The sequence below is a fragment of the Phaseolus vulgaris genome, chromosome 8, assembly GCF_000499845.2.
Source record: "Phaseolus vulgaris cultivar G19833 chromosome 8, P. vulgaris v2.0, whole genome shotgun sequence".
NCBI lineage: Eukaryota > Viridiplantae > Streptophyta > Magnoliopsida > Fabales > Fabaceae > Phaseolus > Phaseolus vulgaris.
The window spans coordinates 15,751,179-15,823,267 of record NC_023752.2 but is presented as its reverse complement, the minus strand read 5'-3'; the positions used below and the strand labels follow the sequence as shown (position 1 = coordinate 15,823,267).

The 72,089-nt window shown below is 31.7% G+C and overlaps 2 protein-coding genes and 2 long non-coding RNA genes across 4 annotated transcripts; 2 read left to right on the top strand and 2 right to left on the bottom strand.

Annotated features, from left to right (window-relative positions):
* The first annotated feature begins 17,628 nt into the window (after positions 1-17,628).
* Positions 17,629-18,459, top strand: LOC137826036 (uncharacterized). The gene is made up of 2 exons (XR_011083396.1): positions 17,629-17,754; positions 18,166-18,459. It is a non-coding gene; the product is annotated as an uncharacterized lncRNA (long non-coding RNA).
* Positions 18,460-24,077: 5,618 nt separating this feature from the next.
* Positions 24,078-24,523, top strand: LOC137827236 (uncharacterized). The gene is made up of 2 exons (XR_011083688.1): positions 24,078-24,195; positions 24,292-24,523. It is a non-coding gene; the product is annotated as an uncharacterized lncRNA (long non-coding RNA).
* Positions 24,524-42,542: 18,019 nt separating this feature from the next.
* LOC137824643 (uncharacterized mitochondrial protein AtMg00820-like) lies at positions 42,543-43,400 on the bottom strand. Its single transcript, XM_068630308.1, has 2 exons — positions 43,154-43,400; positions 42,543-42,793 (listed from the first exon to the last, which is right to left on the bottom strand). Exons 1-2 carry the CDS (start codon positions 43,398-43,400, stop codon positions 42,543-42,545), a joined length of 498 nt encoding a protein of 165 aa, XP_068486409.1.
* A 1,344-nt stretch (positions 43,401-44,744) lies between these two features.
* Positions 44,745-46,709, bottom strand: LOC137824642 (uncharacterized). The gene is made up of 4 exons (XM_068630307.1): positions 46,384-46,709; positions 46,096-46,293; positions 45,431-45,980; positions 44,745-44,978 (listed from the first exon to the last, which is right to left on the bottom strand). Exons 1-4 carry the CDS (start codon positions 46,707-46,709, stop codon positions 44,745-44,747), a joined length of 1,308 nt encoding a protein of 435 aa, XP_068486408.1.
* Between the last annotated feature and the right edge of the window lie 25,380 nt (positions 46,710-72,089).

Below are 72,089 nucleotides of genomic sequence, written 5' to 3'. Positions count from 1 at the left end.
AGAGAATATCGAAAGACTCAATTGGACTTTCTGAAATACTCAAATTAAGTATGCCCTACCAGAGACTGACAACTCAAATAAAGGTTCTAGTAAGCATTATAATACAATATAACTCATTTAAATAACAACACAATCTAATCCATCAAAGAGACAAGAAGAAAAAAAAAACTTGAGCGAAAATAATTTAGCTTGAGTAAAATATAGTCAAGAGGAAAATGGTTGATTTATAGTGTTATTTTTGCTTGAGCGAAAATTGGCTCGCTTGAGCGAGATTTGGGTAGCTTGACCGAAAAATCTAGTCAAATCAGAGTTTGAGTTGCAATATTAATTTAGCTTGAGCAAAAATATCATTAATCAATCTCTGCAACATAACAAACTTATTTTCAAACTTTTATCCAAAACCAATTTGACAAATGCATCTCTCAATTACAATAATCTAACTCAAAAATGATACCACGCAACAAATTCCACTCATTCAAACTATACAAATTTCATCTCAAACTCAAACATTAAAAACATGTTGAACAACACAAATAAAACTCAAAATAATGTGACAACATCACATTCACATCCAAATCGTATATCCTAAGGTTCTATCAAAACATAAATAGTTTTCCTTAATTGTAATTCCTTTCTTCAAAGAAACTTCAAAATTCACGCAACAAAATTATTCAAAATCTAGAGACCTAGAGGAAAATATTTAAATATAACAAAATTTTAGTATATGTTTAACCAAGTTGAGATTGTCACGTTTCTCAACTAAGTCACCAAGATTAATGACAATATCATGAGAAAAAAAAAACAAAGAAACTAAAGAGTAAATAAAAATTTATTTTGTTTGAAAATTTGATCGAATAGGAATGATCCTTAGTTCCTCGACTACTTTGAGGTGTGATTAGATTTTGAAAGAAATAAAGTATGGAGGGATGAAATTAGAAAAAAAATTAGAAACAAAGAAAATATTTTTGTTAAAGAGTGAGAGAGAAAAATAAATGAAAATGGAAAAGAGAGTGAAGGTGCACGGGTAACATTACAACTAATAATTATTAAAGAAAATTATTATTATTATTATGTCAGTTATTTAAATTTTAATTAATAAATTATTAACCATTTTAAAAAATAAAATTTTGTTTACCAAATAATTCTTCACTTATTTTAAAATTTTAATCTGAAAATCGGAATAGAAACAAATGAATTTAAAAATTAAATCTTAAACTTTCATTAAATTAAACAAATTATTTTATTAAATATTTTTTGTGATTTTTTTACCAAAATTTAATATTTATTTCCTTGCGTCTCATATTATATTATGTTATACTTTATTAAGAAATAATAAAATTTATAACAATATAATATTAAAATAAGGAGGGATCTCGTTCCCAATGGTAAAAAAAACTAATATAATTCTTAATTAATATTTATGAATATATTATAGTTAAATTCTTCTTCCACCTTCATACCTTCTTCTCCACCTCCATATTAATTGTGCAAACTCATTTTTAACCTTTTTAAAAAGTTTAAATAACTCTAAATGAAACATAACGTCACCTCTTTAAATAACTTACCTTAGTTGCATCGAGTACTCTCGTACCTCCCTTCCATCCACAACACTTTCATTCTTCTCTACCCGCGAGGTTTGAGAGAATAATTTCATTATTTAATATGTTTTAATTTATTCAATAAGATAAATTCATACCACTTACGTGAGGGTTTGTGTCTCTTGTAGTTAGAAGTTTTTCCTAAGGATATATTGTAGAAATTCGATACGAAAATAACTATTATTGCACTTGTAATGGTTCCATGAAGTGGATTGTTATTGCAACCTAATACAGTTTGTGAACCCTCAAAACTAAAAGTTTCCTCAAAACAATGTAAAGATAATTTTTTTTTTTTATTTTGTACTCAAATTTTGCACCGAGCTAGGTATTTTTATGCGTTTTGTGGCTTCCGGATTGTAGAATAAGCGAACAAAAACATGACCACCACCAATAAAAATACCACAAAACATACATCAAAACCACCATTGTTCATCACCAACCACCACTTGAAAAATGAAAAAGAAGACACCACACTCTCCATCATACTCATAAGGGTATTGAAATAGAAAAAAAAATATGGATGTACACGAGGAAGGTATGGAGGTGTCTCCATACTTTCCTCTTACATATTCATATTAATTGTGAGAAGTCAGTTTTAACCTTTTAATTTTTTTTTAAATAACCTTATGTTTTTAAATAAGCTCACATGCACCTCCATACCTCCTTTCCAGCCACATCACTTTTATTCTTCTCTAACCACATCGTTTGAGATAGTTCTATCATTTGAGCATGTATGAGAGTGTTGACAAGAAGATTCATTGTATTTGATGTTTCCTTGTACGTGGGTTATTTTTTGAGTTGTGTATTCCCTGTTTTGCACCTCGCTGGTTTTCTTTTATGGATTTTGATCCAAAAAAAATGAAAAAAAAGATAAGGAACAAAAATACAACCACCACTAATAAAAACACCACAAAACTTACCTCAACCATCAATGTTCACCACCATGTAAAAATAAAAAAGAGAACATCATATTTTTCCCATCATATTCAGAAGAATATTGTTTGAATTAAAAAGAATGTGAAGGTGAAAGGAGAATTTGTCCATAATACATCATAAATATTAATTATAATATATCATAAATATTAGTTAAGAATAATATTAATATTATTTGTCCTTATCAAATTAGACAAGAGATCCCTTCACATTTTAATATTATGACATATTATGAACTTTGTCATTTTCTTTGTTAAGTATAATATAATATAATATAGAATACAAATATCCAATAATGTATAAGGAGTAATAATCCTCAGTTAGCCTTTATATAGTGGGATATGAAACATTCATCTCACCAAAGAAAAAAATCAAAACTGAAAAATAAATTTATCAGGAAATGGCTTCTCGCTTCTATCATGTTTTTCTCTTGAGTGTTTTGATGGTTGCTCTAGTTGTGACAACAGGTAATTGGAATTTTATGATGAAATTTGGTATAATTTTATAGTGAAATTTGATATAATTTTATGGTGATATAAACGCGAAGCAGCACGTGCAGAACCAGATCCAGATGATGGAATATCAACTGATTCAATATCAATAACAAACTGCATAGACAATTGTTTTCCAGGTTGCAAGGATGCTTGCTTAGTAAAGGGATTTAAGGATGGTTTTTGTCTCCAGAATGAACTTTTACTTGAATGTTGTTGTCAATAATTAATTTATAATACACCTATGCTTATTTTATAAATTTTTAATAAAATCTGTCTTTCAATTAACTTTTTCTAATATTTTTTTTATATTATTTATTTAAATAATGTACTAATTAGTGTTAATCATTCAACGTAGTTAGAACCTGATCAAATTAAAATAAATAATATGATAATTTTAATGGAAAAAAATTGATTGAGTTAATACAAAATAAGTCAAGGGTCGTTTTGTCCCAATTCCTTATTGGCCTAACAAAATCTAGACTGAACGGACGGATCAGCAGCGGCTAAGCGAACAGGCGAATCAACTTGTCAGTTTTTTTATAATTTTTCTGATTTTCTGTTTGTTAAATTTTATTTTTTATTTTAATATGTATAAAAACATTTATTTATATAAAGATAAGTCAGAAAGGTATAAATATTACACACCATTCATTCAATCAGATAACATTTAAAATTTTACAAATAAATTGAATATACTAATACAAACAAACGTTTACTTTACATAAAAAAATTCATATATAATTTAAATTATTAAAAAGATAGGAAGAAAATAAAAGAATAAATTAAAAAAAAGGTGATTTTTAGACTAGTTTGAACTGTGTAGCAAAGACACTGACACGAACAATGATATGAAATGGATACGGATACGGATACGGAGATACGTATATTTTCTAAAATGTAGGACACGGGGACACGGATTTATATATTATATAATTATAAATTATATAAATTGACAATAAAGATTTATATGCATTAAGTATGTTTCAATTTTTTTTTAGCAAAAAGATATTTTTCATGATTTGGTTCAAAAGAATTTGTTCCTTATTTTTATAATCATAATAATAATTTATGCAATAAATTTGAGTTTTTAGAAAATTAATTTATTTTTTCTTTTTAAAATTGTGTTAGACCTGTGTCGGAATTTTCAGAAATCTAACAAATATTTTTTTTAATTAGACACTTAACCGATAAGTGTCCTACAAGTATCGTGTCCGACACGTGTATTCGACACAGACACTCCTCTTCATAGAGCTTGAACATACTCAAAATATATTTTTAAAGATCTATTCACAAATATCATTTTCTTCAATCAATTCGATATACTTAAAATCATTTCAATTTAATTTAACTAATTATATCCTTCTTATTTTTTATCAGCAATAAAACTAATTATATCCTTAAACATACATAATTCAATCTTCAGATTAATTTATTATTTAAATTGGTTATTCTAAGGTTATATTTACACACAACTAGTGTAAAAATTTCAGCTTAAAGAAGGAAACCACTTCCAAATCTAAGGACTTAAAACATATTATCCAAATATCATCAAATTTTAGTATGTTACAAAATAAGTTGAGAGGAATATTTTTCTCATCTGTCTCCATCAAGATTGATAGTTAAATCTTAAGAAAAACATAAAATAAGACATCTTTAAAGTAAATATGAATTTCCTCTATTTAAAAATCTAATCAGATAGAAATATATCATAACTCAACAACATAACATGATGTGATCATCATATTTTTAAATAGATAAAAATTAAGAAAAGAGAAGAAAGAGAAAAGATACCATTAATGTAATTAGATATTATTAATTATTGTATTTATTAATTATAACAATTTGGTCAGCTTAATTTAACAATGTCATTAAATGTAATACTCATTAAACGTAATATTTTTTAAAAATTTAATAAGCGTAATAAGTACATAATAAAAAAATTAAAAACACACAATTTGTGCCTACATTAAATTTATCAGTAAATAGTTGTAACGTATGAAAAAATATATATAATATAAGAGTAATACAAAGATATTATATTATTATTTGGTTTTTTCAAGAATATTGAATGATTATGATTAGGATATGTTAGTCTTCTTTTATATACTTTTGTTATATGAAAAAATTATTTTAATATTTTATTCATGTATTATTTATATTGTAAATTGTGATGGTTGTATTATATGTAGGAATAATATCTAAAAATAATTAATATTTTTTATTTTGATCCTCTTTTTAAAATATTTGTATTATTTAATGTTTGTTGTGTATGTTTAAATTTATATTCTTGAATTACTATAAACTTTATTAAGACCAGTTAGTGTATGGAGTGTTAGGGTTTCTTATTTTATCTCTAAATACAGTAATGATTTATTTATTTATTTTTCTTTCATACTATTTCTTCTTCTTTAGTTCAGTTCCGAATATAAATTTGAACTATTTTATATTAAAAATGAATTCATCTTTCATGAATTTAATTCATTTCATAAATACTAAAAAAAATCAGTATTATTTATGAACAACGTAGGAACATTACTCACGGATTCTGAATCCGTAGATAAATTCAGCATTACCTACCAACAACGTAGGAACATTACTCACAGATTCTGAATCCGTAGATAAATTCAGCATTACCTACCAACTACTATCATAATAATTATATACATAATATTAATAATATAGGAAGAATTATAAAATCATAATTAATATTCATAAATAATAATTACCATAACTAATTTATACATATTATTAATATTATAAAATTAATAATATTAATATAATAATTTAAATAATAAAATTAGTGTTATATTAATAATATGAATAATATTATTAATAATTATATAGTATTAACCATATTAGTAATATAATAAAATTAATAATATTAGTAATAATAACATTAATAATATAAATACTATAATAATTTTTTTTATAAAATTAACATTATTTATAATATTAACACTATTTATAATATTTAAAAATATTTAATACCATTTAATAATATTTAATAATATTAAGAATATTTAACAATATTAATAATATTTAATAATATTTAACAATTTTAATAATTTGTAATAATATTTAATAATAATAATAATATTAAATATATGAATAATGTTATTAATTTTTATTTTATTATTATATTAATTTTGGTAATTATACTCATAAGTATAATAATAATCATAACATGACAACAAAACTTGACTGTTGTAATGCTTAAAGCTTCTATGGACATTTCTCAAGGGACTTGATTTCAAATCTCACCCATTGCAGTTTAGTATAGATTTAAATGAAACTCATTCATCACAAAATTTTGATTACATAAATTATAATGATGATATCTATAGATTTAAATATTTGTAGCTTATTTATATAAGGATTAGGAGTTTTTATAATTAATTGTATGTGTCAAATTATTTAGTATGCATATATGTTGTTTGAAACCTTAAAGTAAGTATCGTGTTGTGTAAGTTAAAGTAAGGAGTGGAATTAGTACTTTGGGAAGTGAATTTATTTCAACTTGAATTTTTGAGCAGTAGTAAAATGAAGTATAGCAAAGAGTTGTAAATAGGATGGGTCAAGGGTGAGATTAGAAAGTTTCATTTTCCTCTTTTCTAAATACTAAAAAAAAAACTTTCATTCTTTTATCTAGTCTCACATTTTATGGGTTCCTTTTATTTTTTTGGGTTAAATATGTTTTTTGTCTTATGTAAAATTGATTTTTATCCCTAGTTCAAACTTTAGACATCTTTGGTACTTATAGTAAGAAAACTATTGGAATGCATACTTACCAGTTCTTCCTCTAACGTAACAAATAAATTTATAACGTGGAGTCTATAACACACAAGTCCTAAGCAAATCCTCTAGGGACTAGATAGTTCTCTATGGTTGTCCATCATTTGAGGATGGTATGTTGAACCATGTCCGAGTTTAGTCCCCAAAACTTCTTGAAGTGTTTGCTAGAATCTAGAGGTGAATCTGAGATCTTTATCTGAAACTATGCTGGAGGGTACACCATGCAATTTTGACTATCTCGTCTATATAAATTTAAGTCAATATATGCATAGAGATTCTGAAATTTATAGGTAGGAAGTTTGTCCTTTTTGTCAACCTATCCAGTACGAACCAAACAGAGTCATGTCTCCTCAAAGTACGTGGTAAGTGGGTAAGAAAATACATTGACATGTTGTCCCACTTCCACAATAGAATGTCTAGTTAACTTAACATGCCTTTAGGACGTTGATGTTCAATCTTTGATTTTTGACAAGTCAAGCAAGCAACTACAAACTTGGCTACATCATTCTTCATGTCATGCCACCAATAAGACTTCTTGAAATCTTGATACATCTTGGTCATTCCTGGATGTAAACTGAGTTTGCTTTTATGACCTTCAGATAACACTATTTGCTTTAGTTCAATATCCTCTGGTATGAATATTCTATTTTTGAATCTCAAAATACCATCCACTCCTAAAGAGAACTCTTTAGCTTTGTCAGTATTTAATAAGCTCATGATGTTCTTCGATTTTGAATCTTCCAACTACTTCTCCTTAACCTTCTCCAGAAATTCATTAGTTATAACAAGTGTATTACAACTAATGCAATTTGAAGACATGGAAACCTTCAAATTCATGCTCTTGAAATCTTCAATCAATGTTAGCTCTCTAATCATAAGTGATGACATTTGTATCTTTTTATGACTGAACACATCTGCAATAACATTTGTCTTCTTATAATGATATATTAGCTGAAAATCATAGTCTTTCAAAAATTCATTCCACCTCCTTTGCCTCATATTAAGCTCATTCTGATCAAACAAATACCTCAAACTTTTATGATTATTGAACACATTAAAACTAACTCCATAAAGAAAATGTCTCCATATTTTTAAAGCAAAGATAATTGCTGCCAATTCTAGATCATGAGTTGGATAGTTTCTTTCATACACCTTTAACTGACGAGAAGCGTAGGCAACTACTTTCTTATTTTGCATCAGAACACAACCCAATCCCTGATGGGAAGCATCACCAAAAGTTTCAAAAGACTTATTGGTATAAGGGATTGTCAATACAGGAGTGTTAGCCAACCTTCTTTTGAACTCTTTAAAACTTCTCTCACATTGTTCAGTCCATGCAAAAGGATTATCCTTTCTAGTCAATTAGGTCAAAGGAGCCACTATTTTATTTTAGAAAAGCCTTATATAAATCTCCTTTAATATCCTGCTAACCCACAAAACTTCTAATTTTTGTAACAATTTTAGGACGTTCCCACTGAAATGCAACCTCCACTTTAGAAGGGTCTACTGATATTCCCTGCAGAGAAAAAACATGTCCTAAAAATTGTATTTCTGACATCCAGAAGTCACATTTTGAAAGTTTAGCATATAATTATTTTTCTCTCAAAATTTTCATGACAGTTCTAAGATGTTTTGATGTTGTTCCATTGTACGAGAATAAATTAAGATATCATATATGAACACTACCACAAACTTATCAAGAAAAGGTTTGATGATTCGATTCATATAACCCATGAAGATAGTTGGAGCATGGGTCACACCAAATAGCATAACCAGAAATTTATAATGATCATACCTTGATCTAAAAGCAGTCTTTTAAACATCTTTTGCTTTCACTAAAATTTGGTGATAACCGACATATCTATCTTAGAAAACACACAACCCTACATAAAACTCAAAATAATGTGACCACATCACCTTCATATCCAAATCATCTATCCTAAGATTTTATCAAAACATAAATAGCTTCCCTGTAAATTTTTTCTTCAAAAAAACTTCAAAATTCAGGCAAAAAAAATTATTCAAAAATCTAAGAACCTAGAAAAAAATATTTAAACATAACAAGTAATAATATTAATAAAGAAAATTATTATTATTATTATTATTAATATGGTTATTTAAATTTAAATTAATAAATTACATAATATTAACCATTTTAAAAATAAATTGTGTTTACCAAATACTTCTTTACTTATTTCGTTTAAATTTTAATTTGAAAATCGGAACTTGTTTAGTAAAAACAAATTAACTTAAAAATTAAATTTTAAAGTTTCAATAAATTAAACAAATCATTTTATTCAAAAATAAAATTTAATATTTATTTCCTTGTACCTCGTACTATACTATGTATATTATACTTTAAAAAAATGATAAAATTTATAACAATATAATACTAAAATAAGGAGGGATCTCGTTTCCAATGATTAACAAAAATAGTATAATTCTTAATTAATATTTATGAATATATATTTGTTATTGCCGGTTGACTCAGCCGTTGTTGACTTCAAAGGCAGGTGGTGACTCCTCGTATTTCGGGTGGTTTCTGTTCTCCCTTCAGGTGATAGAGAGTGGCTCCGTTGAAACAGAGGAGTCCCTACCTATTGATTGCACTCTGACGATCAAGTCAGTACTGGGCTAAGAAACAATAAGTATGTAAAACAGTTTCAGTCTTAGAAACGACGTACCTTTACTAGAGATTTTAACTCCCTTTTTATAGGTGGTTTTTAGGTTAACTTCCTTATCCCACCAGGACCTTTCCTTAAGTGGAATTCGGATTGCTAGGAGGACGTCCTATTACGTGTTGCACAATCTTAGCGCAACCGCCGCATAAGACTTTCCTCTTCTGGAATGCATCTTAACACTATGGTCATTAGGGTACCAACTCATGCACCAGTGTTGTGGGGCCATCTGTTCTATAGGTGCCCTAATTATTCACGTGTCATGAATGCAGTATTCCCTGGAAACCCTAGCCCTCATAGGCCTTGATGCCTCCAGGGAATACTTACTTGTGTTAGACTTGAATGTACTATACACACCACATGCATGGACCCTCCCGTGATTTATGTCTTTCTTATATCTAGATGTCAACTCATTACCATTTCGGAGGGCCCGCTTACGTGGCCCATCATCGTGACCAGACTGTTGGGTTTAATAGTGTCAAAGTTCAAGAGGGGGTGAATTGACCTTATAAAACTTTCGCGCAGATTCAAGTTTTATCACAGTACACAGAAAATAAATTGATTTAATTAGCAATGAACAGATTTATTTTTACACTGTTTATGTATTAAAGCTTTTATACCAGTTAAGAAATTCTTGAAGTTATGCAGATTGATTTGCAAGCTATACACACACTGTTTTTAAGAGGATATGATGAAACACAAAAATCAGTGACCTTCAATTTTTAAGCAAGTGATAACGGTTCAATTATTAGCTTGGCAATCAATTGGGTACCCTATCACAATCAAACTGTTCCAGTTGTAATTAACAGTTCATATATCTTCTTAACAGAACCAAACTGATTTTCCAGAAAATAAGAATGGAAGGAACAAGCCCAGAAAGAACATATTTATTATTAATTGAACAGGTTCAATTTTAGACCGATTAACAGATAAGCAAGAAATCAAGTGCAGGGATGAAGAGAAATGAACACAACAGTTATACTGGTTCACTCAAATGACCTACATCCAGTATCACATAATCCAAGGTGAAATCCACTAAACAAACGTACCAAACACACTTACACAAGAACCTTGGCACACTTGCTGAAAATCACAATTTCAGCAAACACACTCTTCAAGAAACCCTTTACAAGAAATGAAATATGAAACAAATAAACCTGATAGAGGATGCAAAAATCTGCCTTAGACCAGTAGAACAGATTGCTCACACAGTAGCAGCACCTCTAACCAAGCCTTAGAGCCAACCAAGAACAAGCACACTTTTGATTTGTAAAACCTTTCAAGAACACATGTTAATTCTCTGTTGTAAAACTTGTTTTCTCAATTGTATGATTCACCTTTAAACGTAGGAACAAGTTTTCTTTTTATAGAAAAACAACTTATAACAGATTTTCAAAAAGCAGTTAAAGCTGTTATAAAAAGAACAGATTGAAAATAAAATGAACAGATTTATTTTCAAAAGCAGTTAGAGAATCTGTTATGTGAAGGAGACTCCGTCAACCACTCTGGTGCAAGGACAAAACAAAAAAAAAACCTTTTAAGATAAACATGACACCAGACTAAAAAGAATCTATTCATTTACAGATGAACAGATTTATTTTTCAAAACAATAACAGAAAAGACTTAACTATTGAAACACAGTCGTTTTGAAAGAGTGAAGACTTAGTCAAAATACTTTATGCACAAAACCTGATTTTTGAAAGACTTAGTCAATGCATCAGTTTAAAAAAGAATCCATTCATTTAGAAAAGAACAAATTTATTTTTATGCAGTAAGGGTGTTTTTGCAAAACATGTGAAAAATAGTTTCATAAAATTTGTGCTTGCTCTTATCACATGGTCAGGGGTTAAGACGCGAGTTACCTAGCAAAAAGCCTACTCTAAACAACCTCTAAATTATACCTAAGACATTCTTAAAGCAAATGTAACTACACATGAAATGTACACAAATGGCTTCATCAAACACATGTCTTGAAGGGGCACCAAATACTGCACCAAATACCAAACCAGAAATTAAAAACCTGTACTGCACCAAATACCAAACCAGAAAATTGAAACATTGCATAACATGTGAATCAGTTTTAAGGTGCAGAATGTAACTTCCTGTTTCATCTAGCTTCACCTAGCATGGTGAGCTATTTTTCTCCCCCTTTGGATTCATCAAACAGCATTTAAGCATAGAGAAAGATAAAACAAAAACATAACCATAACAGTCCAGAAAACAAATGCAAATTGTTCAACATTACAGAAATATAAATTGATAAAAGGAAAGCATGGAAAACAAGAAACTTCTAATCTTTGTAATATAACTCCGCAAGCTGTAACTGAACTCCTTCAATTTGATCATCAAGGTGCTGAAACCTTACTTGAGTGGTTTCAAAATATGTTCTATGTTCTGCTGTCATGGCATCAAGGCGATACAGAACTTGCCTTTCAAACATAGATAAGGGTTCACCTCTGTATTCTGGAGTTTGATAGGCAACAATAGCATTCTGATGAGTTGCAGTAGCCTCTTCATGCACTGATTGGGGAGCTTGTGAATCTCCTTTGATTTCTACAGATGGAAAGCTAATCCTTTGGCTTCCAGCATGATCAACAGATGGTTCTTGCCCGTAGGAATGATGGATAACATAGCATGAGTGTTCTGCAGCTTGAACTGTGTCATCTTCCATGGGAACAACCTTATCTCCATCTTCATTGTTGAGGTTTGAGGCTCCATGTTCTTCTTGAAGATCCTTACCTTTGAGAATCACCCAGCTGTCCTCCACTTTATGAAACTCCATTTTTGTGAGAGTTGAGTTATCAATCTCACTCACAACTTTGATGATTTCATTTCGCTCATTAGAAGTGTCAATGCCAAAGTAGTAAATCAATTTTGAAACAAATATTGTTAGAATGGATGGCTTTAAACTAGAGGGGGTGAATTGTTTAAAGATAGTTTTCGCAATCTTTTAAGCCTTGAATGAAAATATTTCGCGAATACCTTGATTGAGAAATTAGTTTTTCAAAACACAAAGCAAAAAGCACAGCAACAGTAAAACAATCGGATGTTTCGCAGAAACAATCGGTTGTTTATACCAGTTAACAAATATCAAAAATGAATTTAAAGAGTTAGGGATAGAGAGAATGCACACAGATGTTTATACTGGTTCACTCCAAACCCAGAGCTACATCCAGTCTTCTCAGAAACCTCTAAGGAAATCCACTAAGCAACCACACCTTGATCACTTACACCACAACCAAGAAAGTGACATTGATCCCCTCAAGACACACACTTCTCTTGGCCAACACACCAACACTAAGATTGCTGATCTTGATCCCCTCAAGAACACACAACAAATCTCAGCAAACACACAAACGAAACTTGTTCAATAGAGTACAAGGATCAATCACAAACTCTAAGCAATCTCAACTCTTTGAAAAACTCAAAATCTGTATTCAAAATCTTGTTACTCAAATCTGTTTTTCTGAATATATTCAAAGATGTTGTTTGTTATCAAATCTTAACAAACTCTTTAATTGCATTTAAAGCTTGGTCAAAGCATTTAAAGACTGAAGCGTAAGCAATTAAAACATTTAAAGCTCAGCCAAAGATAAAACAGTTTTTATGTTATGGTACCAAAATAAACAATCGGTTGTTTCCTCGAATCAATCAGTTGTTTTGGTTTTAACAGCTCAACCATTTGAAAAACAGTTTTCAATCTTTTCTAAAAACATCTAAGTATAAACAATCGGTTGTTTCGACAAAATAATCGGTTGTTTTTAACTTAGTTTGAAAAACATTTTTCTTTCAAAAAGATTGAGAATGCCTATGCTTTGGATTCAATCAAGGGGTGGATTACATATACTCAAACTACCCCAGATCCTAACTAAGACAGCACAGCAACAACAATCACAACCAAGTGATGTGATTCCACTAGCACAATTAGAATGATTCTTGACATTCTTAGGAATCATCTTGAGTTGGTTATGAGATAGGCACTTTATCATAGAATTGGATCAAGGTTCTATGAACAAGAACTCACCAAAACTAGTACCAAAACACAAACTCATATGGAAGTTCCAATTATTGTCAAATTGAACCGATTAGAATGGAAGGAAAAGCAATTGCACCGATTAAACAACACAAAAACTGAAATGCACCGAACAAAAGACTAGAATTGGAGAAGAAAAGATGAAGAACAGCCAAGAACACAAATGCACCGAAGCAAAACTAAAACTAAAAGAACTGAAAATACCAAATAGAAAATTCAAGAGAATCAAGCTAAGACATGACAATTAAAAGAGAAGGAAGGAAGGAGAAGAGAAAGCTCATGAAGATGGAGGAATGGTTGGATGATCACGCCACTAGGAGGATGGAGACTCCAAGATAAGTGTGCAAGCCGCCACTTGAGGTAACCATTGAACCATCAAGATAAGACTAGTGAAGAAGGCACAAAGTTCTCCAATGCTCTCTCAAAAATTGAGTATAGTTTCTCTAATTAAAATTCAAATCTGAAAAATACAAGGGCAGCACCTTAATTTATAGTCTAGAGGTGTTGAAATGTAAAGCTAATCAAATTCAAAATTCCCCCCAAATTACATGAAAGTGGCGCCAACTATAGACATGAGGAAGGTGTGGCTTCCCCTCTCACTTTGGCACCTCCCTATTATTTCTACACCCCCCTTACTAAGCTCACACTCTTTATTTAATATTCATACCTCCTATAACTATCCAAAAAGCAATTCACATGATGCTTTTTTATTTATTGTTTGGCCTTGCCCCTCATTGTTTGGACTTGGGCTTGGCTTGGCCTTTTTTGGGCTTGAGCTTTGGGCTTGAGTTTTTGGGCTTGGGCTTTGCTTGGCCTTTTTGGACTTGGACTTCAACTTTTGCAAAGATTAATAAGAAGAACTTTAAGTGTGAGGGCGAGTGACCTTGTCCTTCATTATTAAAGGCCTCCTTTATGTGATTCTCATCACCAAGGCTTCAACATCCTTCAAAGGGTTTAGATTCTTCAAAGCTTGAACACCACTTGGTTCAACAAGTATAGCATAAGGAAAGCGATAATCAGTTAATCTTTTGGATTTCAACATATGCTCATTGATGATATACACCCAGTCAACCTTGATCAGATTCATGATGCAGTATAAAAGGATTAAATCCTCTTCATGTAAAACAACATGATTTGTACCTCTAGGGATGAGCTGCCATGCTATGATGTAGGCAACAAGTCGTGGTGTTAGGTTCAGATTACCTGCATGGAATCTGCTTATGCTTTGGGTAGGGTTCCTCATACAGCTTCTGTAATACTGAAGTTTGTTGAACTCCTGAATCCCACTTGTGTTCCCTTTTCCAACCTTTAGACCAGAATATTTGATTCCAGCCACTGAATTCCATACTTCACTGGTGACCTTCATTTTGATTCCTTTCACATAGGATACAATGTTCTTTCCATCCAAAGTTAGATTTGTGTAAAACACCTTAACTAAATCAGGGTACACATTACCAGTTAATTCCAGCAGCTTTTTTCAGATTCTGGTACTTCAGTGCAGACCTTGTTTCAGCCAATTTCTCATATTTCAGCCAGTTGAAATCCGGCACCTTGGGTATGTTAAATGGTGAGAACCGAAAATGGGCAACCAATGTGGGTAGCAGATTTTTATACAGATTTATATTGTAAAATGAATGAGTTGATGGAGCAGTTATGAATGGATATGCACGAAGATTTTATGCTCTGAAATTGTATCTCACTAATACTCGACCTGATTACATACGGATCAAAATCCGTATGTAAAATCAATATTACATACGAATTTGAAGCCAGGTTCCTTCAACAATCCTTCAACTACCAAGTAAAATTTAACCACTACACCAAACAAATTATGATTTTTATTATACTTATTATTATTAATAATACTAACAATATTAACAATATTAATAATACTAACAATATTAATAATATTAATAATACTAACAACATTAATAATATTAATAATACTAACAACATTAATAATATTAATAATACTAACAATACTAACAATATTAATAATACTAACAATATTAATAATACTAACAATAATAATAATACTAACAATATTAATGATACTAACAATATTAACATATGAATCACATTTAATTTATCTATAATCTACTTGAATCTAAACATAATTTATTATATTATCTATTAGTATGAATCAAATTTAATATATGTCATACTCATAGTGATCATATTACCTATTACATAAAAATAAACTATCATATTAATTATTATTTTACGATCATATTGACTTAATTAAGTTCATTATAGGTAGTTGGTTTTACTTGTGTGTTATAGTAAAGAATATTGTCAACAAACAATATTATCTTTTAACATAAAATGATGACTTTTACATTAACTATTAATTAAATCTCTAATACAGATTACTAGTTAGCATATCATTATAGTTTAAACTATATTAATTATTCCATAAATCTATGTAAAAAGTTGTTACTAAATAACCCTTTCTACTAATATATAAATCATAATGACAAAGTGATTAAATAATTTATAATTTAAAATATTTTAAAAATTATACATTATATCAATTTTAATCTATGTAAGTAAATATTTGAAAATAAGATTTTTTTTATCGACAAAGAATAAAAAAAATTAAACAAAACATTTTAAGGATATTTCAATCCTTATACAAGAATCTCAAATCAGAAAAGAAGTGTAAGATACAAGCACCTATATAGCCATCTAACAAAAACTTCACAACTACCTATAATAACCTATATTTGAAAATAAGATATCAAATAATTTTATATTAATATATATATAATATGAAAGTAAATTTAAATTTAACCATGAGTTTTAAAAAATTAATGATTAAATAAAGAAATATATTAATCAATATATATGTATTTATAGTATTAAAGTTATATTAATATTATATAATTTCTTCCTTTTTCTCTCTATCTATCTATATCCGGATAAAAGTAATATTACTCAAGTCAAATAAAACTACTATACACACACAATAAATATCTAAATGTATATTTATATCAAAATTAATATTAATAATATGAATATAATATTGATAATATGAATATAATATTAATAATATGAATATTAATACTAATAATATTAATACTAATAATATTAATAGATATTAATAATATGAATATAATGTTAATAATAATATTAATTATAACATTAATAAATATTAATAATATGAATAATATTAATAATAATATTAATAAATATTAGTAATATGAATATAATGTTAATAATAATATTAATTATAACATTAATAAATATTAATAATATGAATAATATTAATAATAATATTAATAAATATTAATAATATGAATATAATGTTAATAATAATATTAATTATAACATTAATAAATATTAATAATATGAATAATATTAACATCCAGATTTCAAAATTCCTTTTGAGCAACCATCTCTTTTATATTGTGACAATGACTCAACAAGATCCATTGTAACAAATCATCCAGTGTTTCACGAGCGTACGAAACACATAGAAATAGATAATCACATTGTTAGGAAAAAAAATTAAAGAAATGTCTCATACATTTGTTTCCCATTTCTACCATAGAGTAATTATCTGACATTTATACCAAAGTAGTCTTAAAGTCTTAATCTCTCGAGAGTATTTGTTCCAAGCTGGATCTCATCAATATTTATTTCCCATCTTGCAGTGGGTAACAAAGAATATGGATGGATACAAGGCCTTCTAGAAGGAAATTAATATTAATTTTGTCTTATCTAATTTTTAGTTGTTTCTATTTGTACATATGTCTATCTTTTATTTTGTCTTTTCTAATTTTTAGTTGTTTCTATTTGTACACATGTCTATCTTTTATTTTGTCTTTTCTTATTCTAACATTTATTGACTCTTTGTTTTATTTTTTGTCTTTAACTAGATATATTGCTGGTGTATATTTACTATGCTTTGATTTAAATAAGGAATATAAAATAGAAGATATATTCTTTCTCATATCCTTTGTCTTTCTTCTTCTCTTTTGTTCATCTCAAGTTTTTTCATAATAAAGAATAAAATAAGAAATAAAATGTGTAAATAAAAGTATCTCATAAAGTAACATTATTTTATTGTAGAGGCACTATATATCTCCATTGAATCCTTTGAAGTCTTCACACCAGCCTTCTAAGTAAGCATATGCGGTGAAAAAAATTCTGCAGAATGGCTTTTCGCATCAACCAAACTTTTCTTTTGGGGTTTTTATGCATTGCTTTGCTTTTTTCTTCAGGTAAAGAGAAATAATGGCTTTTTATCTCTTAAGTTGCAGTTTCAATCTAACATTCAAGTGAAAAAATGATTTTTTTGTCTTCTCAGTGTTTCTAGTGTGCTAGTGGGAGATAAGCTTCTGGATTTTAGATATGCATGACCCAACAAGTTATTTTTTTCAAATGAATTTTAACTTTTTCTAAGAAATTTATAAAGTTGCTGTTAATTTCTTTTCATTAAGGTATATCAATTTTAGACACATGGGCAATGTAATCTTGAGTTAAATCCTAATTCATATTCTAAGATGGTATAAAATCTTGATATTATTTTTATAACTCCATTATCAGATCCACGTATCAGAAAAGTAATTTATTTTGGTGGAGACATATGTATAACTTTTTTTCCATTTTTAATATATTTGTGGTGAATACAGGATTAGCACAAGATTTTGATCTCCCAGGAACAAAATGCCAAAAAGGGAAATGTGTTAGTAACACACAGTGTGCTCAGAGCTGTGTTCGCCAGGGTTTCAAGCGTGGGGGTACATGTGAAGGAGTGGTTCCTGGGATTATCATATGCTGCTGTTTCACATAACTTAAGTCTTCCGTCAATGAAAATACAATAAACTTTACATCCCAACTTTGCATTCAAACTTTGATTAGTCAGAAATTTGTGTATTGTGCTTGAATTTGATTATCCATATTCAATTTGAGATTAATCTTCGTCATTTCCCTTCTTTCGTATTTTAAAATATAATTATTTAATAACATAATTAAAACTAAGCGTTTTATTTGAAAATTTATATGTGGTCCACAGTTATCATTTTAACTTATTATTGTGGGTAAATTCCTTATCTAGCACCATTTACACTTTTATTTCCCTAACTAACACCCTTTTGTTTTTATTTCCCTATCTAACACTCTTTTGTTTTTATTTCCCTATCTAGCACCCTTTTATTTTTTATTTTCCTATCTAGCATCATTTCAAAAATAAATTAAAAAATAATAAATTAAATTTTTTTGATAATTTTAATTTTGAATGCATTAAAAAATAAATATTTTTAATGTTTAAAATAGTTAGAAATATAATTAATGAATAAAGAAATGTGTTTTTACAAAATAAAAATAAAAAAGTAATAAATTTAAAATGTTTAGTTTAAAAATTATTTTTTTAAGAATGAATAAAATAAAAAATTAAACTCTACAACATCATAAAAGTTGAATATATAAACATAAATTAGTATTTATTTTTAATATTATTGATGATGTAATTATGTTAATTTCAAGTAAAAAATACAGGACATAATTATAAAAAAAACAAAGTTAAATAAAGACTGATATGGACATAAAAAGAACAACATGATCGAGAAAAAAAAATGTTCATATTGTCAAACATCAAGACACACATAAAGAATATGTCCCAACATTACTGGATTGTGCATTTCTCGTCATTAATTATGTTTCATTTCGCACAAACTATTTAATGTACCATTGAAAAAAATATTAAATGAATTATCATCTTTAATTTATTTTCACTTTTATGATCAACATATATTTATTTAGTATCGTCTTATATCTCTTATATTTATCTTATTTGGATTTATGTTTATATCTTTTATCTTTATCTTAATTTGTTTTGCCTTTATTTTATATTTTTTATGTTTTTAGTTATTATTATTTTTCTACCATTTTTTTTTATTGTTGTTGTTTTTATTTTCTAGACTCTTTTTTTTTTCATTTTTTGCTTCTCATTTTTAAGCATTAAGTGTAACATTTGCATTAGTTTTTCTTTTTAAGATTTTGCATTTAGGATAGACACTTCAATATTACTTGTGTATCCACTATTAATTAATACTAATTGACTTTGGGTTTTTTGTAATTATGTCATGTATTTTTTACTTGAAATTAACATGATTACATCATCAATAATAATAAAAATAAATAGTAATTTATGTTTATAGATTCAACTTTTATGTTGTTGTAGGGTTTAATTTTTTATTTTCTTCATTCTTAAAAAAAAATTAAACTAAACATTTTAATTTTTTTTATTTATAAAAACTCATTTCTTTATTCATTAATTATATTTCTAACTATTTTAAACATTAAAAATATTTATTTTTTAATGCATTCAAAATTAAAATTATCAATAAATAAATAAATTATTATTCATTTTTTTATTTTTGAAATGGTGCTAGATAGGGAAATAAAATATAAAAGAGTGCTAGATAGGAAAATAAAAACAAAAGGGTGCTAGATAGGGAAATAAAAACAAAAGGGTGCTAGTTAGGGAAATAAAAGTCTAAATGGTGCTAGATAGGGAATTTACCCTATTATTGTTTCATTAAATTTTTAGGTGATATAAGTTATGTGTGTTTTCGTTCCTAATACATTATGAATTTCATCTTTAATTTAAACTTTAACTCTTTAAGAAAATTATTGAAATAAATTATTTTTCAGTTTTTTCTAAATGATGAACGAATCTCCAATGTGAACTAGACTATTAAAACATTTCATGTTAAATCATTGTTAATGTAAATATTATAATATTATAATACAATTTACGTTAAAAATTCGTTTTTTTTAAAAAAAAATTAAAAATACTTATAAAGTTTTATTTTAATAGTTTATTTACTATAATTATGAGGAGGTTTAAAGTTTGATTTGAGAGAAAATCCAATCTTACATTACAGAACACTAGCGGGAACACAGGCATTATGCACCTGTGCAAACGTATGAGAGACACAATGATCATGTTATTGGTTTCAAGATATTTGAGAAAAAAGATATATAAAGTGAGAAAGAGCAAAGAGAAAAAAATGGTGATAAAATAAGCAACCATCCGTGAAAATTCAAGAAATTTAGATATAGAAAATTAAATTAAAAAAAACTGCTCTCTACATTCAAAACTGCTTCTGATAACTGTTTTAATATATTTTAGAAAAAATAATAAGAAATGACGCAATATAATACAGCGAAAAAATTAAATATTGATATAAAGATAAAATAGGAAAAAAATTCAGAGCAGCTAAAAAAGAATCTCCTTTATATATAAGTATAGATGAAGGAAAAAATATTTAATTATATAATTAAATGTTATTAAATAATTTATATTATAATTAAAAATTAATTTATTGAAACTAGAGATTAAGGGTTATCTAATGTTATTTAATAATTTTTTGTTCCATAATTTGTTCACCACTTATTGCGTCTACGGAAAAGTGTAGTTAAATTTGCTAAACACTCCAAATTTGAAGTTCCATAAGAAAATATAAAATAATTAAAAAGATAAGGAAAATTAATAGTATACCTTTAGCGAAAAACACGTTTTTTTTTTAAATTCAGGTAATTATGAGTAACACTAAAAGAGTGCTTAAACTTTTTTAACATCAAGTTTTATTTTTAATTAGCAAATAATAAATTAAACAGAAAGGGAATATAGAGTTCAATCCTTTTAAAAAAAAATACCATTCATTTTCTCCAAAAGTTCTATAACGAATGCAAACCTAAATAAGCTTTTTGAAACCACATAAATATCCCTAAAGATGAAATACAAACCAATTTAATTTTATTTCTAAATTAGTTTTTATTATTTTTAAATGGTTTTTAAATTGGTGTCTAATTAGCAACCAAGGTTTTTACTACCAATTATTTAGATTTTAAATTTGGTAGCAAAAACTTTGGTGGCTAATTAGACACCAATTTAGAAACCATTTACCAATAATAGAAACTAATTTAGAAACCAATTTTTTTAATCTCTAATTTAGTTACTATAACAACTAATTAATTTTGGTCTCTAAAAATTAGTTTATATTTCATTTTCTTGTAGTGTATCAATTGTTTGTTACCATATTAATACAAGTAATTGGATATTGGACCTAATCTGATAAAGAAAAAGACACCTATGGAACCTTGTTTTTTAATCAAGCCGATAACTACACTTGAACCAAAGAAAAGATTTCGCATGCATCTACTTTTGCTTGATTGAACATTGTCTCATTCCTGTGTTTCCAAATGCACCACATGATTGAAACTCACACTCCTTTCACAACTTATTACCTTCTTTGCTAAACCAAATACAATGAAATTGTTTGAAGTGTTTATTCAAAACAAAATGATTTACGGAAATGATTTACGGAACTAACCCCTATCCATTTACTGTATAAATTCCAAACAAAATTGCAATCGGACATGATATATAAGAGATGGGAAGTCGTTTCCTCCTCGCTCCCACATAAAACACATAGAGAATCCACAAGATAAATCGATCTTCTAATCAAATTTTGCTTTGTGGCAATCCTGTCTTGCAATGTCGTCCAAGCAAAGCATTGTGTCGAGGGTGGGATCAACAGACCCCACAGGACTCTCTATACACATCATCATTAAAAGCACATGAGGTTGAATTGGAGAGGATTTTATAAACATTTTTGACAGAATACTTACAAGTTTGCGGGTCTCTCCATAGTCATTTGTTATTCCAGCCTGATTTCAAGGTTTGACCTTCTAGCATATAGACATAAATTCATCTACTTGAAATTTTTCCTATTCAAACCATTCTCTTCTCACTTTAATGTGAAGTAAATTTAAAGCAACGTATAAAAAAAAAAAGAGAAATAAACGTTCTTTCAATCAGTTAATAATAATAAAAAATTATATAAAAGAATTTACGTCAATTCTTCATACTTGAACCCATATAATAGTTATAATTATTTTTTCTAAATATTCTATTAGTTATCGCTGCAACCAAACTTCTAAATATACTTTTATTTTCACACCCAGATAAATGTATCAAACCTAAACTGTTAAAGTACAGAATGTGTTTGATCTATCTAAATATTTAAATAAAATAAAATTAAATATGGTGAAGAAGATAAGTTTTTTATGGTTATTGTATTTAAAATATATTTAAATAAATCTTCTTATCTGTTACATTAAAATAATAAATGAATTATTTCAAAATTTATATTTAAAGTCAATAGTGTGTATCCATTCAAACTAACCTAAGGACAAATTAATTTACATATCGAGTCATGTTATAATCAATTTATTTGTCAAAAATGTCATAGTCTTTTATGGTAAATCTATGTTGAACCTTTCCAAGTATGAAGAGAGAGGGGAAGGATTGTTTTTTTTATTTGTTTTAATGATTTTGTAGTGGGGGAGTGGATGAGAGAGGTGAAGAGTTTTTTTCATTCTTCACACAAATGAAGAGATTTGTGGGGATTCTTGTAGAATTATTGTATTTTATCCAAATACCCTTGTGCATGCATTTTATTACAATATACAAAATTAAATATTACATAAATTTATTTATAATTTCAAAAATATTTAATTATATTATTAATAACAACATATAATTATAAATAATAAAAATAATAAAAATAAAATTTTAATATAAAAAAACATATATAGTTATATAAAATAACAAAATGAATATAGTAATAAATACTATTTTCATAAATTTTAATATATTTAATAAATTTATTACAATTTAACACAAAAATATTTTCTCCTATATGTTTTAATTTTTTATTAAAAAATATAAGTAATTATGAATATTATATATTAAAAAAATTTAATTAATTCAAACCTATTAAAATAACATAATTCATTTTTTAAATATTTATTAATAACAAGGATAAATTTGTAAACTTATAACAAACCATCCTCACAAATCCATTCCATCCTCCTCAATCCAAACAACCTCATATATTTATTTTTTCGACTCACATTTGTTTATGTGGAAACAAAATTTCTCACATTTAAAGTAAACATTTTAAATTTTTTATTTTGTATAAACTCAATTATTAATTAATATGATTCTTAATATTTATCAATATATATCATAATATATCACAAATTAATTTACAATCACTATAAAAAAAATTCATTAAATAAAATTTAATTTTATAAATAAAAAAACATTAAAATCAAATTGAATTCTTTAATATTCATTGAATATTAAAAAATCATTAAATAGAAATAATTTTATAAATAAAAAAATGTTAAAATCAAATTGAATTCTTTAATAGTCATTAAATATTGATATTAAATGTTTACATAAATTTTATTAATAATAAAAAATTATTTTAAATACTAATACATTTTTAATTTTAAAATAATATCTAATTTAGTTAATATAATAATTAATTACTATTTTTTTTAAATTAATTTTTATTTAATGATTTTCTTTGTTAATATATTATTTTTGTTGACTTAACTGAAAAAACGCATCTCTTTTCATTTTAATATTATATTGTGTCATAAATTTTATAAGTTATAGAATACAAAATATCCAATATATAATGAGTAATAACTCTCGGTAGCCTTTATATATAGTGAGTGGGATATGAAACATTCATCTCACCAGAGAGAAAAAATCAATTTTCTAGAAATGGCCTCTCGCTTCTATCATTGTTTTCTTTTCCGTGTTTTGTTCGTTGCTTTGGTTCTGAGTGCAGCAGGAGGTAATTGAAATTTTATGATAAAATTTTGGTATATGATGAAATTTTATTAAATTTTATGGTGAAATTTGATATAATTTTATGGTGACATGAACGCAGAACCAGATCCAGAACCATCACCAGATGATTCAATATCAAATGATCCAATATCAACAGCAAACTGCATAGACGGTTGCATTCCAGGTTGCAGACACGCATGCTTAGGATTTGGCTTTAAAGATGGTTTCTGTTTCCCGAATAAAACTAGTTTTCAATGTTGTTGTCAATGATTAACTTATACTACTCTTATGTCTATTTTATAAAACTTCAATAAAACGTGTGTTTCAATTAAGTATTTCTAATATATATATATATAAAGGATTATTATTATTGTTGAATCATAGTAGAATAACGTTTGCGTGCTTATTTCATTATTATACTATTGAATAAGAATTAACATTTAATACTTATATTTTTTTAGTATTATATGTTTATTTGAATAAAAAAATATTACTAATTTTATACTTAGTTTATAACTTAAATGAAAGAAGTTTCAAATAAAAATAAAAATTATACATTTGTAGGAGTGATAATGTGTGGGATTATTTTAAGTAGAAGAATTCAACTATTTTTTTATTATAATATTAAATAAGAGTTGACATTTGATACTTATATATTAAATAAGAGTTAACATTTCATAGTTATATATTATTTTTAATTTTATACATTTATTATTATTTTTATTTAATATTATTATAATATTAAATAAGAGTTAAAATATTTATATATATATATATATATATATATATATTACAATTTGCACATTGTATTTTCTGGTTCTATTGTACATGTTCTCTATCTATAAATTTTCTCCTTTTTAGTTATTATTATTTTTATTTTTACATTATGGGAGGAAACATATTAATTAGGAGTTGATAAGACCGAGGGACATAAAAAACATCAGGATGGGTCCTTCTAAAATAACTAGGTCTTTATGTCTGAAAGAAATATCAAGATTGAAAGTCTCGTTTCTCAATATTTCATTAATAAATACATGTATATTAGTGAGATATATAATAAAATAAAATAAATCGGTACTAAACTAAAGATAAATTAAATAATTTAAATAAATAAAAGAATCAATGTCTAATTAAAGATAAATAATATAAATAATTAAGTAAAATGAATGTGTGATGAAAATAAATTTAAACAATATAAATAAATAAAATGAACCAATAGATAACTAGAGATAAATAATTAAATAAAATAGACAAATAAATTTAAAAATAAAAATAAATAAAATGAATTAGTGCGTAATTAAAAATAAATAATATAAATAATTAAATAAATAAACTTGTAACTAAAGATAAATTAAATAAATATTCGAAACATATTTTTTTATAAATTAAATAAATAAATAAATAAAATGATAAATTTCTAACTTCCCTTATCTTGTTTATTATAGTGTAGTTGAGGTGTTAAAATGCTAATAAGGGTATATATATATATATATATATATATATATATATATATATATATATATATATATATATATATATATTTCTCTCTCCCTCTTTTTTCTCTCTCTTTTTTTCCTTCTCTCTCTTCTTTCTCCTTCAGTTTTTTTTTTCGTAAGCCCCAACTTCTCTCCTTTTATTCTCTTATTTGTAACTCCTCTCCTCCTTTTATACCCACACTTAATTATTATTATTATTATTATTATTATTATTATTATTATTATTATTTTCCTTATTTTACTGTTACATTAATGACTAGTAAATATTTTTACCATCCATCATCCATATTTATGTCTTCCTTCGAAACATAAGTTTCTGATCTCTTCCTTTCAAGATATTATATTTTTTAATTTAATTTATTATTATTATTATTATTATTATTATTAAGCCTTATATTCTCATAAAAACAATTTATATAATATAATTCTAATAAATTATGTCTGAAAAATATTGTATTATAAATTTTTAAATGAATCTTCCTTTTTTTCACTAATAATATTAAAACTTTATATAGAGAAACACTAAGTTAAATGAATTATTTCTCCTATAAATCTTCTATTTTTTTTTTTAAATCGTTGGTTGGTGCCATTTGGTATGGAGCAATTGACACATAACCTCATTCATGAATAAGATTTATTGTAAACTCTATCTCCCTCTTTGGTGGAAGTCCTACAAATCTTCTTTGAAAGTACATCCATAAAGCCCCAAATTACAAATATATTCTTCTATGTTTTATCAACATTATGTGGCACAAGCTAAAAGCATGAAACATTTTGCACCCCGTAGTACATCTCTTTCAAATTGTTGGGTTGAGATTGTTGGGTTGAGATAAACTGCATTGCCTCTTATTAAAGGAAAATCAACTTCTTTTGAGCACATTATATGAGAATATGATTAGTAGACGACCAATTCATCCCTAAATTAAATTTTAGATCTTTTAGAGCCATACAAATCATATTAATCCTATATCTTTGCCCAACTATAACCACTAGACACTCAACACACATATAAAAAGTTACTATAACATCTCAACTAGTGTAGATACCATTAGCTTAATATCTAACTCTCTAACTAACAACTTAAGTTTTTGAGCACAAATAGGGCAGACAAAATAATGGGTTGCCCCAAAATCAAACAATACAAATAATTGTACTCTAAAGATGAAAAATTACCTCTAATAAGACTATAAAATCATTAAGTTTCAGCTATACTAAATGCAAACACCATTAATGGCTATGGCTTTTTATTGTTACCCAACTGTACTTGTTGCTGGAAGAACGTAAAAAGAAAACAAAAGTTGCAAACCCCCCATTCACGATGCCATTTACTTTTCTTTCTTTCTTTCTGTCTCTTTCTCTCTCTAATCCTCTCCCTTCTCTCTTTATTTCCTCTCCCAATTTTCATCTATTTTAGAATATGATCGCACCACGTTGTAGTTGAGGAGTTAAGGAACATTTCAACCTGATCAAATTTTTAAACAAGGTAAGTTCATTTTTGCTCTAATGATCCTTTGTTTTGTGTTTTTCCTTAGGAGTTAGTTATCAATCTTGGTGGAGTCAGTTGAGAAGAGTAATCCTCTCAACTTATTCTACTATATATTGAATTTCTGTTATGTTTGGATAATTTGCATTAGGACCTTAAATTTTGAAGCTTATCCAGACTCGGAGGATAAAATTTTAGAAGTTGATTGGAAATCAAGAAATTAAGGTAAAGGAAGATAAATTTATTTTTTAATAGCACTATAGGCTAAAAGATCTGAATGTGAAGGGGACGTGGTCCCAATATTCAATTTCTCTTGGAGGGATGTTGTGTGTTTATATATTGTGTTGTTTGTTTATTTATTATTTCAACTTGTAGATATATTAGATTTTGATGGTTTAGTATTTAAGTGTTGTTTTTTTTATGTCAAATAGACTTTTGAATGTTGTGGATCACATTTTGAATGATATTATGATGAAAATGGTATGAAATTGAATTCATACATTTGAGATAATGTACGAATTGATGTTTGTTGTGTATTAAGTATTGATGCCTATGTGGTAATAGAGACCTCCGAGCTTCACTAATGATCTAAATCACATAGACTAAGATATTAGGTGGTGAGAAACTGATGAGAGAGTTCATGCACACCGTGACATATCAGATGCACGACTTGGTTTGTATTGAACTTACCTCGGTCTTTTCTCTTAGATTCGTTGGTAATCTTTAGATCAAGTGTTAGTCTCTAGTATGACTTACTTAATACGGGTCTTCTGGAAGACGTTGTTTGTTGAATATCCTAGATGTCTAGATCCATTTGAGATCTATGTGATTATTTTATGTTGGGATTTGAAGAAGATTGAATAATTGAGAAATTCATCATGTAAGTTGGTTTTCTCTTTTGATTTAATTGTGTATATTATAAAATTTTATTTTCACTAGCTTACCTTTGCTTTTCTTGTTATGTTTAAACTGCAATGACTGTACTACGTACACAAGCAAATAGTCATACAAGTGTCGGAGGGTCTGGAGAGCTTTAGAGTGTTGATTTGAAGCTTATATTGTAAATATTTGTATTTCTATAAGCTCTAATAATGTATTAGGAATGTTTTGAAACACTCTAAGCTTGTATAGTAATATGTAGAACTTGTATTGTAATAGTTAGATGTATTTTTGGGGTCTTACATTTAATGGTATCAGAGGGGTTCATCCTTAGGATAACCTAAGATTAGTGGGTTTATTGTGTTTCTCCTGTATGTAGATTTTTGCTTAAGTCTAGCTTTAAAACTTAGTTACAAGTTTCTATTTAACAAAGTTGTTTTCTTGAAATCTTGTTTGTGCTTGAGTCAAACTAGTTGTTATGAATAAAGCTGAAAGTATTAAGAATGAAAAGAATCTTGATAGAGTGGTGAGGGTGCACACTCATAAATGGATCAAGATTATTTTCTATCTTAATTCTAAATAATTAGAATACATTTTAAAGACAAGTCTTGATTGGTTTTGTATCTACTTTGTGTGATGATTTCTTTTAAGTTAATTTGTCTTAAAGATGTAGTTGGATTTTTTTAGTAATTTCTAACCCAATTCTTTATGTGCTTAGTAGATGGCACGCAAACCACACACTCCTCCTCAATAGATATGCCCAACTTAGCTCGGGCAATAGAGATGATGGCAATAGCCTTGCAACAACAAAGTGCTACTCTGAAACAACAACATCAAACCACCCTTCATCAATTACAAACCACTAGATTAGTAGCATAAGACTCTCAACTTCATCAACAACCCCATACCTTTAGTCTAGAGGATTTTCTAAGACACAATCCACCCAAATTTATGGCAAGGTAAATCTAGATGAAGTAGACCAGTGGTGAGAGACATAGAAAGAATCTTTGAAGCTACTCAATGCCCCGAAGAGAGAAATTTATCTTATGCCATCTATATGCTTATTGAAGAAGCTGCGTTTTGGTGGATAGGTATGAAGCAAATGATGGAAGAGAGAGAAGAAATTTTCACTTGGGAGAGTTTCAAAGTAAGATTTCTGGAGAAGTATTTTCCCGATAGTTTGAATTCATGCAGTTGGAACAAGGAAATCTTTTAGTCACTGAATATGCTACTAGGTTCAAACACCTAGCTAGATTCTACACCCAGACCATGACTGAGGCTTGAAGATGTAGAAAATTTGAGTTTGGGTTGAAGCAAAAGCTTAAAGAAGTGGTGATTCCTATGTCCATTAGAGATTTCCCTGCTCTAGTGGAGAAAGCAAAAGTAGTGGAGAGTTTGAAAAGTAGTAGCAGACTTGCTAAGCCTCAAGTGGGAGGACCTTCTAAAAGCATGCCTAAATATGAAGATAGAAAGAAATCTTATTTCAGACCTCAATCTTATAGTAGTGAAAGACCCAATTCTCAATCAACACCCAATTTCAAATGTTTTAGATGTGGTGGGCCACATGTTGTTAGATTTTGCTCTCATCCAATGTCAATTGTGACATGTGATAGATGTCACAAGTATGGTCATGCAAAAAAATATTAATGTGTCCAATTGGGAGCTCCAAATTCTGGCGGAGTGCAGCAAGTACAATAGAATAGTAATCAAAAACCCAGAGCAGCTGGAAGAGTTTTTGCCATTAGTGGAGTTGAAGCTTCGTAGTCTGATAGCCTTGTTAGAGGTATTGTTCTATCCTTGGAACACAATTATCTATATTGTTTGATTCTGGGGGCAACCCATTCTTTTATATCTTTTGATCCTAAGAAACTTAAGTTGCCAGTCCGAGAAATAGAAATTGAATTGGTGGTATCTACACCAACAAAAAGTATTATAGTAACTTCTTCCATGTGTGTTGAGTGTCCAGTAATTATAGATGGGTAGAGATACAAGATCAACATGATTTGTTTACCTCTAAAGAATTTGGAGGTTATATAAGAATGGATTGGTTGTCTGCTAATCATATCCTTATAAATTGTGGTCAGAAGTGTTAGAATATATGGCTTTAAACTAGACGGGGGGCGAATTGTTTAAAGAGGGTTTTCACAAACTTTTTAGCCTTAAATGAAATTACTTCGAGAATACCTTGAATGAGAAATCAGTTTTTCAAAACACAAAGCTAAAAGCACATCACCAGTAAAACACTTAGTTGTTTCGTAGAAACAATCGGTTGTTTATACCAATAAACAAATATCAAAATTGAATTTAAAGAGTTAGGGATAGAGATAATGCACACAAATGTTTATACTGGTTCACTCTACACCCAGAGCTACATCAAGTCTTCTCAGAAACCATTGAGGAATTTCACTAAGCAATCAAACCTAGATCACTTACAACACAACCAAGAAAGTGACCTTGATCCCCTCAAGACACACAGTTCTCTTGGCCAACACACCAACACTAAGAATGCTGATCTTGATCCCCTCAAGAACACACAACACTTCTCAGCAAAACACACAGAAGAAACTTGTTCAACAGAATTCAAGGATTACACTTGTTCCTGAAAACCCATTTTGAACCAATAATATTCATATCATCAGTTCTAGGGACAAAAAACCATACCTCATTCCTTGCAAACTGATTCAACTCTTCATGCATAGCTTCAACCCACTTCTCATCCTTGAGAGCTTCATCAATTGACTTTGGTTCAATTTGAGAGACAAAAGTTGTGTGCCTGCAGAAGTTAGAGATGGAGCTACGTGTGGAGACACCTTCCTTTATCTGCCCTATGATGTTTTCCACTGACAGATCTATAGGAATCCTCCACTCTTTGGGCAGCTCACTCTGTTGCAGAATTTCAATCGGTTGTTTCTACGAATCAACCAGTTGTTTTTCTGCACAGATTTCCAGCTTCTCCAAACTGATGCTCTGTTCATCCTCTTCAGCTCTGGTCTTCGGATTTTGGATGTTTTTGTGATCTACCTCATCAAAGACAACGTGAACTGATTCTTCTACAGTCATCAACCTCTTATTGTAGATTCTATATGCATGACTTGTGAGAGAATACCCTATGAAGATTCCAAGATCCGCTTTCTCATCAAACTTTCCCAAGTTTTCTTTTCCATTGTTGAGAACGAAGCAACTACAGCCAAACACTCTGAGATGGTTGATGTTAGGCTTCCTTCCATTGAAGAGTTCATATGGAGTTTTCTTCAAAATGAGCCTAATAAGCACTTTATTCATCACATAACAAGAAGTGCTCACTGCATCCGCCCAAAAGTACTTAGGAAGAGATGGTTCACTAAGCATTGTCCTTGCTAGCTCTTCAAGAGACCTGTTCTTCCTCTCTACCTCACCATTCTGCTGTGGAGTCCTTGGAGCAGAGAAGTTGTGCAGAATCCCCATCTTCTCACAGAATTTGCTGAACTTCTCATTTTGGAATTCTCCTCCATGATCACTTCTAATAGAGCCTATGTTGCAGTTCTTTGTATTTTGCAGCCTTCTTGCTAGCTTCTTGAATGCAGAAAAGGCATCACTCTTTGATTCCAAGAAAAGAGTCCAAGTGTACCTATAAAAATCATCAACAATAACAAGAGCATAATAATTTCCACCAAGACTCATAGTTCTTGAGGGTCCAAAGAGATCCATGTGAGGAAGTTCAAGAGGTTTTAAAGAAGAAACAACGTTTTTTATTTTGAAAGAACTTTTCACTTGTTTCCCTTTTTGGCATGCTTCACAAAAGTGATCCCTCTCAAACTTGAGCTTTGGTAACCCAATCACAAGATCCCTTGAAATTAACTTATTCAAGTGATTCATGTGAATATGAGCAATTCTTCTATGCCAAAGCCAAGATTCATCTTGCTTGGATAGAAGACATCCAATTGAACATGGTGAAGAGATATCTAGAAGATACACATTATTGACTCTTTTACCTACCAACATTACCTCTTTGGTGTTGGGTAGACAAATTTCACATGTGTTTGACTTGAACATCACTTGATATCCCTTGTCACATAGTTGGCTAATGCTCAACAGATTATGCTTTAGGCCTTCTACATAGAGCACATCATGGATGACCAAGATGTCTTTGTCTCCTATGGATCCTCTCCCAAGAATCCTTCCTTTATTGTTGTCCCCATAGGTGACATGTCCTTCTTGCTTAAAGGAGATGCTCAGGAACTTTGATCTATCTCCTATCATGTGCTTGGAACATCCACTGTCCAAGTACCATTGTTGCTTGCTCTCCTCCAAGATTTCCTACAAAGAAAATTTTCAAGTACAAAGATTTGGTCCCCTTATGAATGTGGGTCCATTTGGTTTACATTCATCAATTAAATCTTTATTACCTTTAGGAATCCACTTCATAAAACCCTTAGGAACAACATATTTTCTGATTTTAAAGAACCTCACAGAATGACCTCTTTTCATGCAATAGAAGCATGTAACAATCGGTTGTTTTGATGGTCCAATCGATTGTTTTTCTGGCATTTTCGAAAATGATTTTGAAAATCTATCTTGTTTGTTTTGTGGGTTAAAGCCTAATCCAGCTTTTCCAAAAACACATTTTTGAGATGCTAAGACACTCTCAAAGTTGGATTGGCCTTTAGAAAGCTTATCCACAGTTTTCACAAGATAGTGAATCTTATTTTCAAGATTTTCGCAATTTTCACAAACAAGAGTATTGCACTTGCAAGAGGAGTTTCTGTAAATGATTTCAAGGTTTTCAAAATCTGTTTTTGAATTTTCTAATTCCTCTTCCAGTGATTTTACTCTGTTTTCAAGCCAGCTATTCTTTTCTTTTAACAGATTGTTCAAGAGGGCCAATCGGTTGGCTTCTTCATGCGTTTCTTGAAAGGCTTGAAGTAATTGACCATAATTTTCAGAGTTTGAGGAGTTTGATGAACTTACACTACTTGAGTCATCCTCCTTTCTGGCCATGAAGCAAAGGTTGAGGCTCTTCTTATTTTGCCTTCTTTTCCTTCTTGCTTGACTCTTTGTCATTGCCTCCTTTGGTTCATTGTTTCCATGAGCAGCCTTGAGTGTGTCCCACATATCTTTAGCAGTTTTGCATTTTGATATCCTGAAAAACTCATTAGTATCTAGTGCAGAAGATATTATGTTTTGAGCAGTACAATCAAGCTTGGCCATTTTACATTCATCATTGGTCCATTGAGACCAAGGTTTTGCAATTAAAGAACCATTCTTTTTAAACTTTGGAATGTAAGGACCATTCTCAATTGAATTCCAAATTCCTTGATCAATAGATTCCACAAAGATTTTCATTCTGCTTCCCAATACTTGTAATTCAATCCACAGACTAAAGGTGGTTTGTGGATTGAAGCACCTTCCTCAAAAGATTGTTTTCCAGCCATAGAAAAAAGATTTTTTGGATCAACTTGAATAACTTTCAAGAACCAAGCTCTGATACCAATTGTTAGAATATATGGATTTAAACTAGAGGGGGGAGTGAATTGTTTAAAGAGGATTTTCGCAAACTTTTAAGCCTTGAATGAAATTACTTCGAGAATACCTTGAATGAGAAATCAATTTTTCAAAACACAAAGCTAAAAGCACAGCACCAGTAAAACAATCGGTTGTTTCGCAGAAACAATCGGTTGTTTATACCAGTAAACAAATATCAAAATTGAATTTAAAGAGTTAGGGATAGAGATAATGCACACAGATGTTTATACTGGTTCACTCTAAACCCAGAGCTACATCAAGTCTTCTCAGAAACCATTGAGGAATTTCACTAAGCAATCAAACCTAGATCACTTACAACACAACCAAGAAAGTGACCTTAATCCCCTCAAGACACACAGTTCTCTTGGCCAACACACCAACACTAAGAATGCTGATCTTGATCCCCTTAAGAACACACAACACTTCTCAGCAAAACACACAGAAGAAACTTGTTCAATAGAATTCAAGGATTACACTTGTTACAGAAGCAAATATGAAATCAATACAAGTAGAAATCCTATCTCACACTCTTTGATCAATCTCAATCTCTAAGCAATCTCAATTCTTTGAAAAACTCAAAAGCTTGTGCTAAAAATCTTATTACTCAAATCTGTTTTTCTGAATATATTCAAAGATATTGTTTGTTATCAAATCTTAACAAACTTATTCATTGCATTTAAAGATTGGACAAAGCATTAAAGACTGGAGCGTAATCAGTTAAAACATTTAAAGCTCAGTCAAAGCTAAAACAGTTTTTCTGCTATGGTACCAAAACAAACAATCGGTTGTTTTGGTTTTAACAGCTCAACCATTTGAAAAATAGTTTTCAATCTTTTCTAGAAACATCTAAGTATAAAAAAATCGGTTGTTTCGACAAAACAATCAGTTGTTTTTCACTTAGTTTGAAAAACACTTTTCTTTTTTAAAAGATTGAGAATGCCTATGCTTTGGATTCAATCTAGAGTGGATTACAAAACTCAAACTACCCCAGATCCTAACTAAGACAGCTCAGCAACAGCAAGCACAACCAAGCCTTCAACATCCTTCAAAGGGTTTGGATTCTTCAAAGCTTGAATACCACTTGGTTCAACAAAAAGAAGTTAATTTTCCCTAGATTAGAAGGAATGCATGTTATCTTAGCTTAGCAGATTGAGAGAGAGATACAAGAAGGTGTAAAATGTTTTATGTTCTTGGTTTGTTTTGTAGTTATTGATAAAGTACAAAAAGATATGTTTGTAGTTCCGAAGTTTATGGATGTATTTTCTGATGAGATTCCTGGAATTCCACCTAAAAGAGAGATAGCGTTTGAAATAGACTTGATTCTTGGAGCAGGCATTGTGTCAACTTCTTCATACTGAATGGCACCATCGGAGTTAGTTGAATTGGAGAAACAACTAGAAGACTTATTGGATAAACAATTCATTCGACCTAGTGTTTCCCCATGGGCAACTCCAGTGCTATTAGTGAAGAAGAAGGATGGTTCATCACGTCTATGCATAGATTATAAACAATTAAACAAGTTAACAATCAAGAATAAATATCCTCTTCCTAGAATTGACAATCTGATGGACCAGTTGCATGGGGCAAATTTCTTTTCTTAGATATATTTGCGCTCAGGTTATCACCATATTTTAGTAAAAGCGGAAGATGTTCAGAAGACTGCTTTTAGATCAAGGTATGGTCACTATGAATTTTTAGTTATGCCATTTGGTGTGACCATTGCTCCAGCTATCTTCATAGATTTTATGAATCGAATCTTTAGACCTTTTCTTGATAAGTTTTTGGTAGTGTTCATAGATGATATAATGATCTATTCTCGTACAAGGGAAGAACATGCAAAACATCTTAGAACTATCCTGAACATTTTGAGAGAAAAACAATTATATGCTAAACTTTCAAAATGTGACTTCTGGATGTTAGAAATAAAATTTTTAGGAAATGTTATCTTTGCACAGGGAATATCGGTAGATCCTTCTAAAGTGGAGGTTGTACTTTTGTGGGAACGTCCTAAAACTGTTACAGAAATTAGAAGCTTTGTGGGGTTAGCATGATATTACAAGAGATTTGTAGAAGGATTTTCTAAAATAGTGGTTCCTTTGACCCAATTGACTAGAAAGGATCATCCTTTTTTCATGGACTGAACAATGTGAGAGAAAATTTGAAGAGTTGAAAAGAAGGTTGACTAACGGTCTTGTATTAGCAATCCATGATACTGATTAGGCTTTTGAAGTTTTTTGTGATGCTTCCTATCAGGGATTGGGTTGTGTTCTAATGTAGAATAAGAAGGTTATTGCCTAAGCTTCTCGTCAATTAAAGGTGCATGAAAGAAACTATCCAACTCGTGATCTAGAATTGGCAGCAATTGTTTTTGCTTTAAAAATATGGTGACATTTTCTTTATGGAGTTAGTTTTAACGTGTTTAGTGATCATAAAAGCTTGAGGTATTTGTTTGATCAGAAGGATCTTAATATGAGGTAGAGGAGGTAGATTGAATTTTTAAAAGACTACGATTTCCAGCTAATATACCATCATGGAAAGGCAAATGTTGTTGCAGATGCGTTGAGTCGTAAAAAGATACAAATGTTGTCGCTTATGATTAGAGAGCTAACATTGATTGAAAATATTAGGAGTATGATTTTGGAGGTTTCCATGTCTTCAAATTGCATTAGTTGTAATACATTTGTTATAACTAATGATTTTTTTCAGAAGGTGAAGGAGAAGCAATTGGAAGATTCAAAATTGAAGAACTAAATGGGCTTATTAAATATTGACAAAGCTAAAGAATTCTCTTTAGGAGTGAATGGTATTTTGAGATTCAAAAATAGAATATGTATACCAGAGGATAATGAACTAAAGTAAATAGTGTTATCTGAAGGTCATAAAAGAAAACTCAGTTTACATCCAGGAATGACCATGATCTATCAAGATCTCAAGAAGTCTTATTGGTGGCATGGCATGAAGAATGATGTAGCTATGTTTGTAGCTGCTTGCTTGACTTATCAGAAATCAAAGATTGACATCAATGACATGGAGGCATGTTAACTCAGTTAGACATTCCAATGTGGAAGTGAGACAATACCTCAATGGATTTTGTTACCCACTTACCATGTACTCTGTGGAAGCATGACTCTGTTTGGGTCATAGTGGACATGTTGACAAAGACGACACACTTCCTACCTATAGATTTGAGAATCTCTATGCGGAAGTTGGCCCAGATTTACATAGATGAAATAGTCAGATTGCATCGTGTACCCTCCAACATAATATCAGATAGAGATCCCAGATTCACCTCCAGATTCTAGCAAACACTTCAAGAAGTTTTGGGGACTAAACTCATACTTAGTTCAACATACCATCCTCAGACTGATGGACAATTAGAGAGAACTATCCAGTCCTTAGAGGGTTTGCTTAGTACTTGTGTGTTAGATCATTTGGGCAGTTGAGATGAAATTATACCATTGGTAGAGTTCACGTACAATAACAGTTACCAAGCAAGCAAATGAATGACTCCTTTCAAGGCATTGTACGGAAGAAAGTGCAAGACACCTTTGTGCTGGTTTCAGGATTGTGAGAGTGTGTTAATTGGACTAGAATTAATACAACAAACTAATGAGAAAGTCAAAATGATTTAGGAAAGATTGAAAACATCTCTTAGCAGGCAAAAGTCTTATGCATATCAAAGAAGAAGACCTTTAGAATTCTCTGCGCGTGAGCATGTATTTTTGAGAGTTACACCATTCACTGGTTTAGGAAGAGTAATCAAATCCAAGAAATTGACTCCTAAGTTCATAGAACCTTATCAAATTCTCAATAGAATAGGCCCTATGGTTTACGAAATTGCTTTGCCTCCAACTTTAGCTAAAATTCACAATATTTTTCATGTATCCCAGCTAAGAAAGTACGTACTTGATTCCAACCACATTCTAGAGTCTGATTCAATCCAGGTGACAGAAAATTTGTCATTTGAAATGAAGCCAATCATAATTTTAGATTCACAAGTGAAACAACTTCGTGGAAGAAGTATTCCCATGGTGAAAGTATTGCGGGATCTCATCTCTAGAGATTCCACTTAGGAAATTGAAGATGAGATACGAGCATCATACCCTAATCTCTTTATTGTTAAGTTCATTTTCAAGGACAAAAATTCTTGTACTTGGAGATAATGTAAGAACATAAAAAGAAAACAGAAGCTGCAGACCCCCCCCCACGGTGCCATTTACTTTTCTTTCTTTCTTTCTCTAAATCTATCCCTTCTCTTTTCATTTCCTCTCCCAATTTTCATCTATTTTAGAGTTTGATCGCACCACGTTGTAGCTGAGGAGTTAAGGAACATTTCTACCCGATCAGATTTTTAAATAGAGTAAGTTCATTTTTGTTCTAACGATCCTTTGTTTTGTGTTTTTCCTTCGGATTTAGTGATCAATCTTGGTGGTGTCAGTTGAGAAGAGTAATCTTCTCAACTTATTATGTTATGTTTGGATAATTTGCATTAGGCCTTTAAATTTTGAAGTTTATCCAGACTGGGAGGATAAAATTCTAGAAGTTGCTTGGAAAGCAAGCAATTAAGGTAAGAGAAGCTAAATTTAATTTTTAATAGCACTCTAGGCTAGAAGATCTGAATGTCAAGGGGACGTGGTCCCAATATTCAATTTCTCTTGGAAGGATGTTGTGTGTTTATGTATTGTGTTGTTTGTTTATATATTATTTAAAGGTATAATTACCTTATTCGTCCTTACATTTTGGGGCAATATTCAATTTAGTATAATAGTTTTTAAAAAATCAATTTGGTCCCTATATTTTTTAAAATGTATCAAAAATGGTCCTTTATGTTAAGTTGCTCCAAACGACGTCAACTGATGCTTATGTGGTAGAGAGAAGTGAGATTGGGTTTAGTGTGAGGTCTGAGGTATCAAGTGACGTGGATGATTATATTAGTTTAGTGAAAAATAAATATTTATTTATCTCAATGAATTGGGGGTTGAGGGGTAGATAATGGCTTTCAAATATGCCATCACGACAGTGGATATCGAGCCGCTGGAGAAACGAAACTCCTCGGATAAATTATACCTTATTTAAACTTGTAGAAATATTAGATTTTAATGGTTTAGTATTTAAGTGTTTTTTTTATGACAAATAGACTTTTGAATGTTGTGGATCACATTTTGAATGATATTGTATGATGAAAATGGTATGAAGTTGAATTCATACATTTGGGTTAATGTATGGACTGATGTTTGTTGTGTATTAAGTATTGATGCCTATGTTGTAATAGAGATCTCCAAGCTTCACTAATGATCTAAGTCACATAGACGAAGATATCAAGTGGTGAGATGCTGATGGGGGAGTTCATGCACAGCGTGACATATGAGATCCACGGCTTATGTTGTATTCAACTTACCTTGATCCTTTCTCTTGGATTCGCTGGTAATCTTTGGATCAAGAGTTAGTCTCTAGTAGGACTTACTTAATACCGGTGTTCTGGAAGACGTTGTTTGTTAATATCCTGGATGTGAAGATCCATTTGAGATATATGTGATGTTTTATGTTGGGATTTGAAGAAGATTGAATAATTGAGAAATTGATCATGTAATTTGGTTTTGTCTTTTTATTTAATTGTGTATATTATAAACTGCGATGACTGTACTACCTACACGAGCAAATAATCATACAAGTGTCGGAGGGTCTGGAGAGCTTTAGAGTGTTGATTTGAAACTTATAGTATAAATATTTGTATTTCTATAAGCTATAATCATGTATTAGGAATGTTTTGAAAAATTCTAAGCTTGTATAGAAATATGTAGAACTTGTATTGTAATAGTTAGATGTATTTTTGGGGTGTTACATCACAACGGTCATTTGTTGCATGACCATATCTTTGACATTTATTGCATGTTACATTTGGTATTGGATGAGAACATGATCTAATAACATGGGGTCCACCACATCTAAAGCATTTGACACCAAACTATGACTAAGAAATGAGTACTCCACTCTTATTTAATTGAGATATGGAATAAGGTTTCTTTTTGTCTCCATTCTTAAGTCTACTTCCAAAAGGTCATCCCAATTTAGCAACTCAACTACTACTTTTAAGACTCTCCACCATTTTTTCATTCTCTGTTACAACAAGGAATTCTCTAATCGGGAAAGGAATCACCACCTCTTTAAGCTTTTACTTCAACCGAAACTCAAATTGTTTGCATCTCTAAGCCTCAAATTATGGCTTGGGTATATAATATGGCTAGATGTTTGAACCTAGTAACATATTTCAGTAACTGAAAGATTTTCCTGTTCCAGTTGCATGAATTCATTCTTTTGCATATCGAACACTATTAGGGAAATACTCCTCCATAGATCTAACTTTGAAGCTCTCCCAAATGGCATTTTCTCCTTTATCTACCATAATTTAGTCATGCTTATCCACTAAAACTTGGCTTCATTAGTGAGCATATAGATGGTATTGGGTAACTTCCTCTCTTCAACACATTGAGTGGCTTCAACACTCCCAAAATCCATCACCCACTGATCTACTTTATCTGGGTTTACTCTCCTATTAAACTTGGAAGGATTATGTCTCATGAAATCTTCCAGGCTTAAGGAATGGTGTTTTTGATGAAGCTAAGATGCTTCTATCACTAGTCTAACAGTCGTTAGCTGATGAAGAAGTGTTTGGTGTTCTTGTGCCATAGTAGCACTTTATTGTTGTAAGTTTGTTGCCATCATCTCTATTGCCGGTAATGAATGGGGGCATTTCATCAATGGAGGAGGAGTACGTGGTTTACATGTCATCTTCTAAGCACATAAAAAATTAAGTTAGAAACCAACTAAAAAGTTTTAAATACGTCTTTAGACTAAATTTAAACAAATATCTACATATAGTAGAAGAAAGATAACAAACTCATTATGCTGAGGTGATCCTAAGTACAAATAGATATGATATCATAAAGGTAACACTAAAAAAAAAAAATCCATTATACTATGAAGCCAACAAAGGTGAAGTTAAACACAAGAAATTTATACGCTTCAAATTTCAATTAAACTCAATTTTGTAATGTGAGAAGTAAAGAAAGGATCTCATGGCCACAATAGCAAGTGCACAATGAAAAGAAGCGAAAGACCGACAAAATGGAAGGTTTGGGAGAACATCCCATTTTGATTTTAAATGTTAAAATGTGAAGAGTGAGAAAAGGGAATAACTCTGAACATTATGATTAAACATAAAATTCAAAGCCCACATATCTTGCCAATTCTCAGTTTAGTTCCTATACATAAAAACTTACAGAATCGTTCTCTGCAGATTATCATATTATCACTGTGTTCTAAATTTCTTCCATATAATCAATTATATATATATATATATATATATAATTGATTATATAATATAATTATGGATATCTAAATATTATTTATTTTTTATATCAATAATGTCAAATAATTTATATATTTTTAAACTGAAATAATTTATATATTTTTAAACTGAAAAATTCATGAAAACATTTACGAGTTAAAAACATAAATTTTATGATTTTTGCAAATTTTTTAAATTATAGATATTTGACTAGTTATTATTTTTTGAGATATTATTTTAATACTAGTTTCTTTTTATCATATTGTGCATTATATTGTAGTCTACTCTGTTTAATATTCGTTAAGAACGTATTTTATGAATAATTTTGTTTTAACTTATTAAAATTTACAATATTTCTAAATTTTTGCTGACATATTTTAGAATTTCGTAATTATTATTTTTTAATTGAAACATATAAGTTTTGTTTTCACAATTTGATATAATTCATATTTTTTTCCAAAATCAGTTATTACATAGTACAAGAAATAATGTTTTAGTTTCAAACAACTAAAATTCACAAATAAATAAATTATATTTATATTTCAATTATTTTAAATAAAAATAAATTTGTAATTTATTAATTAAAAAATATAATTTTAATCGCATCCATCAATTCATTCACAAACTTTCATATATTTTTAGTTCATTTCTCCTTCTATTTATACCAATCCAAATAACTTCATTTTTCTAACATTTTTTTCTTACATTTTTTACTCTGTCAATTTCTCTCCCTAAAGCATAAAAATAATAATAATATTATTATTATTATTATTATTATTATTAATTTTAAGTTAGTTATTTGAATTTAAATTAATAAATTACATAATATTATTTTTTAATAAAAAAATAAATTGTGTTTTACAAATATTCTTCACTTATTTCCTTAAAACTTTAATCTAAAAATCGGATCTTGTTTAGTAAAATCAAACGAATTTAAAAATTAAATTTTAAATTAAAAAGATCATTTTATTAAATAATTTTGTGAGCTTTTAATTTATCAAATATTTAATATTTATTTTCTTGTAACTCATATTATATTATATTTAATAAAAATGACAAAATTATAATATAATATAACATTAAAATAAAAAAATTTGATCCTCTGATAAAAAAAAATATGATTCTTAATTAATATTTATGAATATATATCATAATACACTATAAAAAAATTATTTTTAACGAGGTTATATTTAACGTTTCTGACGGTTTTAACCTCCACTAAGTACGTTATACCCACGATATTTTTTTTTGAAAGATCAATGATTTTCTGGCGGTTCTGGAAACCCCCCTGCTACTTTCAGGGGTTAAAAATCCCATTACTTTCAGGAATTTTAAACTCCTGCTATTTTTAGGAGTTTCAAATCCCACTACTTCCAGGGGTTTCAAACCCTCATTACTTTCAATAGTTTCAAACCCCATTACTTCTAGGAGGTTGGAACCCCTGTTAATTTCATTTTTTTGTGTTTTTTTTAAATGGGCTATGTTGTTTTTAATGAGTTTCTTTGATGGGACAATTAACATACTATCTTTCTCGCTATCTAATCTAATAATTATAGAATATATGAGACAAATCAAGTAAAGGCTAAAAAACGTAAAATTTTAGTTATGTCAGCATCTTTTGTTCTTTGTAGATATTTCAGAATTCATTTGACAACATTGAAATGTGATTCTTTTGGAGCAGATTGAAAACGAGTACACATGCATACAACAAACATTATGTCAGGTCTGCTGGCAGTAAGATACAATAAGGAACCAGTAAGTCCTCTGTACTTAGTCTCATCAATTGGATTTCCAGCAACATCATGATCAAGATGGCAGCTAGTTGAGAATGGTGTGTTGATTGATTTGTACTTATCCATTCCAAATTTTCTTAGCAAGTCCTTCAATACTTGGCCTGATTTAAGAATATACCATCCTTAAGCTGTTTGACCTGCAAACCTAGAAAGTAATTCAGTTCACCCATCATGGACATTTCAAACTCACTCTTCATAATTTCCATAAAGGTCTCACACAGTTCTTCATTGGTTGATCCGAATATAATATCATCCACATAAACTTGAACCAGAATTATGTCTTCCTCTTTGTCTAGGGGCTTGCTTAAGTCCATAGAGTGCTTTCTTGAGTTTGAATACATGTTCTAGATGTTGATGGTCTTCAAAACCCGGGGGTTATGAAACAAATACTTCTTCATTGATATATCCATTCAAGAAGGCGCTTTTCACATCCATTTGGAATAGTTTGAAACCTTGTATACATGAGAAAGCAAGGAGAAGTCTAACAACTTGTAGTCTAGCCATTGGTGCATAAGTTTCATCATAATCTATTCCTTCTTCTTGATTATATGCTTTAGCCACAAGTCTAGCTTTATTCTTGGTGATCACTCCATGCTCATCCATCTTATTCCTGTATATCAATTTTGTTCCAATGATGTTCATTTCAGGTGTTCTTGGAACAAGTGACCATACCTCATTCAGGGCAAACTGATTCAATTCTTCCTGCATAGCCAGAATTCAGTTGTTGTCCCTTAGAGCTTCATCCAAATTTTTAGGCACCACTTGAGAAACAAATGCCATTGTTTCACATAAATTATTTAGAGACTTCCTAGTTGAAACTCCTTTTTCAATATTACCAATGACATTGTCAAGTGTGAGATCTCTTGGGGTCTTTCATTCTTTTGGTAAATCTACAAAAACAACAGGTTCTTTGACAACATGTGAGTCATTTGCATCTATATTAATCAAATCATTTTTATGCATAACAGTTCTTAAATCATCACATTCTAAGTTATCTAAAACAGGTTTTGGCATGTAATTGTCAGATTCATCAAACACTACATGCATTGATTCTTCCACAGTTAGCAACCTTTTATTGAAAACCCGATAAGCATGTCCATTCAAAGCATAGCCAATATGAATACCTTCATCAGATTTTTCATCACATTTTCCCAAATTATCTTTGCCATTATTCAGAATAAAGCACTTACATCCAAACACTCTAAGATGACTTACACTAGGTTTTCTACCCTTATACAACTCATAAGGTGTTTTCTTAAGGATATGCCTAATTAAAGTTCTATTTAACACATAAGCAACAGTATAAACTGCATCTGCCCAGAAGTATTTAGGTAGCTTACATTCATTCAACATAGTCCTAGCAAGTTCTTCTAGTGACCAATTTCCCCTCTCAACAACACCATTCTGTTGGGGAGTCCTAGGGGCTAAAAAGCTTTGTGATATCCCATGTTTTTCACAAAACCTTTTAAACTTAGCATTTTGAAACTCACCCCCATGATCACTACGAATAAATTTTACACAACATACATTTTCATTTTGCAAAACTTTTGGCAATTTCTTAAAAGCCTTATAAGCATCATTTTTGTAAGCAAGGAAGAAAGTCCATGTATATCTAGAATAATTATCAACAATAACCAATGCATAGAAATTTTCAGCAAGACTAGCAATTCTAGAAGGTCCAAACAAATCCATATGTAGTACATCCAAGGGTTTCTTAGTAGAGACCATGTCTTTTGATTTAAAAGAGGTTCTGATTTGTTTACCTTTTACACATGCATCACATAGTCTATTATCCTGAAATTTGATATTAGGAAAACCTGACACAAGATCCCTGAATTTTAATTTATTCAAATGATTTGTATGAATGTGAGTTAACCTTATGTGCCACAACCAAGACTCATCACTTTTTGACAAAAGACATTCATTTTCAGAATCATTTTCCAAGATATCCAAGAGATATATATTGTTATTCTTTTTCCTGTAAAAAGGACCTTACCAGAAGAATCATGTGAGATTGTGCACCCATTTTACCTTGTACCCTTTGTCACACAATTAACTGATACTTAGGAGACTGTGTCTTAGTCCTTCCACATATAAAACATTTTCAATGGTGGTTGAACTTCCAGTTCCAAAAGTTCCTCTCCCTAGGATTCTTCCACGGTTATTGTCTCCATAAGTGACAAGTTCCTCTGCCTTGAGTTTTAGGCTAGTGAACTTAGTTAGGTCACCAGTCATATGCTTTGAACATCCACTGTCCAAATACCATTGGTTCCTTTTGCTGTTTTTCTGCAAAACAAAACAAAAATAATACACATGGTACCCCTTTTCGTCTAAGGTCCAACAATGATTAATACCTTTCCTTTGGAAGCCATTTGGCCAAGCTTTTAGGAACAAGGTATTTTCTAGCAATGCATGTTCTAGAAGTATGTCCAGATTTCATACAATAAAAGCAAGTAACATGATATACCTTTTTACCACTGTTGAAAGAGGAAAAACTAGTTTTTGAAGGAACAAAGAAACTTGACAGCTTTTTAACATTGTTTTCTTTTTCTAGGATTATAACCAATTTCATTTTTGTTGAAAACAACATTTTGTGACCCTAAAATAATCTCAAGATTATTTATTCCCTTAGTGAAATTAGATAATGTTTTCAGCAAATACTCAACTTGTTTTTCTAGCTTTTTACAGTTTTCACAAGTCTTTATAGAAGCATGCAAACAAGTCAATTCAAGGCTTACAAGATCAGTTTTAGCTTTATATAGTTCCTCCTCAAGAGATTTTACCTTAGGTGCAAGAACATTATTTGCATTTTGCAATTTAGTACATATAATAGCCAGCCTATTTGCCTCATCATGAGTTTCTTTGAAGGCAACTAACAATTGATCATAATTTTTAGATTCCATAGAGAAATGACTAACCGAATCAAATATTGATCCTTCATCTTTCATCATAAAACACATATTTGTTTCTTCACTTTCTATTGAGGAGCTGCTTGTTGAAGACACTTCATTCTCTTCCCAAGAGATATAAGCTCTTGTCCCCTTACTTCTTTCAACCTTCTTGTTGGTTGGTTTTTCTTTTGTTTGATTGTTTGGACAATCCATCTTTATGTGACCTGTCTTACCACAACCAAAGCACGTGTAGTTAGAAGAATTAGATTCATTCAGTTTAGGATACCTCCTTTTTTGTTGAGTCCTGTCTCTGCCTTTCTTATTTAGAAATTTGCTGAACTTTCTTGTGAGTAGACTTAAAGTTTCATCATGTTCAACATTCTCTGCTTCCTCACTCCTGTCGTTCTGTACACTTGTTTTCAATGTCAGTCCTTTAGTTTTTCTCTCCACTATCTCTTGCTCTTTAATTAAGCCTTTTAAGCTCGAGCTCATGCTCCATTAATTTTCCAAACAGTGCAGCAGTGGACAAATTTGACAGATCTATGCTTTCTGATATAACAGTCACTTTGGGTTGCCAGCTCCTATCAAGACACTTCAGCACCTTTATATTGAGCGCTTCTTTGTCAAACACCTTTCCCAGTCCAATAAGATGATTTACAATGTGGGTAAACCTCTTCTGTACATTAGCAATGTTTTCTTCATGTTGCATCCTGAAAAGTTCATATTCTTGAATGAGCGAGTGTTTTCTTGCTCTCTTCACATCATCCGTGCCTTCATGAGTAACTTCCTAAACTTTCAACATTTCCTTAGCCGAATTGCACTGAGATATTCTGAAGAATTCATCCATTGTCAATGCAGAAGTTATGATGTTCTTAGCTACTAGGTCATATTGAGCCTTTTTCTTTTCACTCTCATTCCATTCAGATCTTGGTTTCACCACTGTTTCATCTTTAACAACCTGAATTGGCATAAAAGGTCCATGGACCACAACTTCCCAAATACAAGAGTCAATAGATTCCATGAAAATTTTCATCCTTATTTTCCAGAAAGCATAATTCATTCCACTAAACATAGGGGGTCTATTAATAGACGAACCCTCAACAAAAAGCACTTTAAACTCAGACATATTGCACACAAACTTTAGTAAAATACAAGTCCTAGCTCTTGATACCAATTTTTGGGTTCAATAGTGTCAAAGTTCAAGAGGGGGGGAGGGGGAATTGAGCTTTTAAAATTTTCACACAGATTCAGTCTTTTTACCAAACAGGGGAAAATAATCAATTTATTTTGCAATAAACAGATTTATTTTACTGCTTACTTCATCAAGACAGTATTTCAGATATCTGATTTGAAGGTATTAAGTGATTTTAACAGAGAGCACATAAACACCTTGATAAGCATAAATGAAAAATAAATAGTTGAAACCTGAGACAATTTATGAATGTCAAACCACACACCACCTTTGAATGATTCGTGCTAATTGATATACTTGATTTTTGCAAAACAATGTGCTTCAATTATATTCAAATTAGTTGCCCAGATTTCAACAAGTTATTCAGATTGATTTATCAGCAGTCAAGAACAATATGATTAGACCCAGAAAGAACAAATTCAATTTTAATTGAACATGTTTATTTTGTAACATATCAGCATACGAAACAATAAATGAGTGCAGAGATTAAGAGAGATTGAACACCACAAAATTATACTGGTTCACTCAAATGAGCTACATCCAGTCTCACCTTTCCCAAGGTGAAATCCACTAAAAACAGTACACACCCATTACAAAACCTAATGTTTTTGAACCCTACAAGAACAAGGCACACCTAGCTGAAAAACTCTATTTTAGCACACAAAAATCTTCAAGAAACTCTATCAAGAAGAGTCTTACAATAACACTTACAAAGACAAGAATGATGAAATGAATACACCTGGAAAGAGAATGCAGAATTCTAACTAGACTAGTAGAACAGATTGCACAAAACGGTGACAACACCTCCAACCAAGCTTAGAACAAAACAAGAACAAGCACATCTTTTTGTTTTGAAAAACTCTTTTAAGAACACGTGCTAATTCTCTGAAAACTCTCAATCTCTGTTATAAACTCGTTTTCTCAACACACTTTTTAGTGAGTTATTACTCTCTTTATATAAGAAATGATTTATAACAAAATTTTAAAAAATAGTTTAAGAAGTTGTTATAAAAAGAACAGATTGAACTTATAATGAATAAATTTATTTCCAAAAAGATAAAGAGAGATTTAAAACAGTTGCAACTCAGTTGTTTTGATAGCATAAAAGGCTGAGCCAAGATACTTGATGCACAAAACAAAGTTATCAAAAAACTTTTAAAGAAAAGGCATCAGTTTAAAAAAGAATCTATTCATTTGAGAAAAAAACAGATTCATTTTCTATGCAGTAAAACATATTTTGGAAAAACAAGAGAAAAACATTTTAGAAAACGTTGTGCTTGATCTTATCATCTTGATAAGGGTGAAGAGGTGGGTCACGACGCAAAAAGCTCACTTTAAACACACTCTAACTTATATACAAGACTACCCAATTACAAATACAAACTTCAAAGCAAAACACACCCTTTGCTACATCAAACACATTGAATTGAAGGAGCCACATCCATCTTCAACAATAAAATCTTCCAGATTTAAGGAATGATGTTGTTGGTAACTACTAGAAAATTATTCATTAGTTACCGAAATCAATGATAAAAAAATGTGGTCACTTTTAGTGACAGAAAAATATGGTTACTATCAATTACCAAAGAAGTTACTAGAGGTTATTTATATGATTTAATGACCTAAATAGTGACTACTCTTTTAGTCAAAAAATCGGTCACCGAAAAGCGGTCACAAAAAACCGATCACAGAAAATCAGTCACAAAATCGATTACCAAAAATTAGTCACAAAATCGGTCACAGTTAATCAGTCACAAAATCGATCCCCAAATAAGTCACAAAATCGATCACCAAATCAGTCACAAAATCACAAAATCGATCACCAAATCAGTCACAAAATTAATCACAAAATTGGTCACCAAATTAATCACCAAATCAATCACAAAATCAGTTATAGAAAATGTCACAAAACTGATGACTATACTATGTTTTTATTACCCCAACAATAATAATAATCATATTAATTAGCATTCATAGTATTAATATAATAATATTAATATTAATAGTATTAATAATAATTAAAATAATATTAATATTAACATCATTATTAATGATACTATTATATTATTATTATTATTATTATTATTAATAGTAGTAATAATAACATAATGAGAAAATAAATTTATTAACAATCCATAAATAATTCGATTTTAACCACACATCAATATACAAAAATCATATAGACCACACATCTATACATTAAGGGGAATATTGATTGGGCTTTGTGAAAGACTCGAATTAAGTATGCCATACCAAATACACAACTCAAATAAAGGTTCTAGTAAGCATTATAATACAATATAATTTATTTAGAAAACAACACTATCCTATCCATCGAAGAGACAAGAAGAAAAGAAAGATTGAGCGAAAATAGTTTAGTTTAAGTAAAATATAGCCGAGAGGGAGAGGGTTGAGTTGCAGTGCTATTTTTGCTTGAGCAAAAATTGTTTCGCTTGAGTGAGATTTGGATTGAGTTGTAATACTAATTTGTCTTGAGCAAAAATATCATTAAATCAACCTCTGCAACATAACAAACTTATTCTCAAACTTTTAACCAAAACCAGTTTGACAAATACATATCTAAATGGCAATAATCTAAAACAAAAATGATAACACACAACTGTTAGAATGTATGGCTGAAACAAGAGGTGGACGGTTGAATTGTTTTCTCAAGATTTTCACAAAGAATGAAGTTAAATTGAAAAAATCAGTTAAATCAATCAATCAATTGATTTATCTGTTCAACTGGTTATTTAGCATATTAACAGTTATGTGAAATTATAAACTTGTTGTTTTTACTAAGGGTGGACAAAAAATCTAATTGGACCAAACTGTTATATTATTTTTCATTGCTCTCCTTTGTTAAAAATCCATTTATCTAAATTTAATTTTTACTTTAATCCATATTTTATAGCAGATTTCCATTTTATTTATACATATTCTAAAAAAATGAAAAATCCTAATTTTTAATCATAATTTTATTTTTTATGAGTAATATTTCTGCACATGTATATACGGTAATTACAACCATTAAGTTTTCAAAGACTCGCACATAATTTCAAAAGTCAAAATTTCAAGTTTCCTCAACTAAATTTGTTATAAAAAATCATTATTTAAATGAACATTTAAAGGTTCTATTTTTTTTAATAAATAAATCCAAAACTAATTAAAGTATTATAGGTAGAATTATTTTGAATTTAAAAACTTATGTATTATGTTATCTTTAAATTTTGGTATTATTAAATTATAATTTTATTATATTTATTTGATAATTTTATAATATTAATCTCTTTTACATATAATTATATTAGTATTATGTTATTTCTTTTAAAGAAAATAAGAATTTGAATTTAATATCTAATTTAACTTTTTTTATAAAAATATGAATTTGGATTTAAAATCCAATTTAAATATTGGATTTGGATTTATAAAATCCAAATTCTTTGTATAAACAATATGGATTTGAATTTAAAATCTGATCCAAATATTTGGATTTGGAATCCAATCCATGACCACCCTTAGTTTTTACGAATGAACTGATTGTTTTATGCAGAACACACTTAGTAGAATATAAAGCATTTTTATCATAGTAGGGAAGAGAGATTCACACAGAAATTTATACCAGTTCACTCTTAACCAAGAGTTACATTCAGTCCACAACACACCACTAAGGATTCATTAAGAAATGAAAAACATATTACACAATAGTCAAAAGTGTAGATCTTGAACCCTTTAAGAACATACAACACTCTAACAAAAGAACAATATCCATAAACACTATCTGAAATTGTTTTACACACAATACAAAATTAAAATAATGAATTATAATACACCTATGCTTTATACAATTGAAGAACAAAGTTGAAATAACCCAAAACCCTATTTCACACCAAAGCAATGATCCAAACTTCAAGAATGATTAAAAGCTCTTTAATCTCATCTCTTGAAAAACGTTTTCAATAATCTATCTTCTTCTTTTGAAATGATCAGAAAACAATCTTTATATAGATTTTAAAAGATGGTTAAAACAATTTGATCATTAAATGGAATCTGTTAAAATCATTTAAAAATAGTCTGAGAAACATAACAAAATTATGTTAAAATCACTTAATTGATTTTAAAAACAAACTGATTGATTTCATTTTTGGTTAAAAACTCAACATAAAAAAACCAGTTCATTTATCAAAATAACTAACTGATTTTGCTTTATAGAAAAAAAACAAATCATTTTTAAATTCTTTTAAAAACCTTAAGTGTAAGGTTGTCACGATAACTCAATTTGCTGAAAAACTTGTAGTCATCAGACTGGAATAAAAGTTTTTTCAACTGATTTAAAATACGAAACAACTAACTAAATTTAACAAAAAATTGAAAAAGAAAACATTCAAAGAGATTTCAAATGATACAAACATGGATCATAACTAAGTGCAAATTAACAACTTAAAATCTACCTAACTATACACTAACAACAAATTCTTCAAGCTGGATTATGAAATCATCAAAGCAACCTATTTTAACAATCTCTCCCTATTTGATAAAGATAAATCCTTGGTTGTTTGTGTTGTAGATTTTGATTTGAGAAGATCCTACAAAACATAAATACATATCATGCAATCCATAAAATGCAAGTATAACAGGATATCCATACAAATTATAAAGAACATTATACAACACCATTTTCTGCATAACCAAATTGTAGCAGAAAACCAAAAAATGTTCAAAATAGTTCAAGCAGTTTAACAATATGCAATTCAACAATGCATAAATTTAAAAGAAATTACAACCAAGCAACATAAATACTTCTCCCCCTTTTTTCTTCACAAATAGACAAAGAAAGAAGAGATTATAATATCATAACAGAATAAAAAAAGCAGTTCAACAGTACAAACAAGATGATACAATTCAACAGTAACAAAAACAAGAAGATATAATCTTTCAAGAGTCGCTGCCATACTGATATTTTAGAGCTAGGTTTGAACAACTTTGATCTGTTCATTTAAATATTGAAACGTTGTTACATAGAACTCTCAATGATTCTTCTGATCACTTGACATGGTGTCCACGCGGTTGATCATCATCCTTTCAAACTAGGACATTAAAATCCCATGATCAATGGGTGGCTCACAGCTAAGAAGTGTGTGCATTGAGTAGTGATGGAAGAAGGCCAAGCTCAAGCCCAATTACTAGGTCCATGGCAAGAGAGATACAAGAAGACTAGGACTCGCTACTGATGGCAGAGACACCCTTCTATATATTTTAAAAAATTCCATAACCTAGTGTAAATTGTATAAAGTTGTTTAGATTTCATGGGTCAAGTATTAGGCCTAGTAGCATAAAAAAATTGGACCAAATATTTGGGCCAAGTAGCTTAGGTTTTTAGGTTTGTATTTGGGCTAATAGTAAAATACGTCTAGTTAGGGTTAAAAGTGACTAGTGAGGGTAATAATTGGGCTTCTTTGAGCCCAATGTAACCCTAAAACGTCTAGGGTATGTTGGAGGAAGAAAATTACCTTGGCATGGAGCACATGGACATCTACATGGCAACTTAGGATTGGAGAGGATTTAGTATGAAAGGTGTGAGCTAAACATGGAAAACATGAATCTACATGGCACCTTCTCATTGGAGAGTTTTATTTTGAATTTTCAAATTTCGGCTCCAAAATGTTCAGCCCTCTCTCCTATTAATTGATGTGTCTGGATCTCAAATTCTAAGATCATATATGAGTGAATTGTTTCCCAAGTTTGCAAGCTTTCTCACTCCCTTGTCTAGACCTTTCTAGGATAGACACCTTGATCTTCTTTTTCACCACTCCAAGTGATATGGCCACCCCAATCGCTTTCCATACCTCTCATGCACCTTCAAGGAAACCATAGCTCCATTGGAGTCGTCTTTGTTCCATCCCCTTCATCAAGTTTCCGCCAACTCCAACAAAAATTCAAGAAATCCAATTGGTCATGAAGGCAACACCATCATTTGATATCTAAAGCTTTGGTTCTCCAAGAGGTAAGTTCCTTATCTTCATTTTATTCTGTGTGTTCTTTAATTTCGAGTTGTTCATCATTTTACTATTTGTCTTGCTGTTTTTAATTTTGATTTTAGTTCATGATGTTCAATTGTTCTTGACCAATCCGGTTTTCAAACTGTTTTAGGATTCTATTAAGTATGTTGTTCTTTTATTTTATTTTATTTTAATTGAGTCTTCTTGATATTTCAATAGGTGCAATCTGTTTGTGGTTGAGTCATTTTAATTTTTGAATTCATTCAAGTATTGTCAATGTCATGTTTATCCAAAACTGTCATCAATTCTATGTAATACTTTTCTTGTTAATTTTGGTTGCTTGATTTTAATTTGAGTACAAGTTATATTCTAAATTTGAGCTTTGGTGCCTTTTTAATTTTTCCAGATTTGAGTTCATACTTGTTATTAGTTCCATGAAAGTTCATTTTCCTTTCAATTCCACTATGTTTTTTATGTTTCCAATGCTGTTTTTAATTCCAGTATAGGTTTTCCTATATTTAATAGTTTTTGTGGTGGCTGAAAACATTTATCACAATTAATTGTGTTGGTGAAAATTTTTGAAAGTCTGGATTTGAGCAGTTTGATATATTAAGAAAAAGTAAAAAAAAAAGTATATCAAAATTCAAAATAGAAAAAAATGGTAAATAAAAACGGACAGAGTGCAAAAAAGTCTGGCTTTGGAAAATTTGAATCGCCAGTGAATTTGAAAAAAATATTGCAATTATTTGGTGCACTTTTTGTGTGAAATTATAGGGTTTACATTGAGCATAAACATTGAAGTTTCTGTGGTTAAAATTTCAAATTCAAATTTGGAGTAATATGTCTAGCATAAATTCGACAAGTTTAAAGAAAATTTACACAAAAATTCTGTAGTGTTGTTTTGGTTTTATTCATCTATTCTAGTTCCATTCATTACGATTCCATTTTGTGTGCTACCTTTTTCTTGTGAACTTTAATTTATTGACCACTCTTTCAAGTCATGCCAAATACTAAATCCATTTGAAGTAGTCCTTAATTTTAATTTTGAGTTTTGTTGCTTTGAAATTGTTTGACCTCTTTTGGTGGAAGTTACCTATTGTGCTTTGGTGAGTTGTGGAGATGAAAATTTTATTTGTAAGCTACATCACTAAAGAGGTGAAAAAAGAATATATAAGGTTGAATATCCTAAGGAGAAAAAACAAGGGACAACAACAAACTTACACAAATACCAAAAGGAGCTACAAGTGAAGGACTGCATAGAATAGACTTTAAACTTTTTTGTGCATAACATTTGTTGACCTAATTTTCTTTGTATTTGTTTGAGTTGTAATTTGAAAGACTTTGATTAATTAGTGTATTAAATTCGTCTCAGTCGGTGAGTGTTTCTTTAAGGTTCAAAGTTCCAAGAAGCCTCACCTTAGGAAACACCTAATTTTAAAGGTTTCTTGCTAGCAATTTCTTTCAAGTGTTTTATTGCTTTGCATTGTTTTTCTTGCATAAAATTTTGTTTTCATCTTTGCTTTTGCTCTGAGAAAATTTCTTAGAGAAAGGTTTCTGAAAGTGTTGTGGGATAGTATTTCGCAAGGAAAGGCTTGGTACTTAAGACATCCTAGTGATCCACCTCCCTTTCCTGGGAAATTACCTACTGCACTCCACCCATCTTTATTTTTGGAAATTACTTTTATCATATAACTCTAAACACGTCTACTCATTCTTCAAGTCATAGTGAAAGTGATAGAAAATCCAAAAAATCTATTTTCAAACAATTGGCTAAAGATTTTCAATCATTATCACTTAGACAATTGCAACATGAGGCTCAAATTTGGAAGATAAAAAAAAGAGAAGCACATCTAACAATATTGGAAGAATAGTTGGAAATTTTCAGGGAAAAAGATGAATACATAAGAAAATTAAAAAAATCTTCACATGCATCTAGTTCTAGATCGAGTGACTCCATGTTGAGGGAGTCTTAGAGTTAATGAATATTATCAACCTCCACCTAGAAGAACTAGAAGAGAGAGCCACAAAGAGACTAGGGTAGACTTACCTCATTTTTATGGAAAGGAAAATGTTGAAACTTACCTAGATTGGGAAATGAAAGTAGAACAACTTTTGCCATCATGTTAGGGAGGAGAAGAAGGTACCCATAGCCACTTTAAGCTTTCAAGGAAATGCTATGTATTGGTGCATAGCCCTAGAGAGAGATAGACGCCTCCATAAGGACCCATCACCATAGCAAGGTTCCTTAGTGGTCTCAATCTTGAGATAAGAGATAAAGTAAAACTCTTGCCATACATGGACTTGAATGACTTGATCCAACTTTGTATAAAAGTTGAACAACAAATTTTGAGAAAAGGGTCAAGTTGCAAGGAGAGTTCTTACTCTAGCTCTTATCCCAAGAAATAGTATAAAAATGAAAGAGAGGATAGTGTCTCAAAAGATAAAACCAAAGAAACTCCCAAGAGTTTAGGAAAAGATGTGTCTACCTCACAACCCCGCAGTAGAGAGATCCAATGCTTTAAGTGTCTTGGAAGAGGTCACATAGCATCTCAATGCCCAAATAGGCGAAACATGATCTTAAGAGGGAGGGATGAGTATAACAAGCAAGATGATGAGTCTAATGGGGGAGAAGAAAAAGAAAAGAGTGAGGGGGCATATCCTTATGAGGGGTAACTAATGATGATTAGAAGAACCCTCAACAATCAACCTAGTATGAACCATGAAACACAAAGAGAGAATTTTTTTCATACAAGATGTAAAGCCTTAGAAAACATTTGTTTCCTCATTGTGGATAATGGATCTTGCTGCAACTGTTGTAGCACTAGGATGGTTGAAAAGCTTAATCTACAAGTTATACCCCACCCAAAACCTTACAAACTTCAATGGTTGAATGAAGATGGGGATTTAACTGTAGATAAGCGGGTAAAAGTCAGTCTTTCTGTGGGGAATTATAAAGATGAAGTTTTATGTGATGTAGTACCCATGGAAGCCTGCCACATCTTATTGGAGACCATGGCAATTTGACAAGAAAACTATCCATAATGGTCTTACCAACGAGATTACTTTTACCCATACGGAAAAAAGTTTGTACTTTATCCTTTAACACCCTCACAAGTGATAAAGGACCAAGTACAAATGAAAAAAAAAAGAAAAAAAGAAAAAAAAATAGAAAATCAAGAGAAAGTCCTTAGGGACAATGTTGAGGCGTTGGAGAAGAATGCTCATTCCCACAAGGTCATTTGAATGGAAAAAAAATTTGAAAAAAATAAAGTTGAAAAGATACTTCTATCTGAACAACCTTTAGGCCTCTTTCTGTGTAAAGGAGCACTTAAATGCATTATCACGCTTGCTGAAGTTAGTCATCTACCTCCTCAATTCAAAAAGCTTTTAAAATAATTTGGTGGATTATTTCCTAAGGAAAGACCCATAGAACTTCCACCTTTTAGGGGTGTAAAACATCAAATAGATTTTGTTCTACCAAATAGACCGACTTATAGAACTAATCCTGAGGAGACTAAGGAGATAGAATCACAAGTTCAGGAATTTTTGGAGAAGGGTTGGGTTCAAAAGAGTTTAAGTCCTTGTGTTGTACCTGTTTTGTTGGTGCCTAAGAAAGATGGCAAATGGAGAATGTGTTGTGATTGTAGAGCCATCAATAACATCACCATCAAATATAGGCATCAAATTCCTAGACTTGATGATATGCTTGATGAATTGCATGGGTCCATTATATTTTCCAAGATTGATCTTAAAAGTGGATATTGTTGAATCAAGTGTGATCAAAAGCTTTGAACAATCCAAATCCTAGTGTTTGATGAAAGGCTGAAGTTGCTGCTGTGTTTTAGAGTAGGACCTGGGTAGTTTATCTGTGTAATCCACTCTTTGTTGAATCTAAAGTTAAAGTGTTTTCAAATCTTTTAAGTTTAAAGTGTTTTTCAAACTAAGTGAAAAACAACCTGGTGTTTTGTCGAAACAACCGATTGTTTTACTCTTAGGTGTTTTTGAAAAGGTTGAAAAACTATTTTGGTTGGTTGACTTGTTGTCAAACCAAAACAATCGATTGTTTCTTGCAATCAATCAATTGTTTGTTTGAAAATCCTAACATAATTTGTTTTGTTAGTTGAGTGTGCTTTAAATGATTTTCAAATTGAATGCGCTCCTGTTTTAAATGCTTTGACCAATATTTGAAAGCTATAAATAGTTTGTTAATGTTTTATAACAAACAAGAAAATAGAAAAAAAAATTTGAGTTTTTCAGAGATTGCTTTCAAGATTTGATATTTCACTATTCAGCTTTGGTTTTTTCAAGAGAGAGTGGAATAGGATTACATCTGTATTGATTTCAGTTCATTCTGTAACAAGTGTAATTCGTTCTGAATACTTTGTAAATTCTGGTGTTGTAAAGCCAAGAAGGGTTGTGTGCTCTTGAGGTTGTCAAGATCAACATTCTTGGTGTGTGCTGAGCCAAAGGAAGTGTGTTTCTTAAGGGGATCAAGGTCACTTCTTTGGTGATTTTGTGTGTAATATGTAATTGATTGCTTAGTGGATTGCCCAGTGGATTCTAGGGACTGGATGTAGCTCTTGGTTTAAGAGTGAACCAATATAAACTGTTTGTGTATCTCTTTCTTCCCTTAAACTCATTTAAATTTAGTTGTTGTTGTTGTTTTGCTGGTATAAACAACCGATTGTTTTTCTGGTGCTTTGTTGTTTTGTGCTTTGTTTCTTGCCTAACTGAATTCCTAATTTGATTTCTTGCAAAGAATTTCATTCTAGCTTAAAAAGTTTTCGAAAACCCTCTTTAAAGAATTCACCCCCCCCGTTTAAGGCCATACATTCTAACAGATATCACCAAATAAGAATCAAAGAAGGTGATGAGTGGAAAACCGCTTTTAAGACCAAATTTGGACTATATGAGTTGTTAGTGTCGCCTTTTGGACTCACTAATGCACCTAGCACTTTCATGAGGCTTATGGATTATGTCCTTAGGGATTAGCTAGGTGATAAGTGCCTAATTTTCATAATATTTCATACTAAAATATTGACACTTATGAGTATTAATTGCTAATTTACATATAAAATAATCCATAATTTATGAAGGCCCAGAACGCACAAAAGAGAGAAAAAAAATGTCCAACTCACCAGCGAGAATGCGTCAGATTAATTGAGCTATTTTTTTTTATGTTTTTATCATTAATCCCATGAGCGCGACGCAGGAAGTCGCCTAACCCTAGCAAATTAGGTTAAATAGGGAGCTAGAGGCACAACTCTAGTGTGCCGGATTGAGAGGAAAACACCATTGGGTGTAAATATTAACATGCTAATTAAAATACGTAAGACTGAGACAGATGAAACCTAATCCCTATTTTTCAACTTGATGCAACCAATTCTTTCTCTGTTTTCTTATTGATCATCACCAATGTACCGACCAGTCCCTAGGCGTTTACCAACCACTGGTAATGTTGGTGCTACGTAAGCGGGTCCCACAATCAGTGCAGGCCAGTATCTCGCAAAACACGCACGCCAAAGGAGCCGAGAGTGGTCAGACATCGGTCATCAGGATGCACCGACTTGCCACCCAGCAATGTGGAGAGGTCGGACATCGGAAGTCCAAATAGTAGAGATGGGCCACGAGAAGTGGATCCCAGATCACACCCCAGTTATCAGTAAGGGAGAAGCCTAGATCACGACTGTCCATGCATGTAGAGTGGACGACGCATTCAGGCGTGACACAAAGTATAAAAGCCACTGGAAGGATATGGCCAGCAAGGGCCGCGATCAGAGGTGAGCTCATGCATGGCACGTGAACAACTAGGGCACTCTTAGAGGCGGGTGACCCCAGAGATCAGGTGCACGAGGAGGCATCCAGGTGGTCATCCCGTCAGAGGTTGCACTCCAGTTAGGTACCCCACGCACTAGGTTATCCAGAGAATAAGGTAACAACAGTGCTGGGCCCGCCCATCAGAAAGGCCCATTTCAGGTTAACAGGAAACCCTAGTTTTCAGTCTATAAATAGTAAGTTAACAGACTTGGCCAGAGAGAATCCTCTTGCGCCGTTACACACACACAAGAGAAGAGTATACAGTTTTTGGTTTCCTAGCCCTAGTACTGACTTGAGCGTCGGAGTGCAAACGGCCGCTAGGGCGCCCATTGTCTTTGTGTTTAAGGTGTTCATCACAGGGGAACCATACGCAAACGCAGGGACACTGAGCGTGAGTGTGACGTAGACGCACGAAGGCATTTCGAGTTAACCGAAAGGAACAACCAACACAACCATTCTCAACATACTTTTAATTGTTTTGTGTTATATTTAGTGATTATTGTACTTGATAATTCCCTGTTCCTTGTGGGATCGATATGCGTCCTTATGGACAAATTATTACTTCTGACAACGCGATGCACTTGCTAAAGAAAGTCATCAATAGGAAAATATGTAGTAGTTTATTTTGATGATATATTAGTATATAGTTAAAGCCTAGAGTCCCACATAAGTCACCTTAAGGAAGTTCTTTTAGTGGTTAGGAAAAATAATTTGTTTGCGAATGTAGATAAATGCACTTTGTGTGTAGATAGCAAACCACCTTTATTCTGTGGATTGAATTACAAGTATTGGGAAGCCAGAATGAAAATCTTTGTGGAATCTATTGATCAAGGAATTTGGGATTCAATTGAGAATGGTCCTTACATTCCAAAGTTTAAAAACAATGGTTCTTTCATTGCAAAACCTTTGTCTCAATGGACCAATGATGAATGTAAAATGGCCAAGCTTGATTGTACTGCTCAAAACATAATAGTTTCTGCACTAGATACTAATGAGTTTTTCAGGATATCAAAATGCAAAACTGCTGAAGGCTACTCATGGAAACAATGAACCAAAGGAGGCAAGGTCAAAGAGTCAAGCAAGAAGGAAAAGAAGGCAAAACAAGAAAAGCCTCAACCTCTGCTTCATGGCCAGAAAGAAGGATGACTTAAGTAGTGTAAGTTCATCTAACTCCTCAAACTCTGAAAATTATGGTCAATTACTTCAAGCTTTTCAAGAAACGCATGAAGAAGCGAACCGATTGGCCCTCTTGAACAATCGGTTAAAAGAAAAGAATAGCTGGCTTGAAAACAGAGTAAAATCACTTGAAGAGGAATTAGAAAATTCAAAAACAGATTTTGAAAACCTTGAAATCATTTACAGAAACTCCTCTTGCAAGTGTAATACTCTTGTTTGTGAAAATTGCGAAAATCTTGAAAATAAGGTTCACTATCTTGTTAAAACTGTGGATAAGCTTTCTAAAGGTCAATCCAACTTTGAGAATGTCTTGGCATCTCAAAACTGTGTTTTTGGAAAAGCTGGATTGGGTTTTAACCAACAAAACAAACAAGATAAATTTTCAAAATCATTTTCGAAAATGCCAGAAAAACAACCGATTAGACCATCGAAACAACCGATTGTTACATGCTTCTATTGCATGAAAAGAGGTCATTCTGTGAGGTTCTGTAAAATCAGGAAATTTGTTGTTCCTAGAGGCTTTATGAAGTGGATTCCTAAGTGCAATAAAGATTCAATTGATGAATATAAACAAAATGGACCCACATTCATAAGGGGACCAAATCTTTGTACTTGAAAATCTTCTTTGTAGGAAATCTTGGAGGAGAGCAAGCAACAATGGTACTTGGACAGTGGATGCTCCAAGCACATGATAGGGGACAAATCAAAGTTCCTGAGCATCTCTTTTAAGCAAGAAGGGCATGTCACCTATGGGGACAACAATAAAGGAAGGATTCTTGGGAGAGGATCCATAGGAGACAAATACATCTTGGTCATCCATGATGTGCTCTATGTAGAAGGTCTAAAGCACAATCTGCTGAGCATTAGCCAACTATGTGACAAGGGATATCAAGTGATGTTTAAGTCAAACACATGTGAAATCTGTCTACCCAACACAAAAGAGGTAATGTTGGTAGGTAAGAGAGTAAATAATGTGTATCTTCTAGATATCTCCTCACCATGTTCAATTGGATGTCTTCTATCCAAGTAAGATGAATCTTGGATTTGGCATAGAAGAATTGCTCATATTCACATGAATCACTTGAACAAGCTAATTTCAAGGGATCTTGTGATTGGGCTACCAAAACTCAAGTTTGAGAGGGATCACATTTGTGAAGCGTGCCAAAAAGGGAAACAAGTGAAAAGTTCTTTTAAAATAAAAAATGTTGTTTCTTCTTTAAAACCCCTTGAACTTCTTCACATGAATCTCTTTGGACCCTCAAGAACTATGAGTCTTGGTGGAAATTATTATGCTCTTGTTATTGTTGATGACTTTTCTAGGTTCACTTGGACTCTTTTCTTGGAATCAAAGAGTGATGCCTTTTTTGCATTCAAGAAGCTAGCAAGAAGGTTACAAAATGCAAAGAACTGCAACATAGGTTCTATTAGAAGTGATCATGGAGGAGAATTCCAAAATGAGAAGTTCAGCAAGTTCTGTGAGAAGATGGGGATTCTGCACAACTTCTCTGCTCCAAGAACTCCACAGCAGAATAGTGTGGTAGAGAGGAAGAACATGTCTCTTGAAGAGCTAGCAAGGACAATGCTTAGTGAATCATCTCTTCCTAAGTACTTTTGGGCAGATGCAGTGAGCACCACGTGTTATGTGATGAATAGAGTGCTTATTAGACCCATTTTGAAGAAAACTCCATATGAACTCTTCAATGGAAGGAAGCCTAACATCAACCATCTCAGAGTTTTTGGCTGTAGTTGTTTCGTTCTCAACAATGGAAAGGAAAACTTGGGGAAGTTTGATGAGAAAGCGGATCTTGGCATCTTCATAGGGTATTCTCTCACAAGTCATACATATAGAATCTACAATAAGAGGTTGATGACTGTAGAAGAATCAGTTCACGTTGTCTTTGATGAGGTAGATCACAGAAACATCCAAATCCCGAAGACCAGAGCTGAAGAGGATGAACAAAGCATCAGTTTGGAGAAGCTGGAAATCTGTGCAGAAAAACAACCGGTTGATTCGTAGAAACAACCGATTGAAATTCTGCAACAGAGTGAGTTGCCCAAAGAGTGGAGGATTCCTAGAGATCTGTCAGTGGAAAACATCAATGGGCAGATAAAGGAAGGTGTCTCCACACGTAGCTCCATCTCAAACTTCTGCAGGCACACAACTTTCGTCTCACAAATTGAACCAAAGTCAATTGATGAAGCTCTCAAGGATGAGAAGTTGGTTGAAGCTATGCATGAAATGAGGTATGGTTTCTTGTTCCTAGAACAGATGAAATGAACATTATAGGTTCGAAGTGGGTATTCAGAAACAAGTTAGATGAAGATGGTGTGATCACAAGGAACAAAGCAAGGCTAGTTTCCAAAGGCTACAATCAAGAGGAGGGCATAAATTATGGTGAAACCTTTGCCCCTGTTGCTAGGTTGGAGGCTGTGAGGCTGATGCTAGGTTGGAGGCTGTGAGGCTGTTGCTGGCTTTTGCTTGTATGAGTGATTTCAAACTCTTCCAAATGGATGTCAAGAGTGCCTTCTTGAATGGCTACATCAATGAGGAAGTGTATGTAGATCAACCACCGAGGGTTGAAGATCATAAGCATCCCAACCATGTCTTCAAGTTGAAGAAAGCTTTGTATGGACTGAAGCAAGCTCCAAGGCAGTGGTATGAGAGGCTTAGCAACTTTCTTCTATCACATGGTTATGAAAGGGGAATGGTAGACAAGACTCTCTTCATCAAAAAGTCAAATTCAGAAATAATTCTTGTACAAATCTATGTTGATGACATCATCTTTGGTGCTACGCAAGATAGGTTGTGTGAAGAATTTGTGGCTGCAATGAAAGGTGAGTTTGAAATGTCTATGATGGGAGAATTGTCTTTCTTTCTTGGATTGCAGGTTAAGCAAACAAAGGATGGGATCTTTCTATGTCAATCAAAGTATTGCAAGGAGATTCTCAAGAAATTTGAAATGGAAAGCTACAAAGAAGCAAGCACTCCAATGCCATCAAGCTGCTATATGGATGTTGATGTGATTCCAATAGCCACATAGAACAAGATTCTTGACACTTTGAGGAATCACCTTGAGCTGGAAAATGTAGAGGCACTTTCTTAGAAGTTGGATCATGGTTCTAAGATCAAGAACTCACCAATAACAAGTACCAAATCCCAAACTCATTTGGTTGAACCAAATATTGTCAAATTGAATCAACATAGGCAAAAGAAAAGAAGAGACCGAACAGAAATTGAAACAAAAACAAAAGAGCCGAACAGATTTAAGAACAAATAGAAAATAGATGCTGGAAAAAGGAATAGCCGAACCAAAACATGCTCAAGAACACAAGACAACAAGAGTAATTGAAAGAGAAGAAAGGAAGGAGAAGAGAATGCTCATGAAGATGGAAGATAGGTTGGATGATCACGCCACTAGAAGTATGGATGCTCCTAGATGAGTGTGGAAGCCGCCACTTGAGGAAACCATGGTCCTTCAAGATAAGACTAGAGTAGAAGCTCAAAAGCTCTCCAAATGCTCACTCCAATTTTGAGTATAGTTTCTTTAGATAAAATTCAAATCTGAATTTTACAAGGAAGGCACCTCTATTTATAGCCTAAGGTGCTGAAAAATGAAAGCTAAACAATTCAAAATTCCCTCCAAAAGCCATCTAGAACCGGCGCTAATTGCCAAGCAAGGAAGGTGTGATCCCTTCCTTTACTTTGGCACCCCCTATTCTACTCCTACACCTATCTACTAATACACCCCCCTAAAGCTCCTATTTAAAAACCTAAAAGATGCTATAACAAAAGAGGTTTCTAAGGTTTCCCTCTAAGCACCTTCAACTAAAGACACTACAAAAAGAGAAAATAAATGTCCTCTAGCTCCCAAGGCTTTGAACATGCTTCTTGTAATCCTTTGAGGTGGACTTTGACCTCCATGGGCGTCCTCCATTTGTGCCTCCACCTCTTCTTGAGCTTGATGAGTGGCCTCCATGTTCTCTTGGGCTTGATCTCCATCATACTCCCCGAGTTGGAGAGAATTCGACCACGAATTCTGGAGACCTACAGAAAAAGGAGTTAGATCGCTGACATTAAAAGTATGACTACCTAAGAATGTATCAGGCATATCTAACTCATAAGCATTGTCATTAATCCTCTTGAGGATTTGGAAAGGTCCATCCCCTCGAGGCATTAGTTTGGACTTCCTTTGAGTAGGAAAACGATCCTTCCTCAAGTGAAGCCAAACCCAATCGCCCTCATCAAACAACAATGCTTTTCTCCTTTTATTGGCAAGTTCAGCATACTTGCCAACCTTCTTCTCAATTCTCTTCTTGATGTCTTTATGCAAAGTTTTCACAAAAGAAGCCTTTTCATCCCCATCTTTGCACAAGACATCGTCAAGAAGGGGAATAGGAAGAAGATCAAGAGGTGTTAGGGGATTAAACCCATAGACCACCTCAAAAGGAGAATGGGAGGTGGTAGAATTTACTACTCGGTTATATGCAAACTCAACATGGGGTAGTAAATTCTCCCACACTCTAGGATTCCCCGAAATAAAGCATCTCAATAGTTGTCCCAAAGTTCTATTAACCACCTCGGTTTGACCATCAGTTTGTGGGTGGCAAGTGGTAGAAAATAAAAGCTTAGTTCCAAGCTTGCCCCACAAGGTCTTCCAAAAGTGACTCAAGAACTTAGGATCTCTATCGGACACTATAGACCTAGGAATCCCATGCAAGCGAACCACTTCTTGGAAGAAGAGGTTTGCAATGTGGCATGCATCATCCACTTTGTGGCAAGGAATAAAGTGAGCCATCTTTGAAAAACGATCCACTACCACAAAAATGGAGTCCTTTCCCTTTGATGTCTTGGGTAAGCCTAAGATGAAATCCATAGATATATCTACCCAAGGCATTGAAGGGATAGGAAGAGGAGTATAAAGACCATGGGGATGCATTTTAGATTTAGCTTTGCGGCAAGCTATGCATTTATCACACAAACTATGAACATGTTTATGCATATGAGGCCAAAAGAAATGTTCATGCAACACATCCAAAGTTTTAGCAACCCCAAAATGTCCCATTAAGCCCCCCTCATGAGCTTCTCTAACAAGAGATAATCTAATAGAGCATTGGGGAACACAAAGACGTTTTCCCTTAAAAAGAAAGCCATCTTGAATAAAAAAATCTTTGTGTCCTCCCTTAAGACACTCTTGATAGAGGAGAGAAAAATCAAGGTCATCATGATAAAGTTCCTTAATGTGATCAAAACCAAGAAATTGAGAGGTTAAAAGATTTAGCAAGGTGTATCTTCTAGAAAGAGCATCCGCCACAATATTTATTTTGCCTTGCTTGTGTTTGATCACATAAGGAAATTGCTCAATGAATTCCACCCACTTAGCATGCCTCTTGTTAAGTTTGTTTTGGCTTTTCAAATATTTAAGAGATTCATGATCACTATGTATCACAAACTCTTTGGGAAAAAGATAGTGTTGCCAAGTAAACAAAGCCCTAACAAGTGCATATAATTCCTTATCATAGGTGGAATAGTTGAGATGACTTCCCTTCAATTTCTCACTAAAATAGGCTATGGGGTGGCCCTCTTGAAGGAGAACAGCCCCAATACCTATGCTTGAAGCATCACACTCAATCTCAAATGTCTTAGTGAAATTAGGAAGGGCCAAGATGGGAGCATTAGTCAATTTTTCTTTCAAAGTATCAAAAGCATTTTGTTGTGCTTCTCCCCAATGAAAGACCACATCCTTTTTCACTATGTCATTGAGTGGTGCGGCAATGGTACCAAAGTTTGGGACAAATCTTCTATAGAAAGAAGCAAGCCCATGAAAACTTCGGACCTCATTCAAAGATTTCGGTGTAGGCCAATTTTGAATGGCCACCACCTTGGTTTTGTCCACATGGACCCCTTTACAACTCACAACAAACCCTAGGAATTCTATATGATCAAGAGCAAACATACATTTAGCAAGGTTAGCATACAAATGTTCCTTCCTAAGGGTTTCCAAAACTTGCCTAACATGCAACCTATGGTCATTCAAAGATAAGCTATAAATGAGAATGTCATCAAAGTAAACCACAACAAACTTACCAATGAAAGGTCTAAGAACATGATGCATGAGGCGCATGAAGGTACTTGGTGCATTAGTTAAACCAAAAGGCATAACTAACCACTCATATAAACCAAAGTTGGTCTTAAAAGCCGTCTTCCATTCATCACCCGGTTTGATACGGATTTGATTGTAGCCGCTTTTAAAATCAATCTTTGAAAAGATTTTTGAACCATGTAATTCATCCAACAAATCATCTAGTCTAGGTATGGGATGCCTATACTTAATGGTTATGTTATTTATGGCCCTACAATCCGAACACATTCGCCATGTGCCATCCTTTTTTGGCACTAAGATGATAGGCATAGCACAAGGACTCATGCTATCTTGCACCCACCCTTTTTCAATCAAAGCCTCAACTTGTTGGCGAATTTCCTTGGTTTCACTTGGATTGGTCCTATATGCGGGACGATTTGGTAAAGAAGAGCCCGGTATCAAATCAATTTGGTGCTCAATCCCTCTCAAAGGTGGAAGTCCATTTGGAGGATCTTGAAACACATCTTTGAACTCTTCTACCAAATTTTCCAAGCAATGAGGACTATCAACAAGTGTTTCTATGCTAAGAGTTCTAGGGATGGCTAAAAAAAGAGGATGATGAGCCACTATTTCCCTTTCAATGTCACGCCTAGACACAAGAAGTGTAGGCTTAGAACTCTTATCTTTTTTATCTTTTTTATCTTTTTCACTCTCCCTCTTTTTCTTCATGATAACTTGGTCCTCATGGACTTCTCTTGGAGAGAGAGATTTTAAAGTAACCTTGTGACCATGGAATTCAAAAGATAATTTGTTGGTAAAGCCATCATGTAAAACTTTTCTATCAAATTGCCAAGGCCTTCCCAAAAGAACACGAGTGGCTTCCATGGGCACAACATCACATAATACCTCATCTTTGTATTTTCCAATGGAGAAATGGATGAGGACTTGTTTATTAACAATTATTTCTCCTACTTCACTAAGCCATTGTAACTTATAGGGCTTTGTATGAGAGATAGTAGGCAATCCAAGCTTATCTACTACTCTTGTACTAGCCACATTTGCACAACTACCCCCATCCACTATCAAGGAACAAATGTTGTTTTGAATAAGACATCTTGTATGGAAAATATTTTCCCTTTGACTTTCATCAAAAGGTTGTGAAACTTGTCCAAGAAGTCTTCTCACAACTAACAAGTCCCCTTCAACTGGACATTCGCTCTCTTCCTCACTAGATGCATGAGAATGCAATGAATGCTTTGAAGAATCCGAATCATGCTCACTAACTACAATGCCCTCATGCATGTACATACTTCGTTTGGAAGGACAATTTGCAGCAATATGACCATAACCCATACATTTAAAGCATTTAGTGTTAGATGTTCTAGTGGGAGACTTAGGTCTAGATGTTGATGGCTTAGATTCCTTGGGTTTGAAAGAAGAATCTTTGGAAGGATGTTTAGAAAAAGAAGTTTTGTTTCTCCAAGACTTGGAGTAGTATCCATTATTGGAAGCATTTTTAAAAGAGTTTTTCTTAGCAAGTTGGGCTTCCACCTTCATTGCAAGATGAACTAAAGAGCCCAATGATGAATACTCTTGTAACTCAACAATGTCTTGGATATCCTTCCTAAGACCACTCACAAACCTAGCAACCATGGCTTCTTCACTTTCTTCTAATTCAATTTTAAGCACAAGCGTCTCAAGCTCCTTATAATATTCATCCACATTTAGCGTGCCTTGTTGAAACCGTTGGAGTCTCAACATGAGGTCTTTCCTAAAATGTGGGGGCACAAACCTAGCGCGCATATGATCCTTTAAAGAGTTCCAAGAGTCCACGGGAGGACCCTTGTGATAGATAATGTCCTTTACAATCCCATGCCACCATTTCATGGCATAATCACTAAACTCTAGGGTGGCTAGCTTGAGCTTATGCTCATCTTGGATCTCATGGATCTCAAAAATTTGTTCACACTTAGCCTCCCAATCTAAATACACATTTGGATCACTAGAACCATTAAAACAAGGTAGTTTGACCGAAGGAAGCTTGGACTTTGCATCATGGTAGAAGCCATTGCCGTAGTGAATTCTTTCCCCTTGGTGATGATGTCTTTGTCCATGGACTTGGGGTGGAGGTCTCCTTCTCCTATGCTCATCTTCACGGCCAACATCATTTGAAGAAGCTCTTGAAGATGGTCTATGAGAATGATGTCCATCATGGATAGAAGGAGATGGTCTAGATTGTTGTACCTCCATCTTTTGCATTTTTTCCTCCAACCTTCTAATTGTTCTTTGAGCTTCATGTAATTCACCAAGAATGGAAGCTTTGGAAGGAGAATTTTGCTTGTAGGATGCATCACTTGAAGATCCAGCCATTTGTAATTAAAAAACAGCAAACACACAAAACAGCAAACAAGTTAAAAATTAGCAAAAACAGTGAGCTTTGCAATTGAAACTGCCGAAGTGAATTTAAGGCTGAAAAAGATATCACTCTCAAAGAAATAATGTTCTTGCTCCAATCTGATCTTGAGGCCTTGGAATCCTCAAATGAAATATGTCAAAGCAAGCACACCAATCTTAAGAGCAAACCACCACAAAACCAAAGAAACAATAAAGACAAACAAGAAAAGGTATAAGCAAGGAAAGGTAATTGCAAAAGGAATACTATATGTAAGACAAACTCAAAGAGTAAGAATGAAAGACAATCAAGAAAATAAAGAACTCAATGAGAAAAGTAGGCACACAAAAGAATACCTAAGGAAAAGCACTAGAGTAGATGAAGAAAACAAAAAAAATTTAGCTACTGGAATTTTTTTTTTTTTTATGCAAACTGTGTTTGATATTCACTGATTTAACTGGAACGTTGTAGAGCGAACTGGATTATTAAATTTATACCACAGAAACTTCAAGATGTTAACTCAAAAATGGCACTGGAATCAATTAAAAACAGTAAGCCAATTGAGAGAAATAAATTTTTTAAAATCACTGCCAGATTACCGTATTTTTTTTTGGCAGGAATGTACACTTTTTTTATTTTATTTATAATTTTTTGTGTACTTCATATTTTTGAATGATTCTTTTTTCTATGCTTTTCTAACACTTTGAATATCTCAAATCCAGAATTTCAGAATTTTACAGTACGTAAATCAGTTGCAATAAGGAAAAACAGTAAGCACTCTTTTCAGAAACAGAGGAATCCTAATAGGAATAAAAAAACAGAATGATGAACTAGCAAAGACATAATAGAAAATGATGTATTGGAACTTGTATAGGTCTAGAATACAAGTATGAACTCAATTCTAAAAAGAAAATGCACAAAGGATCAACATCAATTCAGAAAATTATATGACACCAAAGCAAGAAACAATCAAAACAATAAAAGTACTACTAGAAGTAATGACATATATGGAATAACATGACTAAGACAAAACTTGACATGATTCAAAAATTAAAAGACACAACACAAATTGTAACAAGTGAAAGGAAGCTTAAGGTAAACTCTAGGAAGGATAATGCCATTCCAAAAGAGCAACCATACTCATAAGAATTATGAGTGCCATAAACCTTTCCTCAAACACTTGGAGCAAAAGAAAAACAGCAAGAATACTCAATTAAAATTCTAAAACAGAAACTTAAATTGCAAGAAATTAAAAAGAGCTCTTGAAATAAAGTGCACACAACTCAACAATTAAACAAGAATGAACCTAAGACTCATGATACCACATGATGTGATTCCAATAGCCACATAGAACAAGATTCTTGACACTTTGAGGAATCACCTTGAGCTGGAAAATGTAGAGGCACTTTCTTAGAAGTTGGATCATGGTTCTAAGATCAAGAACTCACCAATAACAAGTACCAAATCCCAAACTCATTTGGTTGAACCAAATATTGTCAAATTGAATCAACATAGGCAAAAGAAAAGAAGACAAAACTTGACAAAACTTGACATGATTCAAAAATTAAAAGACACAACACAAATTGTAACAAGTGAAAGGAAGCTTAAGGTAAACTCTAGGAAGGATAATGCCATTCCAAAAGAGCAACCATACTCATAAGAATTATGAGTGCCATAAACCTTTCCTCAAACACTTGGAGCAAAAGAAAAACAGCAAGAATACTCAATTAAAATTCTAAAACAGAAACTTAAATTGCAAGAAATTAAAAAGAGCTCTTGAAATAAAGTGCACACAACTCAACAATTAAACAAGAATGAACCTAAGACTCATGATACCACATGATGTGATTCCAATAGCCACATAGAACAAGATTCTTGACACTTTGAGGAATCACCTTGAGCTGGAAAATGTAGAGGCACTTTCTTAGAAGTTGGATCATGGTTCTAAGATCAAGAACTCACCAATAACAAGTACCAAATCCCAAACTCATTTGGTTGAACCAAATATTGTCAAATTGAATCAACATAGGCAAAAGAAAAGAAGAGACCGAACAGAAATTGAAACAAAAACAAAAGAGCCGAACAGATTTAAGAACAAATAGAAAATAGATGCTGGAAAAAGGAATAGCCGAACCAAAACATGCTCAAGAACACAAGACAACAAGAGTAATTGAAAGAGAAGAAAGGAAGGAGAAGAGAATGCTCATGAAGATGGAAGATAGGTTGGATGATCACGCCACTAGAAGTATGGATGCTCCTAGATGAGTGTGGAAGCCGCCACTTGAGGAAACCATGGTCCTTCAAGATAAGACTAGAGTAGAAGCTCAAAAGCTCTCCAAATGCTCACTCCAATTTTGAGTATAGTTTCTTTAGATAAAATTCAAATCTGAATTTTACAAGGAAGGCACCTCTATTTATAGCCTAAGGTGCTGAAAAATGAAAGCTAAACAATTCAAAATTCCCTCCAAAAGCCATCTAGAACCGGCGCTAATTGCCAAGCAAGGAAGGTGTGATCCCTTCCTTTACTTTGGCACCCCCTATTCTACTCCTACACCTATCTACTAATACACCCCCCTAAAGCTCCTATTTAAAAACCTAAAAGATGCTATAACAAAAGAGGTTTCTAAGGTTTCCCTCTAAGCACCTTCAACTAAAGACACTACAAAAAGAGAAAATAAATGTCCTCTAGCTCCCAAGGCTTTGAACATGCTTCTTGTAATCCTTTGAGGTGGACTTTGACCTCCATGGGCGTCCTCCATTTGTGCCTCCACCTCTTCTTGAGCTTGATGAGTGGCCTCCATGTTCTCTTGGGCTTGATCTCCATCAGATGTTGATTATGCTGAAAATAGTGTAGATCAAACCAAATACAGAGGATTGATTGGCTCTTTGCTATATCTAACAGCAAGTAGGTCAGACATCATGTTCGCAGTGTGTCTTTGTGCAAGATATCAAGCAAATCCTAAAGAATCACACTTCAAAGCTGCAAAAAGAATTCTGAAATATCTAAAAGGAACATCAATTGTAGGGTTATGGTATCCTTCTCACTCTCCAATTCACTTAATTGGTTATTCAGATTCTGACTTTGCAGGTTGCAAGCTAGATAGGAAGAGCACAAGTGGCACTTGCTACCTTCTTGGCTCAAGCCTAATCTCATGGCATAGCAAAAAGCAAGCATGTGTTGCTCTCTCTACTGCTGAGGCTAAGTATATAGTTGTTGGAAGCTGCTGTGCACAGATTCTATGGCTCAAACAACAACTTGAAGACTTTGGATTAAAGATCAGCAAAGTCCCTTTGATGTGTGATAACACAAGTGCCATCAATCTTACCAAAAATCAGATTCAGCACTCAAGGACCAAACATATTGAGATAAGACATCATTTCATCAGGGATCATGTAAACAATGGGAACTGTGAAGTGAAGTTTGTGGAGACCAAACTGCAACTAGCTGACATCTTCGTGAAACCACTACCAAAAGAGAGGTTTTTCTTCCTAAGAAATGAGTTAGGTATCCTTGATCTTAATAATCTCAACTAAATCTGTTTTGTTACTGTTAAAGTCTATTTGTGAAGACAAATAGGGGGAGAATTAATTGGTCTTGTGTATCCTTATCTGAAACTGTTTAATTCTATTAAAATCTCTGATATAAAACTGTTTTATGCTACTGCTGATAAAAACAACCGATTGTTTCGAGTAAACAACTAATTGTTTATCAGGTTTTATGTTATAAATGTGTGAAAAACTAACCTGCTGCTGTAAGAAGCATTGGATGGTAGATATGCTATTTTTGTAAGAACTGCTTCAGATTCAATCAAATCAAACACACGCACCAGGGATTTGTCTTCATCAAATA

Bases quoted from the DNA above. Each gene is read 5' to 3' on its own strand.
- LOC137824643 (XM_068630308.1), bottom strand. From the start codon at position 43,400: ATGCAGGAAGAATTGAATCAGTTTGCCCTGAATGAGGTATGGTCACTT. The intron at 42,794-43,153 runs GTATACAAGGTT...TTCTTAAATCAG, and splicing joins ACTTCTCCTTGCTTTCTCAT to GCCAAGTATTGAAGGACTTG.
- LOC137824642 (XM_068630307.1), bottom strand. From the start codon at position 46,709: ATGTCTGAGTTTAAAGTGCTTTTTGTTGAGGGTTCGTCTATTAATAGA. The intron at 45,981-46,095 runs GTTTGGAAAATT...ACAGAACGACAG, and splicing joins AATTTGTCCACTGCTGCACT to GAGTGAGGAAGCAGAGAATG. The intron at 44,979-45,430 runs GTAAGCCTTGAA...TTTGTTTTGCAG, and splicing joins ATAAAGCTAAAACTGATCTT to AAAAACAGCAAAAGGAACCA.